General features: G+C 39.1%; 3 protein-coding genes across 4 annotated transcripts; 1 reads left to right on the plus strand and 2 right to left on the minus strand.

Moving 5' to 3' along the window:
- The first annotated feature begins 2,823 nt into the window (after positions 1–2,823).
- On the plus strand, positions 2,824–4,902 carry LOC110368181 (gap junction delta-3 protein-like). Its single transcript, XM_021315258.2, has 2 exons — positions 2,824–2,934; positions 3,147–4,902. The coding sequence occupies exon 2, from the start codon at positions 3,317–3,319 to the stop codon at positions 4,145–4,147; it is 831 nt and encodes a 276-aa protein (XP_021170933.2). The 5' UTR covers positions 2,824–2,934; positions 3,147–3,316; the 3' UTR covers positions 4,148–4,902.
- Positions 4,903–34,159: 29,257 nt separating this feature from the next.
- Positions 34,160–36,368, minus strand: LOC105935618 (gap junction delta-3 protein). Of its 2 annotated transcripts, none has more exons than XM_036142446.1 (2): positions 36,279–36,368; positions 34,160–35,964 (listed from the first exon to the last, which is right to left on the minus strand). In XM_036142446.1, the coding sequence occupies exon 2, from the start codon at positions 35,884–35,886 to the stop codon at positions 35,086–35,088; it is 801 nt and encodes a 266-aa protein (XP_035998339.1). In that variant the 5' UTR covers positions 35,887–35,964; positions 36,279–36,368; the 3' UTR covers positions 34,160–35,085. The 2 variants fall into 2 exon arrangements, with proteins under 2 accessions (XP_035998339.1, XP_035998338.1); XM_036142445.1 differs by having other exon boundaries at positions 34,160–36,078; positions 36,279–36,359.
- Positions 36,369–43,978: 7,610 nt separating this feature from the next.
- Positions 43,979–60,292, minus strand: top2a (DNA topoisomerase II alpha). The gene is made up of 35 exons (XM_036142449.1): positions 60,143–60,292; positions 57,403–57,549; positions 57,185–57,275; positions 57,020–57,083; positions 56,764–56,909; positions 56,582–56,679; positions 56,283–56,495; positions 55,770–55,943; positions 55,378–55,479; positions 55,118–55,255; positions 54,890–55,028; positions 54,646–54,803; positions 54,350–54,475; positions 54,060–54,170; positions 53,583–53,688; positions 53,348–53,457; positions 53,176–53,268; positions 52,978–53,092; positions 52,779–52,900; positions 52,394–52,542; positions 52,070–52,301; positions 51,859–51,993; positions 50,612–50,812; positions 50,315–50,510; positions 49,856–49,947; positions 49,604–49,750; positions 49,415–49,498; positions 49,091–49,294; positions 48,845–48,965; positions 47,858–48,022; positions 47,414–47,600; positions 47,251–47,309; positions 47,047–47,163; positions 44,502–44,734; positions 43,979–44,406 (listed from the first exon to the last, which is right to left on the minus strand). The coding sequence occupies exons 1-35, from the start codon at positions 60,158–60,160 to the stop codon at positions 44,257–44,259; spliced, it is 4,743 nt and encodes a 1,580-aa protein (XP_035998342.1). The 5' UTR covers positions 60,161–60,292; the 3' UTR covers positions 43,979–44,256.
- Positions 60,293–72,089: the final 11,797 nt, after the last annotated feature.

Here is a 72,089-nt window from a genome sequence, read left to right on the forward strand (position 1 = left end):
TAACGTGGGGCATTAAGAGCTTTAAAAGCAAATAAAAGGATTTAAAAATGAGTCCTAAAATGTACTGGCAGCCAATGAAGTGAGGCTAAAATGGGAAATATGCTAAAATTTTCTTGTGTAGCATTTCGTACCCTCTGAAGCTGGGAAATCCACAAATCACTGTCTCCCTTATAGAGGGAATTACAATAATCTAGCTGTGTGGTTACAAAGGCATGGATTACTGTTTCAAAATGCTGATTTGAAAGAGTAGGCTTTACTTTCACAAGCAGCCTCAAGTGGAAAAAGCTGGATTTTACAACAAGTCTAACTTAAGTTCAGCATCTATCTTTACCTCTAAATTTGTAAGAATAGGCCTGACGTACTGGGCCAAGGAGCCAACATCAGTCAGGGAGTCTGCACTAGAACTACCAAAAATCACGACCTCTGTCTTTTCTTTGTTTAGTTTTAAGAAATTTAGGGCCAACCAGGCTTTCAAGTCTTCCAAACATAAAAACAGAGACCGTCAGAGGTGGAGTAAGTTTTCTTTAGCTGGATATAAATCTGTATGTCATCCGCATAACAATGAAAAGAAATCCCATATTTATTAAAAATAGAGCCAAGAGGGAGGGGGTACAACATTAAAAGGAGAGGCCCCAGCACTGAACCCAGCGAGACACCATAATAGTGGAGCAGAGGTGACATGTGGCCATCTAGACTGGCACAGAAAGTACGCTTGGCCAAATAAGATTTAAACCAATATAGAGCTGAATACTCAATGCCCACCCACTATTCTAAATGAGAAAGTTTAATTCTGTGGTCAACTGTGTCAAAAGCAGCTGATAAATCTAACTGCACCAGATCAACACAGTGACCAGAGTCAATTGCTAAAAATATATTGTTAAAAACTTTTAAAACAGCTGACTCAGTGCTGTGAAAAGATTTAAAACCAGACTGTAAAACCTCTAAAATATTTTGTTCTTTCAAATAGACCATTAGTTGATCATAAACTACCTTCTCAAGGATTTTTGAAAGGAATGGTTGTTTAAAGTTAGGTCTATAGTTCACCAGAACAGCAAGATCCAAGATAGGTTTCTTAGTCACTGGCTGGAATGGCATGTTTCAGATTTTCAGGAACTACACCTGAGGACAAACTGACAAAAGAGCAATGACAGAAGAACTGTAGTAAGAAAAACATCTTTAAATAATAACGGTGGAATTGCATCGTCCGGAGAGCCAGTTGGCCTTAAATGACTAAACACCTTCTGCAAAGACAGTAAGGTCACATATTCAAAGCTGTGGAAAACAGCAGAACAAGGCACAAAGACTGAGGGGTCATAAGCGGAGGGTATAATCTGGGCCCTAATAAAAGTGACTTTCTCAACAAAAAAGTTTAAAAATGTTTCACATATATTACATCTCCAGCGAAAAGTATGCCTAATGTATTAATAATCTTCGTTCAGGGAAGGTACACAATCTTTCATTTATCAGTTAGTTTCACCAACGGTTCCACTGTCACCGCATGTAGGCTGGAGCAAAAGAAAGGGGGTGTTCTATTTACTCTGTATGCATACCGCATATTTATAAAGGGAAATTCAACATTTAAATACAAGTTCTGCAATTCTTTACATATTGAGGACATTTCTAGCAAAGATTTTTTCAGGAAGTGTGGGTAATATCTTTTAGTACTTTTCCTAACCTCAACCCTAACCCATTTGTTAAAGGTGCATAGCCACATTATTTGACTTTTTACAAATGTATACTTCAGAAGCTTAATCTGGTTGCATAAAAAGCTTTTATGAAAGATTATCATGTCCTGCTGTTTTTGTTGTTATTTTGGTGTTTTATGCACTGTATTTGCTCAATTTGTTAGTAAATAAAGTCTTTCATGTTTATTTACGAATTTAAATACAGTACATGCAGAAGGAAGGAAGCGGCTGATGGCTATAGAAGAATGTTCCAAGATCTAGTGAAAAAAAAAAGAGATTCCAACAGGGAAGACTGGAATGCCGCTGGGAAAACAGTATGACCATTGGTGTTCACTGAAGTGGGAGCTAAACCTGGCAAGGCACAGATGTGATCGCAGAGTTGATTGACGAGAGTAAATGTTCTGAAATGAGGCTCTTAAAGTTGCTGTTAGGTCGTTTTATTTAATTAATAACAGTTGGTCTTTGATCACTCTGGACTGCTGCTTTACTATGAGGCATTTCAGAGGGTCAGGCTTGGTCCAGCATGATTTAATTTTGATTTATTAATTAAACAAACCGGCATTGTGATAGTCACTGTGCAAAACACCACAAACTTCTAACCTCTAACTGTAAAACGTACGTGATTCATTGATGTCTTTGTGATTACAAACTGTTCCTATAATTAATTTGATTAATGCCTTACTTACATCACATTTTCTCATCTTATCCCTTTGGGATCAGGAAAACTGGTAATACAAAATGAAACAAATCCTTCCTATCATTTAAGGAAGCTATTTGAAATGTTCATTAAGCGTTGCCTATCTTATGTAAACATCTTGCCAGGAACTCTTGTTGCAGATTAGGGGGTTGGAGGAAGTTCCACCACTGGCTCAGTTATGAAGTAAAAACAAACCTCAGACTCAAGCCATTTAAAGAAAGCAGGAGGAGATGGTACTGAGTGGTGTTCATGCTTTTGTCATGCAAATTTTATTCAACCAGGCCTTTGGGTTTGTTCCAGATTTTCAAAAGAAATATTTCACGTTGAAATAAGTAGTGGAAAGCATCAGGCCAGACCTGTTTTGACACCCAGTGACTTGTAGGAGGTACTGTGCATGACATGGCTTTTTAAGGCAGTATGCACCTGTGACAAGCCGCAGATGGTGGAGGAACACCAGAGAGTACAACATTTTTAAAAGAAAATTTAGCTTTCTGCTGAAAGAATTGCACTGAATTTTCTTACATGTATAAATGTACTGGACAAGGGGAAATTGTAAGTAAGATCAAACATCCTAATGACTGCTACTTTAGCTAGTAATGAAATTTTAGCATATAGCTGTTGGGTTTTAGTGTTTCTGTAACAATCTCAGAATATTTCCTTTGAAACAAAGTAGAAAACTGGAAGTTAAATGAAAACCAGCCTTATTGTCCTCCACCTGTGTGAATTGCTGAGTTCCTGATCTTTGGTTTTATTTTTGGTTTCAGGTAATTTAACAATGACACAATGAACCCTGAAGTAACCTTTAAACCACTGTCCGGGATATATTGATACCAACTTTGGTTTCGTTTTAAACCAGAGACAGTTTTCACTCTAAGAGGCACAGGTGAACAAGTCTTCAGATTCCCACTGTGAGTTACCTGCCAGCACTGCAGCCATGGGTGAATGGGACGCCTTCGGTAAGCTCTTTGAGGTCCTCCAGAACGAGTCTCCAATGTTTGGACGGTTCTGGCTCTTCCTGATGCTTGTGTTTCGGATAGTGATTCTTGGAACAGTGGCCACCGACATGTTTGAGGATGAACAGGCGGAGTTTACCTGTAACACCGGACAGCCAGGCTGCAAGCAGGTCTGCTATGATGATGCTTTCCCTATCTCCCAGTACAGATTCTGGGTGTTTCACATAGTTCTGATTGCTACCCCGTCCCTGCTTTTCCTCCTGTATGCTTCACATTATCATACCAAAGCTTCAAAGCTAAATTTGGCCCAAAGTAGCATTCATAGATACAGAGAAGATCCCCACATCAGGAGGCTTTACATTGTAAATGTAATTTTTCGGATCTTGGCGGAGGTGGGCTTCCTGGTGGTCCAGTGGAAGTTGTACGGCTTCAAGGTGAAAGCGCAGTTCCCCTGCAGCCGCTTTCCTTGCCCCTACACAGTCGACTGCTTCACCTCCCGTCCTGCAGAGAAAACAATCTTCCTCTACTTCTACTTTGCTGTGGGTGCCGTATCAGCATTTGCCAGCTTTGCAGAGCTTTTCTACGTCGTCACAAAATGGTTTTGCTGCAGCTACCATCAGCCCTTTGATCTGGAAGATCGTCAGAATCTACAGAACTTAAGTCAAGATGATTTCAATGAGAAGCCAAAGGCAAAGACGATGTCAGACAGCAGCGTCAGGCTAAAGGGAGGATCAGTGAAAAGCAGCAAGAAGGTCTCCAGCATCAAGAGCAAAAGAGGCAAATATGAGAACCCCAGGAAACTCATGGTGTGAGAGCCCCCCACCATTTCCTGCTGAAAACTATTTTTCTAATGCTTTATATGATTTAATTTTAAAATTCTGCCTGTGTGACAGAATTTCACTGATGGGAGACATAATAATTCTACAATAATGCTGCTAAATGTTGGAGTAGCTGTGTTAACTCCCATGAGTTACACCAGCCTTTAATTTCCCTTTGGGATCAATACAGTATTGTTGAAATGAACTGAATTTGAAGAAGGTAACACATGGAGTGAGATCAGGACATGAGTTACAGGCAAGACTGACAGTTTTGACCTGCTGGGCTCATGAATCACTGCAGCGTTTAAGCCTTAACAAGCGGGGAAATTTGACAGAAATAAACTTGATAGACCTGTTTAACTTCATTGGCTGCCAGAGAGCCAACACTGCCACTCCTGTTTCTAATGGGAAATCCACCCTTAAATGTGCTTTTAAAAAGCTTTCCTGTCTGTCACTGAGAATGTCTGTAAACCTTTGTGAATATACAGGAAAATGCTGCTATTTGAAGAAATGTACTTTTTTTGTTATAGAAAGTTAGCTTGTCAGTTCAGATTTTGCTAAGTTTGAGCTAACTAAATAGCAAAGTGGCTACGTCTGAAACTTTGTGAAAGCTTCCGTGCTTACTGACAAGATTTTATTTTTTACTTTTAATTTTTTTTTACATGTATCAGATAGTTCCTTTTGAAATATCACTTTACAGTTGGCTATATAGAGCTGAAAATGTGCAATTAAGTTGTGTGGTCTTTGATTAAATTTGGTGCAAGTGGTTTGAAAAAATAAAAAAGCAAAGTCATTTTTTCTCTTTCTACTGTTTGCTACATTGTATTTTAAAATGTTTCCATAGTACTGAATTTTAACTGTTTTGGTGTTAAAGTACCAATTTAATACAGGAGTAAATATCTCATGATTTACACTTTAGTCATTATCCTTGTACAACCATTTTTAAAAATGATTCAAAGACATTTTCACACTTTTTAGAAATATTAAGGCCATTGGTGATATTCCTAATGAAACTTAAAGTTTGTCACAATGTAAAGTGTGGTTTTTGATGTGGAGATTTCTATTTTCCAGGTAAAAGACTGTAAATGTCATACTCTGTGGTCTAGATGCAGGTCTGGTTTTCTGTCTCTCCCATCTCTGCAGGGCTGGACGGGCAGGTGCGTTCCATCAGTGCTAATTACTACCCTTTATGAAGAGCTGCAACCAGTAGGAGGGCATCAGTGGGTGTGAAGTCAGAAAGAAAGCCATTGAAGTGGAAAAAATTAAGACGAGCAACAATATCAGTTATGCTGAAGCTGTAAAAAGGGTGGAAGGACAGAGTGAAAGGAGGCAGATAAATGTTCAACAAAACCCAATCCTCAGATAACATCAACAGAGAAAACTGAACCTATGATAACAGTAGAAAAGATTATGTTATTTATTGCATATGTGATTAATTGTGCAGATCAAGTCAAGTACAAAACAGAGAAAATTAAAATAATAGTAAAAGGAGCGGAGAAGTTCTTTGGAATTAAAGATATTTCATGGGAGCATATAAATAAAGGACTGGGTGGAGATGGGAAGTCAGGGACATCAGGAGAAAGAACACTTTGATAATATTACAGTGGAATGCACAGAGTTTAATAGCTAATGGACAAGAATTTAAAGGATTTATTAAAAATCTTAGAAAAAATCTAAAAAAAATCTTAGGTTTAAGCCAGGTTTTTTAGATTTTGTTATTAAAGGATATATTGGTGTACGTAGAGATAGAAATGAGATTCAAGGAGGGGGTTGTATATTTCTAAAAACAGGAATTCAGTTTAGATTGGTAGCAAAAGGAGTTCAGTTAGAGTATATAGTTGTAGAAGTTTGGTATAAGAAGGAAAGTATTAAAGTAATACATTTTTATAATCCTGGGAAAAGGATCCAATATGAAACATTGAATGAAATTGATAATTATTTAAATGGAAAGGTTGTTTTGGTGTGGTGATTTTAATGCACATTGTTCGTTATGGGGTATTAAAAATGATTTAAATGGAATAGTTATTGAAGAATTAATGGAGAATAAAAATCTTGTATGTTTGAATGATGGAAGGGGTACAAGGGTTGATATAAAAACAGGTAGAGAATCGGCAATAGATTTAACAATAATTTCAAATTTGTTGGCAGGTGTAAGTTCATGGCAAATACTTAAAGATGTAATAATAGGAAGTGATCATTATCATATAGTGACAGAAATAAAATTGGATATTGAAAAGTATGATGTGGGGGTATAAAGAAATGGTGTTTCAGTAGTGCCAATTGGGAAAGATTTAGATTTATAAGTGAGCAGGAACTGGGAAAAATTAATCTAAATATGGAAATTGATCATTTAAACTTCTATGTTTGTAATGCTATTTTACAAGCTGCTAATGAATCCATAAAGAAAAGAGAAGGGAGGATACATAAGCAGATTGTTCCTTGGTGGACAAAGGAATGCAATACAGTGATCAAAAATCGTAATAAAGCTTTTAAAAGGTTGAAAAGGAATCACGGTGTACAGAATCTTATAGAATATAAAATATGTCAGGCTCTTGTGATAAGAACTATAAAGAATGCAAAAAAGGATTGTTGGAGGAATTTTTGTAATTCGGTGGGTAGAGAAACAGATTAATAAAGTATGGTCAATGATAAGAAGAATAAATGGTATTAAAAGAGAGTATGGTTATCCAGTCCTGAGTGATGGTGAAGTAATATCAGTTAAGGATGAAGAAAAGGTAGAAATGTTGGCAAAAACTTTTAGTAAAATAAATAGCTCAGATAATATTACTCTGGAAGGAAAAAGGGGGAGAGAAATGACAATATTAGAAAGCAGACATATATTAGAGAAGACAGAGAATGTAAATGATTTATTGAATGTTCCTTTCACAAAATTGGAATTAAATAGAGCACTTCAGACAGTTAAATTAACGACACCAGGAAAAGATCAGATTTGTTATTTAATGTTAAAGCATCTTAGTGAAACATCTAAAGAAATTTTATTGGAAATTTATAACAAAGTTTGGGAAAATGGAAAATTACCAGAAAGTTGGAAAGAGGCTGTAATAATACCAATACGTAAACCAGGAAAAGATGATACAAAACCTGAAAATTATAGACCAATTGCGTTAACATCAAATATTTGTAAAATAATGGAGAAAATTATTAATAAAATAATGATTTATTATATAGAATCAAACGGATATTTATCAAAAATACCAAAGTGGTTTTAGGAGGGGTAGAAATACTATGGATGCAGTTTTGAGTTTAGAATTTGAAATCAGAAAAGCTCAAATTAGTAAAGAAAGTATTATAGCAGTGTTTTTTGATATTGAAAAGGCTTATGATATGTTATGGAAAGAAGGATTATTAATTAAAATTATGAAGATGGGTATTATAGGCAGGATGTATAGGTGGATCAAACATTTTCTAACTAAAAAGACAAATACAAGTTCAAATAGGTAAATATCATTCTGAAAAATATATTGCTAAAAATGGTACTCCACAGGGAAGTATAATAAGTCCTTTATTATTTTCGATAATGATAGATGATGTGTTTCAAAATATAGATAATGGAATGGGTTTTTCTCTTTTTGCTGACGATGGAGCTATGTGGAAGAGAGGGAGAAATTTTGAATTTATTACTAAAAAGATGCAACAAGCTATTGTTAAAGTTGAAGAATGGTCATTAAAATGGGGATTTAAATTTTCAGTCGATAAGACTAAAACAATTTTCTTTTCAAGGAAGAAAATTAATGATGGTAAATTAAAATTATATAATCAAGAAAAAATTCCAAGCATGTGAAACATGTCATGCCATCGAGCAAACTTTCCAATAAACAATCCTTTGCCGCTTTTGTCTAAAATAAATAATCTGAGGATTGTTATGGGAATTGTAGATGGAATTTTAAACAATAGTAACTGAGTTCCCATCTTTACTAAAGGAGGAGACGGTGGTAATGACGTTCCAGCACTTTTATTGAGAAACAGAGCAGAGATCACATAGATAGAAAGTAATCGCACCCCACGGTTCCACTGCAGTCTCCGTCTGCCCTGTCTCTGCCTGTCTCGCTTTTCGGCTCCCCCTAATACTGCACAATGGCCTTGGCTTGAGACATAACAAAGACAGTCTATCCTAGACAAACACCATGCTGCACAGTATCTACACAGCATTCAGCCTTGCACTCAGCAAAAGTGGATCTTATACACAGACATCTTGTCTCCAGGCCTCCTCTGTCTGAGTGGTGTGCAGCCATAGTGACTTCAGAAATGGTGTTGTTGACATCAAAACAAAACAAGTTGATCCATCACATGAAAATGTGAACAAAACACAGAGGAACCATTTCTGTAAACTTGTAAAGTGGGACCCAAAGGGTTCCCGTGTTGGAACCGGGCAGTGCTGGAACTGTTAGTATAGATCAACATGAATGCTTCATAGAGGTTTAACACACAAGATCAAAGGTTAAGCTTTTATCCACAATTTAGGGTTCATCTACTTAAGTAAGGCCTGTTTTAGGTACCTATGCACACATTATTTTAAAATTACATTAGACTAGATAAGCTAAGCCTGTTCAGTAACCGAGGTCGAATCTGTCTCATCTACCCCACCCTGAATACCCTCCTACTCCTTTCTCCACTCACCCCTCCGATGGACAATAATTCACCACTCCAAACTTACAACACCAGGAGCAAAAGGCAGGAGAGGTTCAGTGCGGGCAGGGGAACACCCCAGAAAACGCTCCCCACAGGGGTAGTAAAAACTGGTAAGGCCCCCCCTCCCCAGGGAGATCTGCTCTTGGTCAATCTGAGCCTGAAAACCCTGTATTGAATTTAAGTGTTAAGATTACCAGCTAATATTAAAGGATCTTTAGAGCCAATCCGATCCTGGTTCTTCCTATATCAAATCATAAGGTGCATAAACCATAGATCTTTGTGTGGCTGAAGCAAACAGTTTCCATCCTTTACCATAAAACCATATTGATCAACATGATGCAACATTACAGTGTAGCTCTCATAACACAAAAAAATCAAACAAGTGAGTCAGTGGAACAGAGCAGTTAAACAAACAGCAGCACAATATGAAAAGAGTCCAAAACGTCAAGAACGCAAAGTTAAGGAAGCCTTCAGGCCATTCAGGGCACAAGGGAGAAATTAATCTAATCGCGCTTAGGGTCTCTTCAGGCAACTCCTCCCGTTGAAGAATAAGGAATCAGAGTTCTCTGGCTTCTGCATCCCCAGTCCTCTTCTTGGTTCCTCCTTGCAGGCTGGACGATTGAGCTAGATGGTAATAAGCGTGCAGTTCTTAATTGGGCTATTAGCATTTTTTTTTGCATTTCTCCCTAATAAAACACTTTGTGAAGATGGTCTGCAGACACGAGCCCGTGTTTCTATTGGGGAACAGAAACAAGGTGTAATTAGTGTTCTTATCAAAAAACCCATTCATGTGTCATTTATTAAAAACACCCTCCAAGCACTTTCACATTCAAGATACACTCCTGATCAAAATCTTAAGACCAGTCAAAAATTTGCAAGAATTAGCATTTTGCAACACTGAATCTTAAGAAGGTTCTAAGTAGAGCTTCACAATGTTAAAAGGACAAATCAGTGCAAGAGACAAGAACATTTGAGCAGGGAATTGTCTGAAAACTGCATTTACACTCAAACATGATTTTTTCAGCTGATCAAAAGTTTAAGACCATAGTCTTTAAAAGCCAAAAGCTGTGCAAACATCTGGATTCCATGTCATTTTCTGTGAAGTCTTTACACTGTCAAGACCTCCTGATGGCAAAAGCAAAAAAGCTCACTGACTTTGAACGTGGTAGGATTGTTGAGCTGCATAAGCAAGGCCTCTCACAACGTGCCATCGCTGCTGAGGTTGGACGCAGTAAGACAGTCATTTTGCATTTTTTAAATGATCCTGAGGGTTATGGAACAAAAAAGTCAAGTGGTAGACCCCAAAAAATTTCACCAGCTCTGAGCCGCAGGATCCGATTGGCTGTCCGTCAAGACACGGGACGATCCTCTGCCCAAATTAAGGCCATTACTGGTGCTGACTGCAGCCCAATAACCATCAGACGGCATCTGCGAGAGAAGGGCTTCAGAAACAAAAAACGTCTTCAAAGGCCACGTCTTCTTCAACGCCACAGAATTGCCCGTTTGGACTTTGCAAGGATGCACCAAACATGGGACATTGAAAGGTGGAAGAAAGTTGTCTTCTCTGATGAGAAAAAATTTAACCTTGATGGTCCTGATGGCTTCCAACGTTACTGGCATGACAGGGAGATCCCACCTGAGATGTTTTCTACACGGCACAGTGGTGGGGGCGCCATCATGATTTGGGGTGCGTTTTCCTTCAATGGAACAATGGAGCTTCAGGTTGTGCAGGGGCATCAAACAGCAGCTGGCTATGTGGAGATGTTGCAGCGGGCATCCCTCATGACTGAGGGCCCTCATCTGTGTGGTAATGATTGGGTTTTTCAACAGGACAATGCTGCAGTTCACAATGCCCGCCTGACAAAGGAGTTCTTCCAAGAGAATAACATCACTCTTTTGGACCATCCTGCATGTTCCCCGGATCTAAACCCAATTGAGAACATTTGGGGATGGCTGGCAAGGGAAGTTTACAAAAATGGACATCAGTTCCAGACAATTGATGCCCTTCGTGAAGCCATCTTCAACACTTGGAGCAACGTTCCCACTAGCCTCCTGGAAACACTGGCATCGAGCATGCCTAAACGATTGTTTGAAGTCATCAACAAGAATGGTTTTTGACATTTTGATTTCTGTTTTGGGGGGTTTTCGGGTTTTTTTGAGCTATGGTCTTAAACTTTTGATCAGCTGAAAAAATCATGTTTGAGTATAAATGCAGTTTTCAGACAATTCCCTGCTCAAATGTTCTTGTCTCTTGCACTGATTTTTCCTTTTAACATTGTGAAGCTCTACTTAGAACCTTCTTAAGATCCAATAGTGCAAAATGCAAATTCTTGCAATTTGTTGACTGGTCTTAAGATTTTGATCAGGAGTGTATTTCTGTGCACAATTATTTAGCTCCCAGAATTCTGAAATTTAATTATTAATTAAAAGAGTAATCTTTGAGTTCAAATGTATTTGCAGTAATTTCATAGTAATTCTTAACAGAATGCATTCAATGTGTGTCTTTACTTTTAGTGTCTGACAGTTCAAGTTCTCTGCAATAAATCTGACCATGATATAAACATCCAAATGTTTATGGCAAGGCTGGGGTCTGTGTGTTCTGGCCTGGGAGCAAGGAAAACTATGTCAGAGGGAAAAAATAAAATAAAGCCAGCTTCTGAAAGGTTCAATTCTAATTCTAATCTTGGGTTGTTTTGGGTAGTCTTCTCAATGTGCTTACGGGGAAAACTCTTTTCATTTACAGAGAAACACTAGAAGTTCAAACAACTAAAAGGGAAAAATCATTGCTTTAAAGTTTCACCCTTGACCAATTGAGATTTGGAAAGGTATATATGTAAATAAAAAGTATTACTAACAGCAAATACACATGGTCAAAGGACCAGAAAGAAATCAAAAGTTGTAATAAGTTAATAAAGTATGACATATTGGAAAAGACAATGTTTTTGTCTTTTTCTTCTTTTTTTTCTTTTTTTCTTTTAGAGATGTTTTGAACAGAGTTTCAAAGGAAAGGTGAATAATGGATACCTTCCCAGGATCAGCAAAAAACAACATCACATTAGAGTGACACTAAGTGGACCAGGGTATTAACTGCATGCTATAAACACTCTTGTTTTCTCTGAGTTATTGCTTTCAGATTAAAGAAGACGCCTCCTTTCTGCCAACAGAAGAGTCTGAGAAGACAGTGCTAACAGTACGGTAAGGAGTCATAATCAGATTTGGACACTAAATTACACTTAGTTTTAACCAAGTTATGCCAGGAGATCTTCCAGCGAAGAAAGGTGGTGTCTTAAAGATGTTTGTTGCTTTCTGCTATTAACAGTTCTATCTTTCTGCTTCTTTTCCTTTGCAAAAACCTGGTCAATATGATAGGAATGTGCTAACATAGAGATTTAGTCTCATTTTAGACATTCTCAGATGAGAGAATACCAAAACAGTGCCGCAATGACATGGGGGCTGATCCTTGGGACAAGGAGAAAAGGTGATGTCATTGACTTCAGCCTTTCCTAGTTTTGAGTTTTATTTTGTCAGAGACAAAGTTTTATTTATTTTTTATCCTTTTATTTCTTTTATGTTTGTCATGTTAGAAGAAACACTGTAGTTAAAATGTTTGTGACTGTTTTGCTGTAATTTCTTTTCAACCTATGGAGCATTTCTAAGGCAAAAAATGCTGGCAGAATTCATTCTGTTTGCAGGTGTGAGGACTGGATGGGCTTGAAGGGAAGGAGAAAGTTGTGCTGCTAAACTCAGACATTGGACTGAAAATGGACAATGAAGGACTATGACCGAGGCATCGGACAACCTTCAACAACAAACACAGATGAGTTCTGCAGACACGTCTTCATGCATTTTACTTCAGATTTTCTTGTACACAATTAAAACAAAACACACATTATGAAACACATTAGGACTTGATGGAATCATAGAGCAACTTAATAAATTAAGTGGGTATTATATCAACAGTTGAATAAATAAATGAATTAATTTGTGTCACTATATAAGTAGAGTAATGTGAACTTTTAAATAGCATTTCATTTAATGAACATCTTCATTAAGTAAGCTGATTTCTGCTACTCTGGCAGGCATCAATAAAACGCAAGGAAAAGGTTACTGGCTAAAATGGATAAGGTTGCCATTAAATTAGCATAATGACATCCTACTAACTAACATGGGTAGATTTAGGATTAAAGCATCAGTGTACAATTGTTACAATATTTATGGAGATGTAATATCTTTTAACTAGAACACAAATATCTCAATTGTTCTTTTAACCAGTTGTTAAAACATCCTGGGGGAAAAAACACATAACCCTGAGTTTAGCTAACCTTTAACCTAGAGGGCTTTTAGATCAGGATAAATTAATTGTTATCCTCTTACATACAGAAAATAAATTAGATTAATTTAATTAGATTAAAATTATGGGGGCATTTTGGATCTGGTCAGGATTGCTGGGAGGCTGTGATGATAAAAGGGTAACAGCTTCAAGGTGTATCAGTGAATGAAAGTTTTCTCTGAGGAACATTAAAGGGGAAGTCCGGTCAACAAGGAAAAATCAGGGTATCATTAGCTATAACTAAAACTAATACGTTTGTGGTTATTTAATGAACTTATCTTTAATCAATAAGAAAATAAAAACATAAATTGTCGTCTGAATCACTGTGTATGGGGGCTGACATTACTGCCCATATTTGGGCTGTAAGGGGCGTTTGACATCACATCCTGTGGCGTGGAAAAGCGGAAGCGGCGACAGCATTTCTCTCCGCTTTCCATGCAAAGTCAATAGGAGCCGTTCTACATAGCTGCGATCATCAATAATTTTTTCGGATTTCCAGAGGACTTCACCGCTGACATTCCCAAGAGCTATTGCTGAAGCAACAATGCCCACGTGCATGGCCATTGGATGTTTCAACACAACTGGTAAAAGTAGAAAAAACATAGCTTATTTCAACTTCCCGATTCATGAGCCACCGGGCTCGTTGCTGGTTTGCCAACTTGAAGAGAGCGGATTTGCCATCTAACTTCTGGTCATATGCAGCGACCATTTTGAAGAAGAATGTTTTGAACATATGAGAGCGAGGATTTTCGGTAAGTTATTTTTTATTTTAGAATTTTTTATTTAGAATTTGCGGGGATGGTCACCGAGCAGAGGGGGGGAGGGATACCACATGTGATGTGGTATCCATCCGCCCCAGCATGTGCTGGAACGCTTTTATATTTTAATATTTATACAATAATGACCACCTGCCCTATTTACTAGAGGGCAAATATATAACTTAAGTCACTTCAGCGCGATCTCTCCTCCGCTGTGTGTGTGTGTGTGTGTGTGTGTGTGTGCGCTCCGCTGCAGCGCCGGCAAAGCCGTGCTGCGGCGGAGCGCGTGCACACACACACACACACACACACGTGTATACATATATACTGTAGGACCCGACTGAGTTTGCACTGGAAATAGGTACGCTGGATTCCGTCAAAAGTCCGGTTTCTGTCAAGAAACTCTTCTAAAAAAAATCCATATCGCTATCAGATGATGATAGCTCCACAGAACTCCCATCACTGTCACTAAGTACTTCATCACTCTCTGCTTCGTACAGAGCACCAGTTGTCGCCATCTTGGAAAATAGTGCGCCGTGACAAACAGAGCGTTGAAACTTGCTCAACTGCGGGTCCGCCGAGTGACGTCAAAAAATGGGAGGTGACAGTACTATTCTTGACTAAGATGGATTCCTCCACATAAACATGATTAAATGAAAATTATTCATAATTAAAAAAACTTATAATTTTTTGCACAGTATGTAGTAGTTTTATATTTAAAGTACTTTCAGCAGTTTGAATTCTGATTTTGACCGGACTTCTCCTTTAAAGCAGCAATGACACCCCACATTGGAATTCCTGTTGTGTAAAGAACATCTTGAACGGGACATAAGGTGAAATCCTTACAGTGAAAGCCGTTCTGCACAGGGGGATGTGGAGACCCCTGGGGCACAGCACCCAGGGACAAGCTACTGTGGTTTGGAGCTGTTGTAAACTCGACACAGCTGGTGGAACCAGAGAGACGACGACGTGGTCCCATAGGTTACCTGACACCTAGCACTGACTGTAAAGGGTTTTGGGTTTTCAGGGTTGCTGAAACCAGAAAACTTCAGAGAACCTTTAACCCTTCCTGACCAGGCACTCAAGACATACAGATCAGATTACCGAGGCCTAGACAAATAGGAACGCTTCATCCAAGAACTTCTTAAAGTCCTCAATCCTCAGTTAAAAATGGCAAATAATCACATGTATGGTTTACTTTATTTTAGGATTAAAGTGGGAACTAATTCTGATTTGCTTAAGTAGTTTTAGTTGTTCAACAATGTTAGAACATTTTCAAAAAGCTCTCCTGGTCACTGCTTTGTTATGTGGAACCTTGGCATCCTTGAACAGTAACAGAATGGTATAAATATTTTGTCTTTTCTGTGCAGAACAGCACCTCCCTTTCTTTCTTTTTTTAAAAAAAAGAGAGAAAGAGGGAAAAGGCTTTCACATGGAAAGGTTTTCTTTTTCTCAGTTGGGTTTTCAAAATAAAACAGGAAATGACATGAAACAAATATGTTGAGAAACAGAGCAGAGATCACATAGATAGAAAGTAATCGTGCCCACGGTTCCGCTGCAGTCTCCGTCTGCCCTGTCTCTGCCTGTCTCGCTTTTCGGCTCCCCCTAATACTGCACGGTGGCCTTGGCTTGAGACATAACAAAGACAGTCTATCCTAGACAAACACCATGCTGCACAGTATCTACGCAGCATTCAGCCTTGCACTCAGCAACAGTGGATCTTATACACATACATCTTGTCTCCAGGCCTCCTCTGTCCGAGTGGTGTGCAGCCATAGTGACTTCAGAATATTAATTCTTTTAACAAGGATACATAGTGTGTACTCACATGCATTTTCTTAATCTTCCAAGGTACCAAGCAACAAAAATCTCTGTATGTAGCTTGACTATCATGGTAGCAGAAAAGTGCTGCTGCATTATGGGTAATCCTCCTTAGTGCCAACTGTCAGCTCCTAATCAGCCTGGACTCTTTCCAACTGCGAGCCACTCTATAAAAGCCTCCCTCAGCCTGTTCTTCCCCACTGGCTCATCTTCATTCTCCACCCAACCCTCTTCTGTCAGTCAGAGATCTTTCCACGTCTGTTCTGTCAGAAGTTCCTCATATCGGCTGTCAGAGATTTTCCCACGTCTACAGCCCCTGCGTTCTAAGGACTCTCTCTCTCCTGCGTTGCTGGATCTAGTGCAGCCCCTGCATGCTCCAAGTAAGCTCTCGGATGTGCTGCTGATTCTCCCGCTACCCCAGCGCTCCTACGCTCTACGTAAGCTCACTGCTGTGCTGCTGATTCTCCTGTTACCCTAGTGCTCCAAGTTCTGCCCGGGTCCCGTCTCGAAGCCCTCCAGCACCTGCAGTCCTCCAGCTCACTCATCTTCATCCTCCGGCTCCTGCTCTGTCCACAACTCATCCTCACTTTAAAGGCATACTATGCAACATTTTTCAGTTAATTAATGTGTTCCATACCGTTTTGGATGATTAAATGAGTCATTTCAGGTCGAACAAAGGTTTTCTCGGCCGCCCTGGGGGTCTGTGGGGGAAATACCGCACTTGCAATTGCAAGAGTTCACGGCCCGCACACACAGAAGTCTCGCTTTACAGCGAGAACTCCATGTGTTTTTGCCCTGCAATTCACTATATGCACGCGCGAAAGCAACAACAAAGAACCGCGTGTTAACGTCAAATAAACATGCAAGCATATCGAGTTTTATTATTATTATTTATTTATTTATTTATTTATTTTTATTTATTTTTTATGTTGGCGAGACGCTACCGCGGCGGCCGCGGCTTGGTGAGGCGGTGGCGGTAGCGTCTCGCCAACATAAAAAAAAATAAAAATAATAATAATAATAAAACTGGCAAGGCGGCCGCGGCTTGGCGAGGCAGCCGGAAGCTTGATGTTCATACCTTCACTGTGTTAGTCATTGTTTGTACTCCCCTTTTTTCCACTTTTCGTTGCGTTCGCCTGTCTGTTAAGCTCAAAACAACCGCTCCTGGATTGACGGAGAAACCAGAACAACTGAGCATCTTTACGACAGTGCACTTTTACTTTCACCCTCTGGGGGGAGCCTTGCTGGAAAAACAACCCCGGTTGCATAGTATACCTTTAATAAAACTCTTAAAGACTAAGCTCTGTGTGCGGCTGAATTCTGGGTTCATCCGAAAAATCCTGACACTATGGAATTTGCATATTATGATATTTCATTCAAAAAGAGTTTAAAAGTAGGTGTCTTAGCAGAAATTTTGCATTTCTGAATATGGAGCTTTGCTAAGATTAAAAGAATGATAATATAAAAGTTTTTCTTTTCAGAGGCACAGACATTGTGGAAGCTAAATAGCACATTCATATACTCGAGGGTAAAGTTAATAAGGATGTAAGACTGAATATAACAAAGTTTTTCCAAAAAGTCACACTGAATTTCCAGAATAAGTGTACCATTTTTTCAATGTTCAAATTACAAAAAGAGCAATGACAGTTTATTTTGCTTTGCAAGATAACACAGATGAAGATGTTTGAAGCACACATCACAAGGTTTGTTTGTGATAAAGTATATAGAAGATAAAGTCCATACAGATGTCCATTTGATATTAGGAACAGACTCTAATAGTGGGTTACATAGGGCATAGTTGCAACGTTTTTCTGGAAAAGGGATCGTACAGTTCTGTTTCTGGTGGAAGGCTTGGATGAAAAACACATTTTGCCAGTAACAGTCGCAAACAAAGAAGGGAGAATACCTACAGTCCTGTCTTCTACAGAGAGACCACAGCCTTTACAAAGCATAAGAATTTCTTTAGAAAGAGCTTCCATGATGGCAAATTCCTTGGGGGTCACAGGAACAGAGTAGTCGGACAAAAATTAAGAATAAGAGTACAGTTGCCCTTCAGAATTCAGCAGTTGCTTAACAAAAATATGTTTATTATTGAACCAGTTAGAAAAGAAAAGTGATTTGTTTTCATAAATATGACAATTATTCCAAATGAGAAATGTGTGAGGATAAAAAGAATGCTTCTAATTCAGTGACCAAGCTAAAGTGTTTGTTGGTGATAATTGGTCAGTTTTTCAGTTAGATTGAAGTAAAAATTGAAGACCTCCCAGTTTAGAGAAAATATAGTTAGGAATAGTTATAGTTATAGTTAAGTCTGGGTTGCAAGGCAATCTCCTTATCCAGTTAATTTTAAAAGTGTAGTTTAGGGATTAGAAGTCTAAGAAATTTAGACAGAGTTTATTGTGATTACAAGAACAGGATTTTTGATGTATTGGGTTTTATTTTTCCAAATAAATTTATAGAGCATTTTATTAATCAATTTACAGGTAGAGGCATTGACCTTTAGTGCAAGAGCAGCATAACTTAACCTAGAAATACGTTCTGCTTTTGATAATAATATTCTTCCTCTTAAAAGATAGATCTCTCTGAAGCCAGTGGTTTAGTTTTTCAGTTTTTTTTAATTATTAATTGGGTCAAAATTTAGATGGCATCTCTCTATATTATTTTGGAGACAATAACACCAAGATAAGATACTTGAGATTTAACAGAAATATTGTAAAGGTGGGTTTTGTTGCGAGTTGAAACGGGAAGCAGTTCACATTTGTTTATATTAAGCTTAAGACCTGACGCACTAGAGAACTTTTCATATAGCTTAGCGTCTCTCAGAAAATGTGTGGTGTCATCAGCAACTATTGAGATGCGATGAACATCCAGGAAGACAGCTATTAGTTGACCATCTATTACTAATAAATATGGAGAAACTGGGCAACCTTGTTGCACTCCTCTGGATAAAGGGAACCTAGGACAAGTGCCATAGTTAAGTTTAATTGAGCAGCTACAGTTTTTATACAAGGTTTGAACAGATTTTTATAATCCTTGGTTTATAAAAAAATTTTATTTAGGGCTTGATAAATGAAGCCTTGCTCTAAAGAATCAAAGGCCTTATAGAAGTCTAAAAAAAATAAAATAAAGCTATCATCATTTAAGAGTTCAGAATAGTCCAAGAGGTCCAACAGTAGTTAGTAGTTAGATCATCTGTGATGTGTCTATGGGGCAGGAAGCCTGACTAAGATCCAATTATGGAGGGGAGTTTTTTTTTTTTTATTATTCTTTTGGCTAAAATAATAGCAAGTATTTTGTAGTCATTATCAAGTTAACAAATAGGTCTTCAGTTATCAATAAGTAATCTGCCTTTACCAGCTGGTGCCTTGAGTTAGCATAGGTGGCAATTCTCAGAGTTCAATACTTTCCAAAAAGGGTGCTGCGAATCAAAGGACTAAGTTCTTTCAGAAATTTTTTTATCGATTTCACTCGACAGACCATCGCTACCAGGCAACTGGTTTTTAAGATTTAAAATCGTCTCTTGTACTTCTTCTAAAGTGACATTTGCATTACAATTTTTTTATCAGCCTCTGAAATAACTTTACAATGTTTGATGGAGTCAATTAAAACTGATGCACTTTCTTCTGAATAGTTTGGAAGAATAAAGATTGTTATTGAAGCGCAAACAAAATGAAGCTAAGGTTATCTGGTCTGAAACAATATTGTCATTAAATTTAAGTGACTCTATGACAGTAAGTTTGATTTTCCAGCCCAAAAAAGAAGGAGGAGCACTGCTCCCCTTCCTCCAACCATTTTGTCCTTGATCAAACAAAAGCCCCTCGAGCCTTTCGTTTATACATTTCATCTAGTTTGGTTTGGCATTCGGAAAGATGAAAAAGATCATCACCTTTAGGGTTTTCATTACTTAAATGAGAGAATGAAGTCATCTCAGAGCATATATTTACTTCTTCTTGCCTTCTAAGCTTTGGCAAGTTGCTACTATAGAATCATAAGTATTTTCCAATGACATATTTCAATAATTCCCAAAAAAAGGACCACAAAAATTATGCCAACAAACTTCCTCCCACCAAGATTCAATAAGAGATTAAATTGTTTCAATAACAGCCTCATGGGAAAGAAGACTATTATTCAACTTCCAAAAACTTTCTCTAGGAATGTTTGCCAATGAGGAAAATGCAAAGCTTAGAGTAATTATTTTATGGTCAGAGAAAGGAGCGACGTAGGTATTAACATTAATATTTGTAAAATTAACTCGCTTAGATATCAGCCAGTAGTCAATCCAGGAGAGGTTGTTAGCATTCCATGTGAATACATTTAGTGTAGGGAATCTTTCCCTAAAGATGTCCACAATATTACATTTCTCCATAAAATCTTTCAGGTAGCCATTGGATGAATTGGATGTTTTTAGGGGGTATCATTCAATACAATTGTCATAAACTACATTAAAATCACCGCCAGAAATTAGGAAGACTTCAGGAAAAAAACATTTTAACCAAAAATAGATCTTTTCATCCCATAAATCAAGCAGCCTAAAGTTGTCTGAGTGAGAGTTATAGCAATAAATGTTGGAAATGATTACAGTGAAATTTGAAAGCGCTAGAACCATTACAATAAGATGCCCCTTGTGGGTCGCTGTAATAGTTAATAATCTGTCCTGGAAATTTGTCTTTTAAAATCAAAACACCAGCAGTTTTCTCAGAACCCTGTGCTGCCTAATCTTCCTTATCCCATTCACTTTTCCAGATTGAAAATTTTCTTTAGTGCTGTGAGACACCTGAATAAAATAAAAATCACATTTAAACTGCTTATTGAATAAGAAAACTGCTTTACGCTTCAAGTTGGTTTTAAAACCTCTGGCATTGAGAGAAAGAAAAGAAAGAGACATAAAGAAAAAGAGAACAAATTCTCAAAAGAGAAGACAACAAATACAAGAATGTAAATAGCAAACTACTTCTTAAAGAAATATGGCTGAGCTAAACAAATTAGCCATTACTAATAAAGTATTGGCAAAAATCCATAAGTTTGAGATAAACATAATTTTGTAATAGTGCATGCTAAATTCCAAAAAGGAAATTTAGAATAGATTGAAATAAGAGTGAAACTTAGAACGGTCGGGAGAAACTTCATGTGGCAGTAGGAGAGAGGATCTCACTTCTATTGATGAAAACACGGCCCTCAACAAAGTAAACAGTTTTGCCCTGAACCCTCGCCTGCTTGCCTAATGACCAGAGAAGACGTTGTTTTTCCCGGTCATCTGTCGTGAGATTCTCTGCGAAGCGTATTTTAATATCTGAAAAGGAACTTTGACTTCTTAGCTGCTCTCCAGAGGCCATCTCTCACTGTACGTCAAAGAAACCGGATGATAATGTTACGTGGTGTCTTCTTGCTGTGATCCCTTTTCCCAAGCCTGTGCACAACATCAGACAGAGCACCTCTCTCCCTGGACATTGGTTTAAAACTCCTGCTGGCTTTCCGCAATGAGATAAAAGCTGGAGCAATTCAATCAAATGTTAATGTTTGGTTACTTCATTATTTTTCTCTACAAATAAAGTGATATAGGCTTTGTTCAGAAATGAGGGTTAGGATCTAAGTTTTTAAACATATTACTAATTAACAAATGGTATTTATGATTCATTTTATTTGATGGTATAGTCATGATTTAGGTTTTTGTTTGTTTCAGACTTTTTCTAAGTTTCAGCCTATCACCTCTCAACTACCAGTCACTATCCATTCAGCTCAATCAACTCTGTCACCAGTCAGTTAGCCCAGATCGGCTTCACCTGGTGCCAGTAATTACTGCCAACTCTGCTCACCTGTTCCCCTGTCCACATATTTCTGCCTCAGCCAAATCATCCCTGCCAGAACGTCTCGTCTTTTGTGATGTGCGTTGCCTTTACCAGTTCCTGTGTGCTCTGCCAGCTGGACTTAACTGTTCGCTTCTCTAAAGAAAGTTGCCTGTGTCTGCATGCTACAGTTCTGCCTGTTTCCCCGTGGGCTCCAGAAACTAAAAATAGCTGACTGATGATTGAGAGTGAAATGAAATAACAAAACAAGAACATTTTAAACAAAACACCAGGAAAGGAGAAAATTAAAACCCATGTAGGTATTTAGTGGTGACAGCAAGATCAGCCTTTGGGCTCCATTTGTTCAGCTTCACAGCTGTGCTTAATGCTGTCTCAGTTGGTAGTCGTTACGCTGAGGTAAGGGGGGACAGCTGGTTAAGGCTAGATCGTCCAAATTCACTGCCACACTATTCCAGTCTTTGTTTTTTCGCGGCCGGCATAGCACCCGGTCTACGTTGGCTGATAAAGGGAATTACGGTAATCCAACCACGATGAGATAAAAGACTGGATTACTGTTTCCTTGAAAAGATAGCTTTCATTTTTGCTATTTTTCTCAAATGATAAAAACTAGGTCTTTATTTGACTGTCAAGATTAAAATCATTAGCTATGTTTACATAGACAAACGTAATCGGAATAAAGGGGGGAATAAAAAAAATGTCATGTAAACAAGACAATCAGAATATTATGATCGGATTAAGATCAATTGGAATGAAATTGTAATCCAAATGAGAGGGGTGGTTTATGCCAGTTGATAATCCGATCAACGTGCATATAAACGCTAGTCAGGTTCAAGTTATTTTGATTGTGGCAAACTGACCCGAGTGCGGATGTGCAATCGTCCACGCTGTTGAGTGGAGGAAATATGTTGGGAAGCTCAAAATTTTTCAACGTTTCAACCATATTTTGGAATAAAAATATTTATTCAGTAACAACTCAACCGTAGTTAGAACCTGGTTCAACTCCAGCCTGGGCGCTGGCTAGACAAACGAACTTTTATAATGCTTTGTTTACCATTTCTTGCTGTTTAGCAAAGACGGAAGTTCTTCTTCTTCTTCTGTGTTTTTTAGGGGGATTTGATCACTGCGCATGTCGGAGTGCTTCTATTCGGAATAAAGCCAGGTGCATATACACGCACATTATGATCGGATTAAATGATTTTGTGCCCATATAAACGGTACAATCTGAATATTTAATCTGAATACATTTTAATCTGTTCGTGAAATTTTGTGTACGTAAACATAGCTAGTGTCTCTCTTAAAACCAAGATTTGTTACCGTGGGCCGAACATACATCGCCAGGGAGTCAGGATCAACCAGAGGACTCTGGCATCTTCCACTAGGACCAAAAACAAAAACCCCAGTCTTATTTTCATTAAAATGTAAAATGTTTTGGGCCATCCAAGCTTTAACATCCTAAAGACACAATAAAAGAGGTGCAATGGACAAAGCCTCACCTTGCCTTGAAGGCATATTGATTTGGCAATCATCGTCATAGCAATGGAAGGAGATGCCATGTCTTCTATAAATAGACCCTAGGGGAACAAGGTACAGAGAGAAAAGCAAAGGCCCTAAAATTGAGCCCTGGGGACCCCACAAGAGAGAGAAGCAGAAAAGGATTCACACCCTGCAATTTTTACAGAAAATGTTCTGTCTGTCAAGTAGGCAGCCTTAAGCAGCCATTAAGTCCAGCAAAACAAGAACCACATAATCATCAGAATCACATGCCAGCAGAGTATCATTACACCCTCTCAGCAGGGCTAACTTTGTGCTATGAAAAGCTCCAAAACCAGACTGAAACACATCCATAATATTTTTTTCTCAGAATGAACAATTTGTTCCAAGATTTTTGACAGTAGTGGAAGCTTAGAGATTGGCCTAAAGTTCCCCAGCACAGTAGGATCCAGACCAGGTTTGTTTATCAGGAGCTGCACCACAGCATGTTCAAAATTAGAAGGAACTACTCCAAATGACATACTACTATTAAAATGTGCAAGAACAAAAAACCTGAAACATGGGAAACCCTTTTTAAGAAGACATGGTTAATAGAGAACAGACTTAATCTGGGTCAACATATCCTCTAAAGGTTATAACGTCACAGGCTCACACTGATTAAAGGCAGCAGAGCAGGGGACAGGGACAGAAAGATCACAGTCTGGCCATAATATGACAGCCCTTATGGAGGCAACCTTGTCAATAAAAAGTACAAGTATTTTGATTACTGTTTGTTGAGAGCTATTTCGATCTGTGACTGCTTAAGTCCTCAGAATCAGGGCATGAAATACTGTAGAAGAATGGTCTCAGCTCATGCAGCCTTACATTTGTAAAGTGGGACAGCTAGATGAGTCATGTCCGTGCTGCTACTTCTGAGATGCATGACAAAGTATATTGTTTCTGGGATAACTAAGATTTTAGGGCAAGGAGAAAGTGTGGCGACAGTCTGTTATTGGAATAATGTGGCAGGCAGCAAATTAAGTCATCTCATAGAGGATTAAGGCTCCACAACCCAACTGAGGTTCTTTTTGGACTGCTGCTGCCTCCTGCTGTTGGAAATATGTAATACACTCACCAAGTCAATGTGAGAAATGTGAAAGATGTCACAGAATACATATCTTCCAGCAAATGCAAATGACATATGGGGATATTTGCTGAAACGGCAACCAATGAAAATCAAATAAAAACTCCCCTAATCTGGTTTTCCACTATCCCGAATCCATATATGCACTGATGTGAAAAGTGCAGCCAATTCTAATGGTAGAAAATTCTACTTAGGGCTTTTGGGACGGCGTTTGAGTTAAAATTCAAAATCATTTTAGAATCAGGTAAAAATTAGATAATGCTTGCTAGTTCATATCAGCCATGACAGTACTTCAGCAGTCTCACAATGCAACTTTTATTTTCCTTATATTGACAAAAATATATGTTGTTCAATACAAAAGTTTTCATCAGTGTTTTATTTGAACAGCCAACACAAAAAAAAAAAATCGAATGTGGATGTGTATTTATATTCTTTACTCTGATGATCCTAAATAACTTTCTTTGTGGCAATTTTCCAAAAACTCCACCTTCTTTGAAGGCCTCAGATGTTTGTTGGAAAACATTAGAAAACAGACAGCATCATGAAGTCCAAAGAACACAGCAGACAGGCCAGGGAGGAAGTTATGGAGAGGTGTAAAGGAGGTTTGGGTTTAAAACAATTAACCCGAGCTTTGAAAATCTCAGAGTTCTGTTCTATGCATCATCCAAAAAGGGAAAAAGTGTGGTACAACTACAAACCTAACAAGACATGACCGATCCACCTGAACTGGCAGACTGAGCAAAGAGAGTATCAATCAGAGGAACCAAAAGGCTTAGGAGCTGCGCTTCACTTGACCATCAAATTACGTAAAGTATAATTAAAAAAATTCATTTCTTTAATCGAAACACGGCAATTCCAAAAAAAAGTTTTTATGATGAAAGGTTTTTGCACTAGGATGGAGGGTTATTTTTCCAGCCGTATTGAAATTGGTGTATTTTTCAAAACTGCAATGGGAGAAATGTTCGTGCATTCCACAAATCTGGTCTTTATCCAAGTGGGGAAAGAAAGCTCTTGAAGAACTGTGCAGTTTTCCAGAAGTTATATAAAGGACACATTAAACATAGGAAAGAAGGCGTTCTGGTCAGTTGTGGCCAAAACTAAACTTTTTGGCCTACATTATAACTCTGAGTAGTGGAAGCACACCATCCCCACGTTAAGACATGGTGGTAACAGCACCATGCTTTGGAAATGTTTCTTTTTTTTTTAGCAGATCCAAGGAAGCTGGAGGATGTATGGAACTAAATTCAGAATGAGTTGAGGCTGGACGCAGGTTCACCTCCCAGCAGGACAATGCTTCTGAAGACACTGCCAGAGCTGCAGCGAAATGGTTTAAATTAGGGGTGTTCAAACTTTACGACACGTTTTTTTTTTGTTTTTTTGTTTTAAAAAAAAAACCTTGTTTAAGTTTAACAGAAATAGTTCCTGAATGGTGACACCATATTTACCTGAGAATTTCTATTGTTTATTAGCTTCTGCTCCTTTGATCTTTGCTTTTTTGCGTTGTGAAGTTTTCGGATTCAGTATTTTCTTGGGGGGATTGAAGTATTTGGACTTGGACTTAGATTGAGCAGCAGACCTTTCCCTCTTCCTCCATTTCTCTTCTACATAATCTGCATTTTTTTTAGAAACTGTAATAGCGTTGACCAGAATTTTTCATTGGAAAACCATGCTGCGTAATGTGCTCTATGTATCGTCATTGCAAAAAACAGGAAAACATTTTGGAGACAAACTTTGCTGGTCTGAGGTACTTCTTCTTTGCCAGGATCTTCCGTTTTACCAAACCAAACCATAGCTCCACATGGCAGTTGGTTTCTCTGGTTTTGCTAGTTTTATTTCTTTCACCGGTTGTTGGTGCCACATGTCATGTCAGATCTCCAAGCAACAAACCATTCCACAGTGAGATGATCCCCATGTAGTTTTTCAGCAGAACATCAATTATACCAAGACAAGCGTAAAGGTTTTTAATGTTGGCTGAAATATCGGACAGAAAGTCACACTCTGCTTGGTCCCGTATTACTTGAAAAGTATGTGTGAAAGGTGACTTTCCGACAATGCTGTTACTATTATCAGAGATCATTTCTTCAGCTTCTGGTGCGTAGTAGCTTTCTTGTTCCCTGTTTTTCTCTCTTTGAGAAATGCAGCTCTTGAGGTAGGTTTGGTTTGTTTTAACCAAATGGGTACAATCTTTTGCATCAAATAGTACACACATGTTATAAAACACCTCAGTGGCAAGCTGCATACTCTGGCAATTGAGTAATTAAGCAAAGCAGAATGTTGCATACTCTTGTATGCTCTGGTCTGATGTTTTTCTGCCAAATGCTTGTGTCACAGCTTTTAAGACATGGGCAGAGCATAGATGCAACACAGTGAAGTTCGTCATGCCACCAGTGCGTCCATGCACAATGTTAAATGCTCTGGCAAGGTACACAGAAATATCTTCCTTGTTAAAAGATATCAGCACACTACTCATTGGAGCCCAACTGTAGTCTGTCTCAACCTGTGCAATTTGTAGTTTTGTCATTTGTGACAGCTTACTTTTGAATTCCATTAACCAATGAGAAATGGAAGGAATACTGTGGCTGTTGGTGATCAGTTCTGTGACAGGCAAAGGTGGTTTATCCTTGCCCATGCCGGGCAAAACTACAGCGTAATATAAAACTTGCTTGTCTTGATCAGGGATTTTCTGGACAACACTGCCTGTTGCATCAAGGTGGAGGGTAACGGGTGATAACTGCCTTAGATGTTGTGCCAAAATCTGTAAACCAGTGTCTGTGTATAGGTGTGCTGCAAATGGATCTATTTGATTGTGCTGAATGTAACCCTTTGATGATGCTTGAGAACTTATTGCTTTAATTATTTTTTTTATTTAACATGAGTCCAAGCATAATGTCATTATGGAGCCTTGTACTCTTTTTCAACTCGGACAAAAGTTTTTTCAGAACATCTTTTCTTAGACTTCTTATGTTCCCAGCCATACTTTCTTCAGTGGGTGTTTGCTTCAACATCAAATAATAGTAATGGCTGACACCAACTGCCAAAGCTTTGCCAATTTTACCTCTTCTTGTCAGGAACCAAGGACAGAAGGACCCAGTATTCAGCCAGACAAAAATTTTGAGACTTTAAGACGGTTGATTAAAGTCAGAATGGGAAGACAGGGACAGGCAGGCTCGGTGGGCAGAATAACAAAACCAGGGTCGGTACACAAACAGGCAGACAGGCTAGATGAGGACAGGCAGATACGGCGGTCAGAAATAGTCCAGAACAGTACACAGATGAGCAGACTAAACAGGCAGGGATCAGGCAAAGTCAGATACTCCACTAACAGAAACAAGTCAGGTAAAACAGGCGGGCAGTCAGATCAGGCAGGAAAAAGCATAAAACAGATTGGCTCAGAAAATCCGGCAAAATTGGGTCATATCAACAATAAATGGAACGCGGACTAGACTCACCAAAAGGCTCGAAATAATCTGGCCATGAACAAAGGAGTGAAGGAGTGATTTCTGAGCTGTGTGAAAACGAAATTTCGTTCTGTATGCACTCTGTGTATACAAAATGACAATAAAGAAAAGTCTAAGTCTAAGTCTAAGTCTAAGCAGGAATAAATAGGGGAGTAAGCAGGTGAACGGAGTAGAAACTAATTACAGAAAACAGGTGGAACTAATCAAAGGAGGGGAAGTGACTGACAGATGAATAGCTCTGACTGGCTGGTGACTACTGACAGGGGAGTGACACAAACTGATTGGGTGAAGACAGATAAGTGAGTTGGCAGGTAAACAGAACTGAACTAAAAGCTTGCAGAACCCTGACTGACAACCAAGTAAAATAAGGAAAAGTGCAAAACTGAACTAACACAAAACCCAAATGGTGACACTTCTTTGGTATTTTGCTGGCCTGAATTATCTATGTTTTTTATGGTGTGTGACCTCACCAAAGCGTTCCACTGTGAAACAGATTTTTGGTCTTGTGATTTGGGAATAGTTTTTTTCTTATAAGTGTACGTTGCATTGCATCCTTTAAAAGTGCATTTTGCAGCAGTGTGAAAAAACTGAGACTTCTTCTTACAAAGTTTGTTCTTTTTCACATGCTGGTATTTAAAAGAAAGTATACAGCATGGATTCTTTTCCATGAACTCATGATATATTGCGTCAGTCCAAGGGGGACGTAGTTGACTTTCCCCATCTTTTGGTTTTATTTTGTTACACTGTTTCCTTGTTATCATAATGTTAAATATTTTAGGTCCCGGATTGCACTTTCTGTAGTCAGTTTGGTTTTCTTTATCTGGTTCTGCTTTTCTGTCCCTTGTCTTCATTTGTTTTCTCTTTGATTTTGTGCCTTTTCTGTCCTGTGTCCTGTCCTCTGTTCTGTCCTCTGTTTTATCCTCTGTTCTGTTCTCTGTTCCTGTCTGCTGTTCTGACTGCGGCTGTTTTGGATGGATTTCTGTTTTGTCCCGTGATTGGTCCCTGTCCTCACTGGTATGTTGTCCTGGATAGTGGGAGGACAGTTGTTGTCCTTAGCTACTCTTTACTTCATCCTTTTTCCACTCACTCTGTTTGTAGGAGAGCCCTTAACATTGCCCTTGTCACTGATTTCTCTACCTAACAAGGAACATACAGAACATTGAACGAAAACCGAGATATTAAGGGATAACATTTAGAATACTTTTTTTTTTCAGGCGCACCACATTCTTACAATAGTATTTTTACATTTCTCTGTTCCCTACTATGAAGTTGCTTAACTCTACAGTCAAGTATTATGATTATGATTGTGGTGAATATTAAGATCAGGGTTGGGTAATGGGTTAGGGGTTGTGATGTCAGCTGGTATACTGATAATCAGGTGCTGTGCCTAATTCAGAAACCTCAGGCACTCTGTTAGTTTTCTCTTCACCGTCCAATTTTTTTAAGTAACTAAATGTGTGAAATATTTCGAATGTTTTTATGTTAGTTTGCAGAGCTGAAGTGTATTGACAAGATGTATATGTTTTTAGGAGCAAAGTTCCTATTATTTACCCTTTTGGGTAAATAAGTTCCAAAATTCTGATGATCCTGAGCATCTAACAAAAATTGTACTTAACATTTATCATTTAATTATTACTCAAACAAGGAAATTAACTCATGTAATGGGCACACTCAAGGTGTTAAAAACTACGTATTGCTAAATATTTATATTTTTAAAACTTCTCAGTATACAGGAACATTTCCCTAACAGGGTGGAACGCTCTTGCAATTCACGCCACAAAAATACCTTGCATAAACATAATTATTTAAATGCTTAAGCTCTATCAATAAAAGTTCATAAAGGTTAGATATGTGATTCACCAGATATAATTGCAAAAGCATGAAAAAAGTACTATTTTTGACAAAGGTCAGGACAATGAAAAGTTACCAGTAGGGCAGGAATGACCCATATTTTATGCGCATCAGACACCATCTCGAAATTAGCAGTTGTCGTGCGCATGACATGTCATATGTTGTGCACGACATTGTTTTTTGAATTTTCTTTTTATGTTTTTCGATGTCCCTTCAGGGGCTAGGTAAAAATCAAAATACAAGCTAATACAATGTAAAAACATTACCTGTATTGAGAACTTTTGTCTGAATTCCTTGTAGATCTGCAGATCATATGACCTTCAGCCACTTTATATAACTTTTCTCATTCGTTTTAAACAGAGCGAAAGATAACCACTGTTCATGAGTTACAACTGCCTCACCAAAACCCAAAGAAAGAACACACTGAGTAATGGCATGTAAACCCCCAGCCTTTTGCCAAAGATTTGTGTTTTTAAGGCTCTGTCCTTTTCTGAAACGACCCATTTTACCAACAGTTGAGAAAGTATTTTGTCAACCATGTGCTCTTTTTCCTTACATGGTTTTCTCTCGGAATGAAATCCTCATCATAGTGATGGTTTAAGTTGAAGCCACCTAGTGTTAAGTATTTGGACTACATGTCACTAGAAAATGTTTTACTCCATCATCATGATATTATTGTGAATTTATGAAACTTTATTAATTGACTATGTTAGAAAAATTAGAAAGTCAGTGTCAGTGGGTCACATGACCTGGAAGCTATTGAAGAAAAGTCCCAATTTATGTCTTTAAAAATAACTTAAAAATTGAAAATAGCTTAAAATGGAATAAAAACAAGTGTGCCTTACAGATGTTATCTATTGCCATGATTTTATATTAGTTTTGTCTCAGCTGGTCACAAGACCCAAAGCTCGTGACCATAGATGAGGGTAGGAACGTAGATCGACCGGTAAATTGAGAGCTTTGCCTTTTGGCTCTGCTCTCTCTTTACCACAACGGACCGGTACAGTGCCTGCTTCACAGCAGACACCGCACCAATCCGCCTGTCGATCCCCTGCTTCATCTTCCCCTCATTCGTGAACAAAACCCCAAGATACTTAAACTCCTCCACTTGGGTCAGTACATCCTCCCCAACCCGGAGAAAGCACCCTTGTCCAGCTCAAGACCATGGTCTCAGATTTGGAGGCACTGATCCTCATCCCGGCCTCTTCACACTTGGCTGCAAACTGCTCCAGTGAGAGCTGTAGATCACGCCCTAATGAAGCCAACAGAACCACGTCATCCACGGATAACAGAGACGCAATCCTAAGGCCACCAAAATGGATCCCCTCAACACCTTGGCTGTGCCTAGAAATTCTGTCCATAAAAGTTATGAACAGAATCAGTGACAAAGGGCAACCTTGGCGGAGTCCAACTCTCACTGGAAACGAGTCTGACCTACTGCCGGCAATGCGGACCAGACTCTGACACCGGTCGTACAGAGACCTAGCAGCCCTCATTAAAGAATCCGGTACTCCATACTCCAGGAGTACCCCCCACAGGATCCCCCGGGGGACATGGTCAAATGCCTTCTCCTAGGGCTGGACAATAATTCAATAATGATATATATCGATCAATGAACGTATAGTTCAATATGAAAAACAGGGTTCAATAAAAAGTTCAATAAAAGAACAGTGCATTCTAGCCTATCATGTAGGCTAATACTACAGTCATTACATCCTCCCAACCAATCACAAACCCAGGAAAGCTCCATCAGCCTTCAGAGAGCACGTGCTCTTTTTTTCTTTTTCAACACTTAGTTTTTGTAAAAAGTTGGTTGAATAAAGGGTTAAGTTTGAATCCATTTATTTAAATATAGGTCATTAAGCAACAGCATAAAATGGCCAGGGCTGCACTTAAAATGTACATTTTGAATTGTTTTAATAATTATTGATATCAATGAATATGATTTCTATTTTATCCATATGCTTTTATTCTATATCGTCCAGCCCTACCTTCTCCAGAGCCACAAAGCACATGTAGACTGGTTGGGCAAACTCCCATGCCCCCTCCAGTATCCTGCTGAGGGTGTAGAGCTGATACAGTGCTCCACGGCCAGGACGAAAACCACACTGCTCTTCCTGAATCTGAGATTCGACTATCCGACGGACCCTCCTTTCCAGAACCCCGGAATAGACCTTACCAGGGAGGCTTAAGAGTGTGATTCCTCTGTAGTTGGAACACACCCTCCAGTCCCTCTTTAAATAGGGGGACCACCACCCCAGTCTGCCAATCTAGTGGTACTGCCCCTGATGTCCACGCAATGTTGCAGAGTCGTGTTAACCAACACAGCCCCACAACATCCAGAGCCTTAAGGTACTCAGAGCGAATCTCATCCACCCCCGGGGCCTTGCCACAGAGGAGCTTTTTAATCACCTCTGTGACCTCAGCACCAGAGATGGGAGCACCCAACCCAGAGTCCCCAGGCTCTTCTTTTCCAACAGAAGACGTGTTGGTGGGATTAAGGAGGTCTTCGAAGTATTCTGCCCACCGACACATGACGATCCGAGTCAAGGTCAGCAGCACACCACCCCGACTCTAAACGGTGTTCGTACTGCACTGCTTCCCCCTCCTGAGACACCGGATAGTGGACCAGAATCACCTGGAAGCCGTACGGAAGTCTTTCTCCATGGCCTCTCCGAACTCTTCCCATACTCAAGGTTTTGCCTCAGCGACCAGCCGAGCCGCCTACCGCTTGGACTGCCGGTACACATCTGCTGCTTCCGGAGTCCCACAGGCCAATAAAGCCCGATAGGACTCCTTCTTCAGCTTGACAGCTTCCCTCACCGCTGGTGTCCACCAGCATGTTCAAGGGTTGCCACCGCGACATTCACCGACAACCTTGCGGCCACAGCTCCGACTAGCCACCTCAACAATAGAGGCACGAAACATGGTCCATTCAGACTCAATGTCCCCCGCCTCCCTCGGGACGTGTTCAGGGTTCTCCCGGAGGTGGGAATTAAAGCTCCGTCTTACGGGGAACTCACCCAGACATTCCCAGGAAACCCTCACAATACGTTTAGGCCTACCAAGTCTGACTGGCTTCAACCCCCACCACCGGAGTCACCTCACCACCAGGTAGTGGTCAGTGGAGAGCTCCGCCCCTCTCTTCACCCGACCAAACCAAAGTTTGGTTTTAGCTAATCACGTCTCAAATTAAAAGGGAAGCAGCACACATCATGAGAAACCACATGAATATAAGCTAGTCAAGGCACTTCTTGCTGTTCTTCTTTCAAAGAAGAAATTTTAGATTATGGATTCTTACCAAACAGGTGTGATAGACGTAGCTACATGTGCGTCCTCCTGTTCTGCCATGTATATCTTGGTTCGGCTGTGGGCTCAGCAGCTATTGCTTTCGTCACAGCTGGTATGTCCCGCCTCCACAATACTGCAATTTGATTGGCCTGAACTGTTGTTTTGGGTTTTTTTTTGGTTCGGACGCAAACGGTTGAAGCCGGAGCAATACAAGATGGATTCTCATGTGTTTGTGAACATATAAATACCGCAAGAATCCATCTTGCAGACAAGGTTAATACAAAATACCAAAACACACAGATAAGAAAACAGAATCACTGACAAAACACATAATTCCTGATCAGTACCATGACCAGTATCAGGTCATGACCAGAGCATACAGCCAATTAGTCCCCAGAGTAGGCACAGAATCCTACAGGGACTCACTGAAAGCAAGCAGCGCACATCATCACTAGAATAGTTGACTAGGGCAGGGCGAGCACAGATGAACAGGATAAGCTGGCTGAGTGAGAAAAACAATGGAGAGTACACATGCAGGCAGTGAGAAGAGACAACCGGGCGGAGAATGGTTGTGTGAGGCAGGTTTAAAAAGGAACAGTCAGGTATCGTTAGTGGCAGCAGGTAATGCTGAATATGTTGAGAGCAGTGGTGAATAACGAGATCAGCCAATCAACCCCCAAAAAACACAAAGGCCAGAATTCATGGAATTCAAGGTTTAAAGTAACCCTTCGATTTTACCTGACTGGAATCTGATAGAAAGACAGTTAAATATTAGGTTGATGGAGAGAGGGCTTCCGATCTCAAAGGTTTCATCAAAATGCAAGAAGAAACAATCAAAAAGCTGGTCAGCAAGTACAAGTTGGGTTTATTTGTTTAAATGCCAGTAAATATCCCTACACTGCTCATGAGAGGAGTGTCATTTTTACTCAACAGTAAAAAAAAAAAATGGTAGATAGATTTTTTTTTTCAAAATGGATATTCCATTTACATTGCTTGATTATCTTTTGAGAGAAATCTGTCTCATATCCAAACAGAAACAAATTTCTCAGTTGAATAAAAAAAAACCTGGTACTAGGGTTTATTTTCCTTTAGTAAATTAAATTATATTAAATTAACATCTTAGATATAAAAAACAGTTCAATGGTCTGAAACATTGATGTTTAACGAGAGAAAAATAACTGGGGAAAAAGAATCTGTTAGAGGGGTAAAACCTTTCGCGACCCACTGTGTTATTCTTGACTTGTCACTTAAACAATGCTGTGCTACACAGTGACATTTTTTCTTGATTTTTGGTTACAGATAAATCTGAAGCATCTGAAGCAAAATGGGGTGGATGATAGCTGAGAGCTGAAAGATGTGCAGTTCTCGGGGTAGACCAGACAGACGTCCTGGTTGAGGGTGTCTGCAGTATGTTAGGCTGAGTTGGGGGGGGGGGGGGCAGGCTGGTCAAACCTCAGGAATTGCTGGTTCAGCTTATTCACTCATCTCAAGTCACCTATAACCCAGGCGTTCTGTTTGTGATCTGAGATTGTTTTTATGCTTTTCCAGATATCACTGATATTGCTGTCCCGCAACTTCAACTTTGTTTTCTTCCTGTAGCTGTTTTTTCCTGCTCTGATCTTCCTCCTCAATGTTTTTCAGCACATCTCTCAGCTCTTCTGTTTCCTCAACTGTTTCCTGAAGCCATTTTCTTCTCCCTCAGCAAATATTTTATCTCTGGGTTAATCCGGGGCTTGCTATTGGAGAAGCACAAAATGGTACCTTTTATAAGTACAACATGGGAGTACAGAAAGGCGAAGCAGGGTATTGACCCAGAGCATTTTACATCACATCACCTGGAAAATAGAAACAGACTATCTCCACATAAAAGCTTAGTTAGCTCAAACTTAGCAAAATCTAAACTAACTAGCTAACTCTTTATAACAAAGAAAATTAATACATTTCTTCAAATAGCAGCATTTTCCTTATACATTCACAAAGGTTTACAGACATTCGCAGTGACAGACAGTAAAGCTTTTTAAAAGCACATTTAAAGATGGATTTTCCTATTTAAAACAGGAGCGGCAGAGTTGGCTCTCTGGCAACCAAGGAAGTGTAAATCAGGTCTATCAAGTTTATTTCTGTCGAATTCCCCCACATGCTAAAGGCTTAAACTCTACAGTGATTCATGAGCCTACCAAGACAAATGAGCCTTAATTGTCAGTCTTTCCCTTATCTCATGTCCTGATCTCACTCCTCATGAGTTACCTAATCATGTCTCCCAACAGTGAAACTCTGTCACACAGTGGGAATTTTAAAATGAAATCATATAAAGCATTAGAAACATAGTTTTCAGCAGGAAATGGTGGGGGTCTCTCACACCATGAGTTTCCTGGGGTTCACATATTTGCCTCTTTTGCTCTTGACGCTGGAGACCTTCTTGCTGCTTTTCACTGGTCCTTTTTTTAGCTTGACGCTGCTGGCTTGACTGTCTGACGTCGTTTCTCCTTTTGGCTTCTCGTCGAAATCATCTTGCCTTACGCTCTGTAGATACTGATGGTTGATGTTTTCCAGATCATAGCGTTCATGCTGGCTGCAGCGAAACCATTTTGTGACGGCGTAGAAAAGCTCTGCAAAGCTGGCAAATGCTGATACGGCACCCACAACAAAGTAGAAGTAGAGGAAGATTGTTTTCTCTGCAGGACGGGAGGTGAAGCAGTCGACTGTGTAGGGGCAAGGAAAGCGGCTGCAGGGGAACTGCGCTTTCACCTTGAAGCCGTACAACTTCCACTGGACCACCAGGAAGCCCACCTCCGCCAAGATCCGAAAAATCACATTTAGAATGTAAAGCCTCCTGAGATGTGCAGATTTTTTTTCAGGATGTCGTGTAGAATACATAAGGAAAAGCAGGGATGGGGTAGCAATCAGAACTATGTGAAACACCCAGAATCTGTACTGGGAGATAGGGAAAGCGTCATCATAGCAGACCTGCTTGCAGCCTGGCTGTAGGGTGTTGCAGGTAAACTCCTCCTGTTCATCCTCAAACATGTCGGTGGCCACTGTTCCAAGAATCACTATCCGAAACACAAGCATGAGGAAGAGCCAGAACCGTCCAAGCATCGGAGACTGGTCCTGGAGGTTGTCAAACAGGCCACTGAGAAAGTCCCATTCACCCATGGCTGCAGTGCTGGCAGGTAACTCACAGTGGGAATCTGAAGACTTGTTCACCTGTGCCTCTTAGAGTGAAAACTGTCTCTGGTTTAAGAAGAAATAAGATAATCAAGGTTGGTATCACTTTATTCCGGTCAGGACTTCAAATGAGATGGTTTAAATGTTACTTCAGGGTTCATTGTGTCATTGTTAATTGACCTGAAACCAAAAATAAAACCAAAGATCAGAAACTCTACAATTCACACAGGTGGAGGACAATAAGGCTGGCTTTCGTTAACTCCCCATTTTCTACTTTGTTTCAAAGTATTCTGAGACTGTAAAATAGCAAAATCCAACAGCTATATGGTAAAATTAATTAATTAAAAGCAGCAGTCTTTAGGATGGTTGATCTTACTTACAGTTTCCCTTTGTGAAAATTATAAAATCAGTGCAATTCCTCCCCCAAGCTGAATTTCCTTTTAAAAATGATATACTCTCTGGTGTTTCTCCACTATCTGCTGCTTATCAAAGGTGCATACTGCTTTAAAAAGCCATGTCATACACAAGTACCTCCTACAAGTGGATGTCAAAACAGGTCTGGCCTGATGCATTTCTTTCCACTACATGTGTCGACGTGAAAGATTTCTACATGTGTGGCAGCATGATGGAACAAATGAACCATAGGAATGTGATCATGTTTTACAAGTTTTTCAGTTAATGGCGTGACGCTCGTATTTCTATTCAAAGGCCTCACCCCATGATAATCTGGCTAGTCATTAAAATGTTCCATTACCCATTTCTGTTTAAACATGTTAGTACCATCTGTAAATGAAGCTCCACCCCAACACACACACCTCACTGCTAGGATGGAACAAACTTAATTTTTTTTAAACCCCATTTACACTGGTAACCACTGAAATATTTTCAAGACAACACAAACAGGAAAACAATGGTTAGTCAAAAAGTAGATTTAGGAACTTTAAAAGTAAAATCTGTAAAGGAAAGCATTTAATAATAAAAATTTGTTTTAAATGTACAGTAAACCTGTAGAGATTAGTGCAACGTTTTGTTTAAACTGGGTGCAAAAAAGAAACTTCTGTTAATAAGAAGATATGCTGTATCAAAAGGGAGACATAGATTTAGTTATCTAAATCTATTATACAACAAAATCTTAGAACAATGTTTAGAAGTATTAAACTTCCTCTTTGTCTGAAATCTGAACACTATCATTATATATATATATATATATATATATATATATATATATATATATATATATATATATATATATATATATTTTTTTTTTTTTTTTTTTTTTTTTTTTTTTTTTTTTTAGACATTTACGATGCCATCACAATGTTAACTGGTTGTTGTTTACAAGTGTGTGAAGCTTACTCAACTTTACTGGAACCATGTGCTTTGTTCCAATGAGTGTCTCTGTTCACACCAAGTATTAACATGCATAATTGTCGATGCAACCGTACATAGACCGGTATAACAACTACAATTCAAACCTGGCGCCTAAAATCTCTCCTGGAGAATCTGATCTCTACACAAGTGCAGAACTATGGAAATACCGAAGCATGCTGCATTCACCAAAGAAAAATAATTAGACACCATATGTCATAAATGTCATAATTATGAATAATTATTTTATATTCTATAATTTTAAAATGTCAAAATTACAAGATCAGGATCTCATAATTATGAGATAAGATGTCCGAATTACAGTCAAGAAGAGGATCTTAATAGGGGGAGTGGTGGCTAGTGGTTAGAGCACAAAGCTTCGGTCCCAGAGGTTCTGAGTTCAACTCCCACAAGCTACCATTCTGGGTCCCTGAGCAAGACCCTTAACCCCCTATTGCTCCCCAGGCTCCACGCAGTGGCAGCCCACTGCTCCCCAAGGGGATGGGTTAAGATGCAGAAGTGAATTTCTCCATTGTGAGATCAATAAAGTTCAATTATTATTATTATTTTATTAAAATTATGAGAAAAGATGTCATAATTATGAGAGCGTAACAATCTTGTAAAGGTGAACCCGGTATTCAAACCGACACTGTGTTGCGTTTAAAGGTTTTATTGTTAAATGTGTGAAAGTGGCTGACAGGGCAGGCAGGCAGGAACAGGAGGTGAATGAAGGCAGCTGACCAGGAGGAAAGACCAGGTGACCAGATGTTGTAGGCAGAGACGGATTTGACCAGACAGTGCATGAAGGTGCTGACTTTATCAAAAGCTGCTGCTGAGTTCCTAGTGAGGAAAGCAAAGCACAAGAATCCAGAAGAGACCTTTACCAGGCAGTGCACACTAGCACTAGTTAAACACACTAGAGAGGGCAGGGTGAGAGCATCCCCAAGTAATAACGCGGCAAAGCAACAAAAAGATACTGGTGAACAACTCATGTAGGCAGCGGGACAAGACAAGACATTCTGGCAGGGAGTGGTTGGATGGGGCCGTTATACTGTATGTAGGCAGGGTGACAGGTGAGCAGCATTGACACTAATTACTTGCAGCAGGTGAAGCATGGACAATGAGTGTGCTATTAGATTTAAATATGCTTTTATTTCCTTTCAGGTATGCAACACTGGGAAATACTGTTTCCTCAATGTGGATGGAATTAATATTAGTTTATCAACATTGCGCAGGAACCTTAAGTCAAGCCTGTCGGCATGGGCGGGCATTGGGGGGCCGTTCCCACCATGGACTGGAAGCTGGGATTTGTTTTGTTTTTTTACCTCAGAGTGGCCAACTTTCTATTATTCCTATCTCAGATTTACAAATAATACAATTCAATCGAGTCAAATACTGAAGGCAAAAAGCTAGCCAACTACAGCTAGAGAGGGGCGGGGCACTGAGTCATTGGCATTCGTAGACTACAGAAATGGCTGTGCCCACCGTCGCTGGAGCTTCGTGGATATGGGGCAGTTCTCAAATGACCTCACATTTTTCCCAAGACAGCCGGTTTCCTGGCTGGTCGGACAGGAAGAGTGCAAATTATGCAAATTATATTGGCAACAACCACAATACTAATCGTTCTGGAAGATCATGACATCCCAGGAGCTTCATTTTGACATGCTTCAATGGAAAAACCCAGCATGGAACTGCTGAAACATTGGTTGAAATGTAGAGGTCTCAAAATGAGCGGAAAGAAAACAGTATTAGTAGAAAGGTAGGAGAGGCTATCCTCTTTCTCGCAACGGATCAACCTTTAGGAAGAAACCCGCTGAATTTGTGTAGAATTACAGCTAATACCAAGAAGAGATACATGTATTATTACAGGCCTATGTTTTAATTTATTATAGACCTCATTGCAGAAAATAGACTTAAAAACAGTCAATCATCCCGCTGTATTCAGACACTCAGATCCCGTTTTCTCTTCACACACACACACACACACACACACACACACACACACACACACACACAAGATCACTGTGAGAGAAACATCGACTTGATCCATGAAAAGAAGCAGAAGACCACAACAAAAACCCCACATGCCACTTCTAATCATCACAGATGCATGTATTTAGCTGGTATTTATACACACTGCGACTTACTGCTCGTAAAGTAGTTGTCACTGGGGAGGGGGGTTGTGCCCCACACTTATTGTCCGGTGCGATAACCAGAAAAAGGCGTTCTCTCTGAAAAAATTGACGGCCTAAAAAAAAGTGACTTCGTGTTCAGAAACAACCCCAAGAAACTGCAACCGCTGACTCACAAAAGTAACAAGTGACTTTAAAGAAAAACAATCCCAAAGTTGCTGATAATAAGCGCACTAAATGCAACACTGAAGCTCCCATGGACGCCCCTCATGGATGGTAGGAAGTTTTAAAGCTGCTGAGAAAAAGCCAAATAAACGTCGCCTACCTGCCCAGATGCTGCAGTCGCTGGTTTCAGGTCTGGACGTTCAGGTGTTGGCTTCTTATGACCGAGGAAATGTAAAGACCACATTTAGGTGTCTTTGGTCAGATTCCACAGTAAACTCTCGGTTACAAGCTCAAATCCACCACTGACATTTCTCTGCAATTCTTCAGGGTTTTTGGGGAAATCAAGGGAAAAGAAAAAACGTCCCTTCATAGGATCATGATCACCATATCACACGTCACTCCAACAGATACCAACGCAGCAGCCATGTTTTGTTGTTGCCATATTATTGTCTGTTGAGGCGATAGTTAGGACAGATCTGTTCTGTATTTGACTCAAAGAAGTAAACTAATCAAGCGTTACGACTCTGCTTGTACGACCACAAGATGGCCACGACACATGCGTCTAAATCTAATTTGAGGAATGTCCTATTCGGACTTTTTTCTAAACAAATACAAGCAGGGCAAATGAGAGCAAGCAGGAAGCAGCGCCATTGATTTCTGTTGGAAACATCAGCACTGATGTCAACACTGGAGTAAATATTCATGCTAGGAGGGTTAGCTATGGCTATGTGCAATCAAGCAACCAAATAACACACATAAGATCACTTTATTAAAATGTGTCAGTTTTAAACTTTATGCCACAAAAAGACAACTATTTTTTTTTAGATATTTTGGTATTAATTCTTTCTAAAAATCCACCAAATGTGAAAAGATTCCCTAATTTTTACAGCCTACCCGTAAGCATTTTTTTCCTGCTCAATATGTTCAAAAGAAGCCTACTTGGGTGGAAACCTACCTAGTCTGGTAACACTGACTACACTATTGTTTTTGTATTTCTTTTTTTAGAATTCGGGATTTTAGTGGGATACATTTTTTTCCTCAGCACTGTAGTGGTCACAAGGCCATTGTTCAGTCATTCACATGGCACTGATGAGGCCGTATGAATGACAAAACTGAATCCCAAAGGACCTGGCCAGGGGTGGTCATCTTGAGCTTTACTCAAAAACAGATAAAAAAAAAGGGTTGTCTTCCAATGTGAATCATATTCTCCAGTCAGAGCACACAATCAAGAAAACAGACTTCCCTCTTCCCCTCCTACCCCCAGCTGATGCATGCAGTCGTACTAGCATGTCTGACTCAGCGCTGTATAGAGAGAGAGAGTTACAGCACACGTTGAACTCTTCAACACCCAGTCATGTGGTTTACGTAGCCCTCAATAGTTCCAAACATCTCAGTGCTGTCGGTTAGCCTGAGCAGCTGCTGGCGGGACAGATAGGAAAAATCAACTAATTTCTCCTTTCCCCTCAGAACTATTGACCAGTAATGTGCTCTGATTACCTCACTGACTGCATTTTATTAGAATATTTTTAGGTGTGGCAGGAACATTTATCTGTGTTCTAAATATTAGGGTGGAAACGTCATTCCTCACACATTGTAGAATACATTGGGACTACTGATCATATTTGATAAAAATAGGTGTCTATGCAATACACTGATCAATAAAAAAATGATGGTAGGTAACCTGAGTCTTTCTGCTTTTTGGTTGAATTAAGATAACTTCATTCACTTAAATGAAATACACAGTCCTCTGTCTTACAGTAAAAAAAAAAAAATTAGTCACTGCACACTGCAGTCTTCTTGCTATTGGATACTTTCACAATCACACTTTTCCATAGCTTAGCCTACTGTTCATATTTCTGATAGAATTCCAGTGTAGGCTAATAAGGACACAATCCACTCTCCTTATTTGGAAAAATGCATTGTTAAATTAACCTAGAGCTCTAAAATTCCAGGAGTCTATTTTTACACTTCTTACTTGAATTGCTCTTAAACCCTGTATCTCTCTGTATGTAGGAACAGAGGCAGAAAACTTAAGCTTGTGTTCTGCTCGACTGCATAAATCTGTTGTGCAACGCCACCTAGTGATCTGTTTAAGTATCACCCCTCCACAATTACAATTTAAGGCACAGCATCACAAAGAAATTTCTATTTTTATACACGTTATTTATTTTAGCAATAAACGGTACTGTGACTTTTTAAGATATATTTGCGTCATTTTAACTGTGTATATTCACATTTTTAACCCTTTACACATTAAAAGTTTTTCTAACAAAAATACTGTAAGTATTAACGATGAATTGAATTATGCATGATAAATTAATCTTGTAACAACCACTAACATGGTTCAACTTTAGTAGGACTACTGTAGATAGCTTTTCAAAAATGTAATACATTAAATGTAACATTTCTTTTTCTGATAAACTGAAAAAAAACTGGAGGTAATTGGGGTCACTGTGTAAAGCGGTGTCATTTTTAGAACAATCATTCTGAATTGGGGGAGTGCTGGCCGAGTGGTTAGAGCACAGAGCTTCAGTCCCAGAGGTTCTGAGTTCAACTCCCACAAGCTGCCATTCTGGGTCCCTGAGCAAGACCCTTAACCCCCAATTGCGCCACACAGTGGCAGCCCACTGCTCCCCAAGGGGATGGGTTAAGATGCAGAAGTGAATTTCTCCATTGTGAGATCAATAAAGTTCAATTATTATTATTAAATCTTAACAAGAGAATCTAATGCTGTTACTTAGTCAGCTCTCAAGTGATAAGATGTGAGGAGCTAGCCCCATACCGTTGAAATCGACACAACAGAAATATTCACTTTTCAAGAAAATAAACTTTAACACATCAATGTTTCAGGGGCTGAGTTATCAAACTCCCTCTGATAAGTACACAGGAACTAACATGACAGGCATTATACATTATGCTCTTTTCTGATGGAAACAACAACTTTGCAAATCATATAAATACACATATTTATTTTATTTTTTTATTTTATAACACAGCATGTTCTTTTCTGTCATAAAAATGAAATTCACACCAATTACTAAGAAAAGTGCTCTGTATTACATAAAGCATTACAAGCTGGCAAACGTAATAATCGCTGAGCCTCACAGTCTTTTAAATTGCTCCAATATTAGCTTGCTGAAATGGGAAGGCCTTTACGGGAATTATTTTCTTTATTAAGGCACAATATTTACTGCGATATTGTCAAATAAAAATGTTAACAATTGGAACCGAAAGTAGCACATGGAAGACAGCAGAACAATAGATTCTCTGGCTATCAAATCTATAATTTTCAGAACTTAAAGATATAAAGAAACATAGGCCAGTTTGACTGCATTTTGGTTATTTTCTGACATAGAGCATTTCTTCAGGTTTACTTCTTCCTGAGATTTAAAATATTAACAAGTTAAACAGTTTGTAAATTGCAGCATGGACCCTGGCTGGTGTGTACAAGATTCTTTAAGTACACAATATCCATAGTGTAGTAGTTGTTTTTCAGTACATTCTCCATCTCCACCCTCAGCTCTGGGTATCAAAACTGACCCACAGGTGTGTGGGCAATTTGCCGGCATTCCAGTCCTTCCAAAGCTGTAAATATCACTTCGACTTTTGGAACACAAATGACATCTGATTCTGTCACAAATCTCAGCAACCTTCTGAGACCCGCCTCATCTAATCCTCTAATGTACTGCTGTAGAAATCGGAGGGCTTGTTTGTCAGCTGGAGACACTGGATTTGCTTCAATCAGCTTTAGGACCTTCCTGCAAGTTTTTTTTTTTTGTCTTCATACATGACCTGCATATTTGTTTTTGTGGTTATGACAGTCCTGAGGGGTATTGCGGCAACTGCAGACATGTTATTCAAGTAAATTTTCATTATATAGCGCCAATCCATAACACGTCATCTCAAAGCCCTTTACAAAGTCAAATTCAATCATATCTTCCAGACAGATTGGTCTGGGTCAAGCGGTTCGTTCCACTTGACCCAGTTGATATCTTAACAATTATTCCATATTTTTCCTATTTATTTATCCCCAAAATTATGTTACCAGTATCACAACCTGCTAGGGAGCTGAAACAAATTAATTTCACTCTGGGAATGATACATATTAATCATATGATTGTTAAAGACGTTTGCACTCATTTCCTCCACTGTTGGGTGGTGGATCAGCCAATCACGTTGCAACCATCTTCTCTGCTTAAGACACTTTTAGGCTCTCTAAAAGTCCTCTTCACTACTAACATTTGAACACTTTAGCTCTCTTAAGGCCTAAGATGTTTGTGAATAACTTTTACCTAAGTAAAAATCTTAAAATTCAGGAAATTAAAATTACTCCTAAAATGACATCACCAATACTTACTTTTAGTCTTAGGAATGTTTGTGAATACGGCGGGGGTAAAGGAAAAAAATACACAAGATTTCAAAACTGTACAAACTTTATTTTTTTAAACCACTGAAATATTTACAAGACAACACAAACAGGAGAACAAATCGAAAAGTAGATTTAGGAACTTTAGAAATAAAATCTGTGAAGGAGAGCACCTAAAAAAAAAAAAAACTCTTTATAAGGTTATAGTAAATTGTAAGAGATTAGTTTAGTTTTATTCCAACTGAGTGCACAAAAGCAACTTTTGGTAATACTAGCAACGCTGTAACTAAGCTAAAACTACTATACAACAAAATCTTAAAACAATGTTTAAAAGTCTTCATCAGAGTCTGAGTCCAAGTTGTAGGTCACAGGTTTTCGAGCACGTGAGGGTTTCTCTCGTGGTGCCACGGCAACAGGAGCTGCGTCCTCTTGGTCTGATATCTGGAAGCTATCATCTTCATTCCACTTCTTGGTTTTCTACAAAAATATAATTTGGTAGTCAAATAAATAAAATAAAAAAAGGATTTAAGGCAAAAGATCCCCATTGACAACATTCATGGTACAAAACTAACCTTTCCGGCAACCTGTGGTTTAGCCTTGAGGCGCGACATGAGGTCGTCTGAGCTGCTGTCCGACTCGTCACTGACTGCCTGCTTCCGTTTCAAAGCAGGTTTTGTCTTTTTTGCTGCAACGTTCCCTTCATCTTCTGAATCACTCGAGTCAAAGTTGAGAAGATTTTTGGCAGCAGTCTTGGAGGGAGGTTTGGGCTTGGAGAGAGCATCCACAATAGAAGGCTGTTTCTCACCTGGGAAAAAATGAATCAGGAAGTTTGAACATCACGTATTTAAATTTCATTTGCGTTTTTTTAGAACTTAAGTCAGCAGTAGCTGCCAAAATGTAGCTTCTAGTGTCGCACTGAAACTGAACTACATATTGGCTTTCGTTTCACATTGGAACGGTACTAACATAGCTTGAAGCTTTTATAACAGTGCACTGGATTTTAGTTAGGGGTTTCAGAGTACAGGGGGCTGAACAGAAATGTACACCAAACGTTTTTCAGATTTCTATATAAAGAAAGTTTTTAAAGGGGAAGCCCGGTCAACAAGGAAAAATCAGGGGATCATTAGCTATAACTAAAACTAATACGTTTGTGGTTATTTAATGAATTTAGTGTTAATCAATAAGAAAAAAAAACAAAACATAAATTGTCATCTGGATCACTGTGTATGGGGGCGACCGTTATTGACCAAATATGGGCAGTAATGGCCGCCTGACATCACTTCCTGTGACGTGGATAAGCGGAGAGCCGACGGCAGTTTGCCGCGCATTAGCAGCTGTAGGAGCTGTTGGACACAGCTGCGATCGACAATTATTTCGGATTTCCAGAGGACTTCGCCATTGAAATTCGCGAGAGCTGTTGTTGAAGCAACAATGCTCATGTGCATGGCAGTTGGATGTAACAGTACATCGGGTAAAAGTGGAAAAAAACATTTTTTTCACTTTTCCGATTCATCATCCACGATGGGCTGTTTTGCTGGATTACCTCTGTGAAGAGGGAGAATTTGCCATCGTGCTTCTGGCCAGAGAGAAAACACGTCGTCTGTAGCCAACATTTAGATAAAGGATGTCTTCAAGATGACATGAGAGCGAGGATTTTCGCTAGGTTTTTCTTTTTTTATGATGTAGAATTTGCGGTAATATTTGTGTACTGACCAGAGCGGCGGAGGGATACGACGAACCTGGAAAGAGTGCTCGCTGTTGTGAAGTCCACTTATTTTATACGACTTTGGTCTTATTTTTTCTAAAGTCGATTGTCAATTTAATGAGTTGCGGGGTTGCAGTTTTTTTTGGGCTTGTTTCTGAAAGTGAAGTTAAATGTTTGGGCTCTAAACTAAGTGACGCTGAAATATCCCTCCACCTCATATCGCACTGCAGCTCATCGTGACAGCAGGAGCAGAGAAAACTCAGAAAGAGCTGATCTGGCCGTATTTTCTGCAGATTACAATTGCAATAACTGATGATAACTGCTGAAAGTAGGTTAGGCGGTACAGATCACCATTTTGAGCAGAGATTGGTTCTAAAGATGAGTTTCATACTCATAACAATGCAGAACCCAACCCATAAATCGTACTTTAATGCTTATTTGTTGTCTTTGTATGTCTCTAAAATGTAAAATTAGTATTAATTTAAATTTAAATGCTTAATACCATGTTTATCTTTGTTTAAGTGGTTAAAAAAATTATTTTGGCATAAAAACATTTATTTACAAGGGGACTGGTAGGGCATTGGGACTTGCTCGACAGCCGATACTGCAGTGACGTCACAAACAGGGGAGGAGGCAGGACTGTTCTTAACCAAGATGGTGGCCCCCATAAAAATACCTTCAAATGAAAATGACTCTTAATTAAAAAAGCTTATCATTTATTGAACAGTATGTAATAGTTGTATATTTAAAAGTACTTTCAGCAGTTTGAATTCTGATTTTGACCAGACTACCCCTTTAATTGTTGTTAGAAATATGTGAATGTAATCATTTTCTTTTTATTAAGTTACAGGCATTTAGTCTGTTTTATGAGTTGGCTTGCAAGAATGTTCTATTGTTTTAACTTCACACAGTTAAAACAATAACTGAACAGATGCTTCTCCCAGATGAGGAATGTCTTGCTGTGTATGTTAATCCTACACCTCTTTAGAGTACCAAACCCCATGTTGTAACCCCCTTGTCCCTTCTTTAAAGTTGATAATAAAGACAGTAGGAAAGAGCTGGCTCGGGGCAGATGAGCCAAGACTGTGATGGAACGGCTCTTCCGCTCCTGGTCCCTCTGCCCTCGTTCTGCAGAAGAGTCTAAACTTGTGTTTGTGTGGTTTTTGTTCTAGGATAATTAAGGGGTTATTTCTCATAACCCTATCAATTGTATTATTTATGTCATGTCTTATTTTCATTCCACTTTACAACTATGTACTGCTTTGCCTTGGTTACCACATGAAGTCACAATAAAATACAAAGGTTCTGTGGTTGTAAAGTAACATGTGACTCAGTTAAATGGGGGAATAATGCAAGGTGCTGTATAAACTCTTATAATGTCATCTTTGATGTTTGGGGACACATTCTGATACCTGTTGCCTTCTTGGAGGCAGCGGATTTCTTGGTTGGAGCAGCTTTTTTTGGTGCCGGCTCTTTGGGTTTAGATTGAGCGGGACGCTTGGCTGCAGGCGCTGGATCGTCGGATGAAGCTGTTTAAAAAGCAAATCAATATAAAATTCTTAATCTACACATTTTTAGCTCCACGCCAGACAAAAGTATCCGACACAAATACTTACTAGATGACTTGGTTTTGGGGTTTTTAACGGTTGTTGTCTTGCCCTTTATCATCTTCTTCCTAAACAGAAAAGACAGTTGTAGGTAAGATTACAGGGATCAAATGCTAAGCTCTAAAAACTTTTTTGAAAATATTTCCCGCATTAGCAGTTTTGTCACACTTACGCTGGCTCTGGAGCTTTGGGAGGTGGGGCTAATGACTTGACGTCAATGTCCGAGACATCACTGGGCTCTGGGGCAAAGCTTGCATCATCATCATCATCAGTGATAACAGCTTTCCTCTTTGGAGAGCTCTTCTTTCCGCTCTCATAAAATTCATCTTCACTGTCAGACATGCTGTACTTCACCGGAGCTTGAGTGTTAGATAACAGAGGGGGCATTTCAGAAATGTGTTAATTTACAGAAAGGATTTAAACAATAATTGTCACGGAGGAAACTGCAGCTTGAGCAACCAGCTGGAGAAAACTTGATAGTTAATGTATCTAGAAGCTACAAATGTTGATCTGCCTGGTGATTAACATCTACATGAGCTAAACTATCACTGATACATTTATCCAACATAGGCAACCATTGTCACGGATAGTGGTGATCACCATTAAGCAGATTCACCTTTAGTTTTGCGTACTATGCGCTCCCTGGGGGCAGCCACCTCCTCTTCCTCCATTTCGCTTCCTGACAAGCCTTCAGATTCCTCATCTGACCACGGATTCTTCTTTGGCTTCTTGGCAACAGGTTTGAACTGAAGAGTCGTCTGTTTTCCAGTCTTTGAAGGAGCTGGGGAGACATTTTCTTTAATATACATATATTTAAAAAAAATTTTTTTTTGCAACACGGATTTAGTATTTAGGCAAGAGGAAAACATTTTAGTTGCATCGACAATTCCAGGACCAAACATACAAGTATTGCATAACTGCAGGGTTACGGGACGTGCCACAAACTCAAATTTAAGACCTTGATTTCAAAATAGGCCGATATATTCATTTTCTCCCGGTTATTTTTTTTCCTTTCTTGGTTACTTTCTCTTCTCTCACTGGGCAAATAGTATGGATGGTCCTCCATTTCGACAGAAAACAGCAAGTAGAATGATCTACGGTCACCGTTGCTTGTTTTATACTCCTCCACCGAGAGCACGTCTTCATATAGAAGACAGATGGGTTAAACACATAAGCTAACAAGTTTGTCCCCTTTTGGCTACTGTAATCAAACATGGCGACACGACTTGCCGTCTTCCATTGAGGGAATTCCCATTCCACGGGGTACTGAAAGTGTGAAGAGCATTGTGTGATGTAGCTTGATGGAGGGGCGGAGCCATTAACCAGGTACTGTAGTGTGGATCAAGCTAACAGTTGGTGTTAGCTTATTTTGACTGGGAGGTTTTCTCCTGGACGGGAACTTTACCGACTGTTACATTGCTCTCAAACATCCAGAGATGCAAAATAAACAAGTACCAGGCTTATAATACGGTGTTAATAGTCACAATTGCTCAAAATTGTAGTGCAGTCAGACTAAATCATATCATTATCAGCCAGAAAAGCTTCAACAGTGCATCTCTACTAATAAATTTGTTTTGTTTTTTTACTAAAGGGGTTTTCTCACCTTTCTCTTTGGCCTCTGGTTTAGTTTTCTTAGCCAGCCGTGAACTCAGTCCCATTTCCTCAGCTGGTACCATGTTCTCTGCATCCTCATCGAATTCCATCTTCATTACTACATCTTCAGTCTTTTGAAAAGAGTAAAAATAGAAAGTTTGTTGTATTTCAACTAATGCTAGAATATTGGAATAAAAAAAGGAAAAAAGAAAACAACATGTTGAGGTATTCTAATACCAGATCAAAACAGATTTACCTTGACTTTTTTGCCTCTCTTGCCTTCTCCTTTCTTCAGGTCAGCCTTCCTGTTGGCTTCAGCTTTCATTGTGCTTGTGACGCGTGGAATCACGCGCCGGCCCTGCGGCGTGGGCAGAGTCTCCTGCTTCACTTTCTTAACTTTGCCTTTCCCCGCTCCTTTAACAGGAGCAGTGGCTTCCTCTTTTTCTTTTGCTTCAAGGCGCTAAGCACACATAGAAAGCAGAGTCAGAGTTAAAGCCAAAACACTAAAAAAGCCAAACTTTCAACTTTTGAAAAAGCATTTACAAATTTACATGTAGAATACAGACAGAGACAATAATACCTCTAGTTCCTCTGAGAAAGCTGCAAGGTCCGCCCTCCACAGGTCAGCTGGGGCCTTTTTCTTCAGGGTATTCAGCTCTGTCAGCTATGTGGGATAAAATCAAAACTTAACTAAACAGGTCTTCTGGCTCAAAAAAGAATTTATTTTTTTAATGGGACTCCATAACACAGAAGATGAAACTTAAGTCACCTTATTATCCCTCTGTCTGCACAGCTCCTCTTTCTTCTCTTTGGTCAGGAACCACATCGGCATGCTGAGCAGGTAGTTGTAGTCAGGTCCACTGTTGTCCTCTTTTTCCGTTCCTTCCTCCTCTACATCTTCCAGCTCCTCCTCATTCTAAAAAAAAAAAAAAACCAATAAAAAACACCAGAGAGTCAAAGATAATGGAGCACTGGTTGACTGTCCCAATGTTTTGGCCAAGTGATTGATAAAAAGACCCACCTTTCCTTGAGCCTGTTTCCAAGCTTTAACTGGGTCTGAGTCGTAGCCCATCTGCTGTAGCATGCGGATCAGTTCCTTCTTCGGCTTGTTTTCTACAAGATAAATGGTTTTCATTCTTTTGAGGAAAGTCATTTAAGATAATTTATTAGAATGAGTCAAAAACATAAAAAAAAAAAATCTAACTTCATACAACCTGGTAAAATTTTGAATTTAACTGTTTCACCTGACTATAAAAGATTATAGTCATGTATAAAAGTGCATTAGTTTTTAGTCATTTTTGTTTTCTTGAAAAGTCAAATATATCTATCACCCTTCACATCTTTCATTCATATATTTACAGTGAGTCACTAAAGAGTAAGATTTTACATGTAGAAGCCCCCCTGGCAATTTTGAGATACAAGGTTTCTGTCTGCCAGCGGCGACGATGTTTGGGGCTTAAAACTAAAACTAGCTTCTTACCAATGACCAAGGTGCCCTGAATTTTCTCCAAGATGAAACGGGCCTGGTTTGAGAGCTTGGAACTTTCCGCCCCGAGCATGCCAACCAACCAGTCCTTTCTCAGAACATAGTATTTCATCCTCAGCTCAAAGAAGTCCTTAAAGATATCCTGGACAGACTCGTACTTTTTCAAGCTGCCCACCTGGTCAAACAGAACCTAAAATAGGGAAAAATACACACTTACAACCCAAGATAGTCCAATATACATTTTTAAATGAATTATTTGTGGCGTGTGTGCGACTGTGTTGCAGCCATTACCATAGAGTTGCAGGTGAGCGGGCTCTGCAGCTTGAAGACTTTATGGAGGCCAGCAGCCTCCACCTCCCTCAGCTTCTCTTCTGTCATCTTGATGACAAAGCGGACTGTGGTATCGGTGTGATACTCCTTGTAGTCAGTGATCAGAGGAGGAACTTTCTCCGTCCCATTCAACATCGGCTCCAGAACATTCTCCTTGTAGGACTAACACACGAGATAAAACGTTCATTAACACAAACTTCAAGTTCTGAGAACGATGCAGAGTAATAGCAACCTACTAATAAGTAATAGCATCTGGATTTTCTTTACCCGTTTAACCTTTTTCCACATTATAACAATACTACTTCAAACTTCAATAAATTCCAGGGTTTCTGCTACATGTAATTGATCGAGGCGCACCGATTTGTTGTAAAAAATTTAAAAAAATATCAAAATAAAAATTTGGGATGGTAAAGAGATGGTCAAGTTGATCAGAAACCACAGGTAAGTTGCTTCATTCCCAAATTATCACAAGTCACACAGAGGCAACATTTTCATTAGAACCTGCTTCAGATGGAAATGTGTTTTGTTTTTAGGAAGCTAAACAGACTACTCATCATGTGGGGTCTAGGTCTCCAATGATCCCAAAGCAGAGATAAATTAACGCCTTATTTTTCAGTATTTATCCCAACGTACATTGTTATTGCAACATTTACCCCCATTATTAGGAAAACTTGCAATATGCAATGTCAGGCAGCCCTAATTGCAACGCAGCGCGTCATACAACTCTAATCTAAACCATATTACATCTGGCTGAACGGTTAGCGTTGTTCTAGTTAAGGCTGGACCTTCCCCTCAATAGCAAACATTTTACAGCCTCTAACACATCTTACAGGATTGCCCTGCATTTAGCTTATGCAGTTGTGCTATACGCTTTCAATGTTGGTGACATGAGATGCGTAAAGTTTGGGATGTTGTTTAATTATCCAACGCTGCTTTAATCTTCTCCACAAACTGTTGAACAAATGTCCGAGACCTTCTCCGAACAACTGCAGTTATTCTGAGATTCAGTCACACACAGCTTGACTCTACTTAGTAGATGGGTGACAATTGATTACATCATTTAGCTTTTCACCACACTTTTTAGAATAAAATGTTCAGATATTTCCCCCATTTTCCCACTTATGCACCATTTTGGAAAGAACAGTCTTTCCAGAAGCTGCATCAATAACATCTCCCTTCAAAGAATGACCGGACTTAAAATGACTGACCTGGGTCCAGGTTTTGACCGGCAACTCAGAGATTTCAATGGTGGTGGAGTCAAGGATGGCCACCTCTCCACTGTTCATGTACTGGTTATCCATCACCTGTTCAATTGTCCCTCTGAAGTTCTTGTAATTTGGAAACTATGGGAGAAAAATAAATTCTTAATCTTTTTGTCCCCAGGGTAGGACATTTCAGACACCTACTCCCTCTACTCACCATGGGCAAAGGCTCCTGGCCGTTGAGCATTCTGTCGAGGTTGCTGATGATCTCACGGATGTCATAGTTGGGAATCTTGCTGGCCCAGCCAGTCCCGATGCCCTCAGAGCCATTTACCAGCACCATGGGGATGATGGGAATGTACCACTCGGGCTCTACACGCAGGTTATCGTCATAGTTGTACTTGAGCAGGTTGTCGTCCACTGCTGGGAAAACGAGGCGAGCCAGGGGGCTAAAAGCATTAAAAGACCCACAGTTAGTGTTCCACTGTAAATCATGACCAGGAACATCTTCCCCTCCAAACTGGTAAAAGCATGTAAAAACCTGAGCATTGTAAAGATGTATCGAGGGCTGGCTGAGTCCTTGCCACCGTGCAACCTGGTTCCAAACTGTCCCAGGGGCTGCAGCAGGTTCATATTGTTGCTTCCCACAAAGTTCTGGGCTAAACCAACGATTGTCATCATCAGGGACACCTGGAAATTGTGAAGAGTCCCCATATAAATACCCTTTAGTTAGAGTCAGACGGGGAAAATAAACATCTTCGCTGACAGTTGGCCAAATTAATAACATAGTAGTAACAACTGCAATAATAATAATAATTGCAAAAACCATTATTCTTTAACCACAATAATATTTCATGGCAGACGTAATCTCTAAAGTGTCAACATTGTAATCTGACTGAACAGTTAGTTGATTTAGAGCGTCGCACCTCTCCATGGTGGTACGCTGACATCTCAGCCACTGAGCCAGCCAGCTGGGCAACCTTCACCTCCCGCTTATCATTCCTCTTAAAGCAGCAGTACAGCACCTTCCTCTGTCCTGGTTTCATACCTTTAAGGTGCAGCACACCAACATGTAAGGCCACCCAGACTTTAGTTCATTTTAAAAGCTCAGAAATAACTACTTACCATCCACCAAGCAGGGAATGGACCTCTCGTTGTCAGAGTTGGAGAAAAGCACAAGCTCCTTGTTGACAAAGTCATTGTAGGACAAGGACTTTGTTGACTGACCATACAGGTAATCCTGAAAACAAGGTAAACACCTGTAGTCACATTTCACTGAAGATAGCCGAGTTCCAGTGAGTTTATCAATCATTAGGACCTTACCTCTGGAAGATTGTGCTCCCTGCGCTGGCGCCTGTTGTTCATGAAGTTTGTGAGCCACTCTTTCCTCTCATCCACCTTCTTCTTGCTAAAGGCCTAATAAATATTGAGATCAACCATTAAGACACATTCTAGTGATGTTTCTGTCAGATGTAACTGGATGGGAAAATCTTACGAGGGTGATAGCTTCATCGTCTTCAGGGCCAGCGTACTTGAATGGGATACGGTGTCTCTGCATATCAGAGAAGTACTCCTTGGCTTCCTGTGATGTGCTAGTTCCCAAACCTGGACGGACACAAGAGAAGAACTTAAAGCAATGAGCTAAAGCGTCAGTCAAACGGTATTGTTGACATGAACTGCCCAGCTTACTTTGTCTGTGTTCTACTACCACACAGGGGTTTGTAACAAACCTTTGTAGTATTTGATTTTCCAAGATTTGTGGTTAGCCTGGCTCTCCTTCCATGCATCGAATTCAGGGATACTGTAGAAAGACAGCTGGGTTTTCTTGAAGGACGCCTGAAGGAAAGGAAAGGAAAGCAATTGTCACACTGCACCAACATCTTTTAATAGAGATAATTCTGGGAGGGAAAACTGGAGATAAAATTGAAGGAATAAATAAGAAAACAAATGATAAATAGAGGCGTAACCTACACGTTTTTCAGTTGAGTGACTGAGATTTTGACACTAGGTGGCAGTGCCATCATAAATTTGGTTGTCCTGCTAGAAATCACTGCTCTATGTTATTGGTTATGTTGTAATCTAACTTAAATAAAATTGTGTGCAGGAGCTGTCAGTTATTTCACTTAAAATAATTCAGGGATAAAGCGTTTCGGAAAATGGATGGATGGATAATTCAGACTGGAAAAGTACATCTTGAGCCCCTTTACCTTAATGATGGGTGTGATGAACTCCTCCAGAAAGTTATGGCGAAGCAGCGACGGCCAGTTGTGATGGATGAAGTTGATCAGCAGGCCTTTGATGTGGGATCCGTCTTGATCCTGTCAGTTACATGAGTACAATCCAGTCACATAATAATATGTGGAAACAAAATGAAGCTTTAGAAATCTTATATAGGCCAGGGGGAAATCTTATATAGGCCAGGAGGAAACATGAGAAGACTTCTGTAAGAACATTTCATAGCTAGAAAATAATCAAGTCCTGTGTAAAGTGGAATCACCTGATCTGTCATGATCATGATCTTGCCGTAACGCAGACTCTTCAAGGATTCTGGGTCACTGTAGTTCTTCTTGTACTGGAGACCAAGGATCTTGATGATATTGTTGATTTCAGCATTTTCCATAATCTGGAGATGAAGACCACAAAAGTCACGGCCAGTTCCAGATGCTACGTATGAAACCAGTAATCGTGTTCATACTTTAAGAGCCGCCGACTTTCTTAACAAAATAAACAGTTAAGTCATCAGCCTAGGTCTGCAGCCACCGCTCGACTAAAAAGACTGCTGTGGAGCTCTACCTGTTTGTGAGAGGCCTCCCGAACATTGAGCATTTTTCCTCTGAGAGGGAACACGCCGTAGCGGTCCCTTCCGACCACTCCCAGCCCAGACACAGCAAGTGTCTTAGCTGAGTCTCCCTCAGTAAGGATCAGCGTGCAGCCGATGGAGTTTTTCCCACCTGCCAGAACATACGGTTAACCCTGGACATCTGCATGCTGTGGGTTTATTTTTTTTAAAACAAAGAGGAGGCGAGGAACATCTCACCTGCATCATTGGCATCGTCCAGTTTGGGCACTCCCTTGATTTTTGAGTGCTTCACCGCTGAGCACTTCTTGTTGAGCTGACACTGAGCTTTGAACTTCACCCAGTTCATGATGCTTTCCACAATCCCACATCCTGTGGCCTGTAAGGACCAGCAGAAAAGAAGTATTTACAGACAGCTAAACCATTGGATATCCGAGGCATACGTTAACATTTTTATTCAATCCCAACCTGTTTAATGAACTTGTCAGTGAGTGGACAAGTGGAGCCAAAGCTCTTCTGCTGCAGTGTCATATTCTCTTTAGTCTGAGAGTCAAAGGTGGGGTTCTCAATCAGACAGTTGACAAACAGCCACATGTGGTTTTTCACCTGTGAGGACAAGGATACGTAGTGATTAAACTCGCCCAGACAGAGCCATTGAGCCAGCTTTACCACTGATTAAAGGGGCAGAAAAACAGTAAGAACAGGTTTTAAAATATTAGCTAAAATACCTGGAAAGGTTTGACAGCCACACCGGCTTTGTTCTTCTTCTTCACAACTTCAATGAGCTTTCCAACCACCTGGTCAGCCACATAGTCTATGTGTCTGCCTCCCTAAGATCAAAAGGAAAATCATAAAATCCCATTAACAGAATATGTTTTCAGTCTTAATCAGAATGACACAGAGTCCTGGAGAGCAGCCAAAGCTGTACTTAGCTGCCAAAAGAAAGATCACTGGTTCAGCCTAAAATTGCTTTTCAGATGTTTTATAAAGCAATGTGAAAAATTACTGATTACAGAGAAAAGCCATAATTCTCAAAAATAAAGAAACTGGCAGAGATCTAACAACCCATACATAATAGGTCTGCTACACAACAAAGTACGCTTGAGAAAGGAGGCATTACCTTTGTTGTAGCAATACTGTTGACAAAGCTGACTTGCTGGAAACCTTTCTCACTCATGGTGAGGCAGACCTCCCAGCGGTCATTCACAACCTCATGGACCACAGTCAGGGCACCACCCAGCTCATCTACCTTGTCCTTCACATACATGTCCACATAGCTGCGAAAACCAGTAACCTGGAACGGAAGAGTACTTTACTGTTTGTGATACTTTTTTTTTTTTTGTTTGAAACAAATTAAGAAATCTAGATTTTGCATCCAAAACCGGACAAAGTCTAGGGCCTGCTTGTCCAGCTTAAAAGCTTGATCTAAAGAGCACCTAGAGGCCAGAGTAGCAGTAAAACTGATACTTCTGATTTTTTGAAAGAGCTTAGATAAGTTAATGAGACAATGTCAACAAGAAGATGCTCAAAAGTAACACATTTTAAACCCAAGTCAAAATCATCATGAGTATTACCTGAAACGACCACTAAAATCAATACCGGGAATCAGGAATGCTGGCGCAGAGGAACTCACCGGCAGCCTCTTGTTATTGAAGAAGACTTTGACGCCCTTTGTGGACCCAGCAATGTCGTACGCTCTCCTGGTCATTAGAGCGACTGTATCCTTGTCCAGGACGCTCATCTTAAACTTGGACAGATCCGGCCTGAAGGTGATGCACGTGTACTCCTCTCCTTCAAAAGGTTTAATGCAAGTATCTCCTGCTCTTCCCATGTTATCATACCAGGTCTGTGGGAAAACAAGCGGATGTCAAACAGGCCTTTTCTTTTCAGAAATGAATAATACAAACATGTAGAATTTGTCCCTTTCCCCACCTGCTTGAAAACCTTCTTTGACTCTTTACAAGCAGTCTCCACAGTGAACTTCTTACTGAAGATATTGCAAAGTTTTGCACCGTATCCATTACGGCCACCTAAAAGGAAAGCATCTTCTGATATTACCGTATTCTATTTCCAAAGACTTGTTGCCAAGATGTGGGGAAACAAAACAATCTTACCAGTGACTTTCTTCTGGTCATCATTGTAGTTACTGGAAGTGAGGAGCTGTCCAAAGATGAGGGCAGGCACATAGACCTTCTCCACCTTGTGCTCCACCACAGGGATCCCCTTCCCATTATTCCACACACTGATGGTGTTGTTCTCCCTGCAAAGGCACATATATATATTTTTACCACCTACTTCTTAGCAATAAACTATGAGCTAGAATTACAAATCAATTCGCAATCTGAACTGGCGATAGTAGGGATTACTCACACATCGATGTTGACTCGGATGCAGGACATGCTCTTATCCCTTTGCTTATTGTCTGCTGCATTTACTATTAGAGGAAAACCCAAAACCTCAATAAAGGAATAGCAACATAACTCGGGATGATTGACATTACTCATCTTTTTCTAGTTGTTAAGGCTGATTACTCACCAAGGATCTCATCAAAAATCTTATAAAGCCCAGGCACAAATGTTACATCGCGGCAGTTCAGTCCAATGTCCTCATCATACACCCACATTTGCTGAGGAAAGATGCCAATTAGTGATTACAGTGATGCACTCCACAGGGCACTCCCAATCAACCTCCTGCACCACCAAAGTAACACAAATCTTCAAAGGGTGAGACAAAAAAGTCCAGTAATCTCTTACTTGACTGACAGGCTCCACAGAGCCTATGTAGGTGTCTGGTCTGAGCAAAATGTGCTCCAACTGAGTCTTCTTCTGGTAAATCTTCTCAACCGAAAGCCGTTTGGGATCTTTCTTTGCCTTTTCCTGCGGCTTGTTTTCCAAAAAGGCCTGCAGGACACGATATAAACATGTTCTAATTTGATTATGCACACACTTTCATTAAACTCTATGCGACCGACCCTCTACTGTCAGAGTTACGGTGAAGAAAGGATTGCTGTTAAATGTGTGACTCAATGCAATAGGATGAGCTTCCTTAGACACTTTTTACCAAATGGCATAGTAAACTTAATTAGGAATTTAATGTGACTCCCTCTTTGATTGGACTGATTTGATTATACATTTCTGTAAATATACCGAATCTGTCTTGCAGTGTCATTTAACAGCACATGTTCTGAAGTGGCACTATATAATGTAATGCTCTATGCTAAAAACTAGGTTTTACCAGCATATAAGTATGATTTTACATGTTATCATTTTCCATATACAACCGTCTGTGCCCTAAAATCATAATAAAACTGAACTGACTAATCGAATTACACTTTCTAAGAACAAATCAGTGATACTGTGTCATGAAGTGTCGTCTGAGGGCAGAAAACTTGTCCTACTGGACTTTCTTTGGGGTTATCAGGTTAAAGAGGTCTGAATACTTTTGAGATTTTTATTATAATAATTTAGAACATTACACCACCCCCAGCATACTACAAAAATGCCTGAAAGGGTTTGAGCTAGAGGGGTATAAAGTGCCTGATTTAGCATTAAAAGTATATTAATAGTCAATGGCTAATTAAGCTTCACCATGAAATGGTATTGGTCAATTGTAAACACCCCAAATGAGATTAAGACTTCGGTTCTATACGAATACACTTAATAGCATCTAGTTCCCGTTTCTTGACCTTTCACAGGGTAACCAGTAATAACTCTATTGTGGATATGAAAGGAGCGTCAGACTGCTTTGGTGATTTCAGACAGCCTTTAACTCCAACGTCATTACGTGAAACTTACATCGATGATGCGAGTCAAATCCAGGCCTACAAGCCTTCCGAAAATTAACTACAAAGTACGCGAGCGCTTCTCTCTGGACATTTTGTTGATTTCCAAGAGGTGGGCTGTGCTGATACGTTACTTTACACAAAGGATTGTGGGATACCTTAAGGCTTCTTAGCTCTTAGGCAAAACTAGCCGTGGTAGGGAGCACACAGGCTCCTTTCCCTATCTCCTTCCTTGCTGACTGCAATATACGGACAGCACTTGTGGTGACCGCTGACGCACTTCCGCTTTGGCTAGAGTCCTTGCTCTATAGTAGGGCCGTACGATTTTGTAAAACAATTTAAAAAAAAACATAATTGTGATATATTTCAAGCATAATTGCAACTTCTTTTTGACCTCTCTCTGCATTAACCACAAGCAACAAACATTCCCTGTAGATCAAGATGTTTGTAAACAAGGACTATTTAACACAAGAAACTGAACTGTTCTTATTAATCAGAATATTATTCAAAGTAGGGATGGGTATCGTCAAGGATTTATCGATACTCCTACTCTTAACAATACTCATCGGTCTGGTATTTTATGAGAACCATTATCGATACTTATTTTTAATTAAACAAAAGGGGTAAAAAAACAAAAACAAATAATCACTGACTGCTTTTGTTCCAAGTGTTTAAAAAAATAATAAAACTAAATAAATATTTTTATAGAAATAGGCCATTAAAAACATTATATAAATAACTGTATAAACAAAAGGCTAAAACACTATATTGAATAGAAAAAGTATGCTGTAGGAGAAAAGAATAAACACTGACAAGACAGAAAATTATCAAAAACACTAAATATGCAAAAGAAAAAGAAATATAAGAAAAAATAACTCTATAAAATAATTTCAAGTATTAAATAGTGCTTTACCTGAATCCAAACTACGTTTATACATGTTTTTATATGATCAATTTTAACCAAAAGATAGACACCCACAGTGGATGGGGTGGATAAATGAGAGGCTGCGTGAAAGAGAAATGTTAGATTGATCTGTACTCTGCGAGAAAGAGAGAAGGATTGTTTTTATATATCAAGTTAGAGTTACAGCTCATGTTGGGAGAGTAGTGCTAACTCCTTTGTGTTGCTGTTACAACGTAATTGGAAAAAAGATCTTTGTTTGTAGCTTTCTTTGGTTGCCTGACTGCACATTTTGTGACGGTGTGTTCCTTTTTTTTTTTTTACTTCCGCGTTGTTCGCCAATAGCATAGTCTTTATTTTGTGTATAATGTAAGAATTCTACACTTTTAACGTTGCAGTTCCACTTAGGAACTGAAAAGCATTTATGGCCTTAGCAAATTCAGAAATAAACTCTACTAAAGCATGTCTGGGCAAAATAATCCCTCTAACCGGCGTTAAAAAAGCACCGTTAGCAAAATATGTAATTGTTTGCAATATTTCTCAATAGAACAAAATCCAGGATATGTTGTTATTGAATGCACGCCATGTGTGTGGAGTTACTGGGAGGCTAACAATGAGAAGAAAAAAAAACAGTTTTCGACCACATTTCATACTTTGCATTTGTAGCTTTTCGGATGCCGAGCTAAACCGTTGTTCGGGTCGTTAAAAAACGATTCCGGCTTGCTAACTTTAACCACCTTTAATACTTCGGAATCAAACATAGTAAGCTAGCAACTCTAAGTTACGAGAAGAAATATGTCTGTAAAGTTACCTTCAACGGTTCAGCCATTCTTCTTACGTTTGGTGCTTAAAACAGTGTAGAAAACTTCTTGATAAAGCTAGTGAAGAAAGTTTTTAACGACTGAAACCCTGCAGTTGCTGACCTAAACTCTACCACTGCATGAACGATTCCTGTTTGAAAATTCGAATTTAGGGGACTCTGCTCCCGCTCGCTACTTTAGCCAATCAGAAGAGAGGAAGTTTTGACGACTCCTTTTTCCCTCCAATGAGGAGCGCTAAACGTCCGCAAACCAAAAACGACCAATAGTTGATAGAAAAAGGAACATAAACCCGCCCGTTTGAGGTTCACGGACCAATCAGCACAAATGTGCCACGGTCTGTTTCTTGTCGTCCAGAGAGGGGCAGACTCTACATTGAAAGAATCAGACATGAGCCTACAGCATTCAATAATACATTTATATATTCATTTGGAGGGAGCTGTCAATTAACAAGCAGGTGTAGCAGCGTGCAGAATAGAAAATGTTTGATGTGTCTAAGTCAGCAACACTGCTGCACTGTCTACGAGGCATGGCTAAGGGGAGCTAAAGTGGTTAAAATCTCACTCTATTTCTCCTTGTTTGAGAAAGGATAAGGACTATACCTTTGATATTTTGATGCAGAAAAAATATTAATAGTAGGCTACTACATTTTGTTTCAGTTATATACACTAGACACACAAAGTTTAAGAACATTTTGCTGGAGGAGATAATGATCATCATTTATCTTTTACGATATTCAGAAAAATGAATATGAATTTCTGCCCCGTCTGACAAAATTAGTTCTTAAACTCAGAGAACCACAGATACAGCTATAAAGTCTATTTTCTTAAATCATAATCTAATGGTAAGATCCTACAAATATATTTATTTAGATTATGATGACAGCTTTCTTAAAAATTTATAAAAATGTATTATCTAAATCTGTTCCCTTCTTTCATAACCTGCTCTGTTTTCTTTTGTTTCTTTCCAGCCCTTCCTTCCTCTGATGAAAAAAACAATTTTAATTTTGCTGGCCAAAAGTAATAAATACACCATTTTACAACACAGTCTGTTGTTCTCCACTGAACATGTGAGCAGTTAGAGCATCTTTACCATTAAACACTTTCTGTGGAGAAAAAGGTTTTAACTGGGTTTAAAATATAACAGAGTTCAGGCTGGAGTTTTCCTGGACTCATCCTTTGTCCAGTTATCAGTATTAATATTTCAGTTATTGAGAACCGTTTACATATAATGGTGTTTATATATTACTTTGAGTAAAACTGTATCCATGTTTAGCTTCTATAATATCATAGATTACATATATTGTTCAGAAAGATTAAACAGTTAACCAATTTATGGTACAGTTGCGATTAATTGTGATGATTTTTTTTTTTTTTTTTTGCTTAAGAATTCTGTATCTTTAAACAACCCAAAGCTGTATGTTTAAAGTCAGCACAGAAAATACGAAAAGGGGAGGCTGACTTTTACACTCCCTACTATGCCCTACTGGTGCCAGTAGATTTATAATATTTTACTGATTTATTAACAAACACTTTTTTCTGTCCCATTGGCTGTGAATGAGAAGCAAAGTACTGATCTGAAAGACCTTTTAATGTGTTTAAGTACTTTAGGAATAAATGCTTTGATTTTCACTGAACTAAGCAAGTGGTTCAATGCCTCATGAGGCCTCATCTCACCATCACTACCTATAAACAATCGGTCCTCTCCATCAACAATGTCTTGGTCACGTTTTTCTCCTTTCAAACCTAGAGGTACGGTCGGGAATGACTTCAGTTCAGAGCGTAGCCCGTATTTAATTCCTGGTTCCTCAGCCAACCAGGGTTCCCAGAACAGAGCGCAGCATCTGGTATTTTATCTTGGCAAAAGAGCAGCAGCCTGCTAACATGTAAGCCAGTGAGAGAAGCGGACCAGAAATAGAACAGAATACAACATCAAATACCTATCCTGTGTAAAAATTCACAACAGCAACACACCGTTTAAAAACGGCATTTTAGATTGTTGCGATTAGCAAGCTGTTGTACTGATTTGAGCCATAGGGTGTCAGTATTACTTATAGCTCCTCTAAATAAATAGATCATTTTAGAAAGTGAACTACATACATAGGGTTAGGGTATACCCACAAATTAATATTTAGCTATATGGAAAATTGCCTGCATGATGTCATTTATATATAGGTAAAAAAAAAAAAAAAAAAAAAAAAAAAAAAATATATATATATATGTATATATATATATATATATATATATATATATATATTATCAGTATAATATATATATATAATATAATAATATATATTATTTATTCCAGATAATATATATATATATATATATATATATATATATATATATATATATATATATATATATATATATATATATATATATATATATATATATATATATATATATATATATATGCACACATGCACATACCATTTGGTATATATATATATATATATGGAAACAAAATAGATGAAAAATAACAATGCAGGACTCTTTCCTGCATTGGAATGAATGAATACACTTTAAATCCTTTAAGAGGGATGGCCAGGGACATTCGTATTGTGCTGCTAGAGCAGAAATTCTTGGACCGGGGCAAGACGGACGAAAGCGAAAGCATTTGCAAAGAATGTTTTCAGTAATCAAGAACGAAAGGCGAAGGTTCGAAGACGATCAGATAGCGTTGTAGTTCCAACCATAAACGATGCCAACTACCGATCCGGAGGCGTTATTCCCATGACCTGCTGGGCAGCATCCGGGAAACCAAAGTCTTTGGGTCCTGAGGGGAGTATGGTTACAAAGCTGAAACTTAAAGGAATTGATGGAAGGGCAACACCAGGAGTAACGGCTTAATTTGATTCAGCACGGGAAACCTCACCCGGACACGGAAGGGATTGACAGATCGATTGCTCTTTCTCGATTCTGCAATTATATATAGTCTACATTAAAATATTAAAGAAAAATAGAAGGCCTGCTTAGATTTTGGTATTCTAGGGCCTAACATTCTCTGTTTGATCTCAGCTTTCAAATAAGCTGAAGATCATCTTTCTAGGATGAAGCCTCAGCGTGTAGCAGCCCAATATGTCCTCTCATTCATGCCCCTCAGAGTAGTTGTATCTAAATTAGAAATCCAAACCTTTTCAGTCCTCCTGGGTTGGGCTGCAGGAGGACCATTGCAGTGAAACACAGTAGTGACAGCATTATGCTGTGGAGCATTATGCTTTTCTTTCACAGGGACAAAAACCTGGAGAAAATTGAAAGAAAATGAATTAAGTTGAAATCAGGACAATACTGGAAGAAATCCTTTAAATGGCTGAATAGGACTTAAGACTGGATAAAGGTTCCCCCTTCAGCAAGACAACAAACCTGAACATACAACAGGAGCTACAATACAACAGTTTGGAGATCAAAGCATAGAAAACAAAAACAGGTGAACAGCAATCCCAAATGAAAAGGACTACAAAAGGATTTAAGAGTTGAAATCGAGGTTTAAATATTTTGCAAATTTCAAAAAAACATTTCACAGGCAGTGCTCTTTTGCTGTTGAAGCAATAATGTTCCATTTTTTCTTGACATAAGTGTAGATTTTTGCTTCATTCATCTTTCTGCTCTCCTGCTGGCAGTTCCTCCCTCATTTCCTATTTTTATTCACACACATATTAATATACACACATGATAGCTGCATGAAAGCTGTTCGCTGGCTAATGGATTTATTTTCCCCAGAGATGCACTGATGTATTTTAGTGATAGCCTTTAGCTAATGTGTTGCTCAGCTGTGGATTGCACAAAGCTTTGTTTGCCTCCCTGTCATGTTCTGCCAAGGCAATATCTCAGGAGTCAGAATTTCTCAAAAGAGGCCGAGAAAAAGTTAGAATCTATTCAAGATCCAAACAAATGTAAATTTTCATATTTCCCTGCTCTGTAGCTTTTTGTCAACTGAAAAGCTGTAAATGAGTTTTTTTTTTCTGTTGCCTACTTAACTGACCTTGGCACAATAATAGGGAGAGTTTAAAATGCTTTTGGCCAGGAGGTTTGTATGCACACAGGTACATCCACAGCATAAATAAGGACACAAGTACTCTAGATTTAACACCTATCATCTTTAGTCACAAAACATATTTATTTCCTTATAAAATCATTTGCTGGCTGTCATCGTCCTCTCTCTTCACACTGGAAAGGACATGTCTCCTTCAAAACAGAATCTTTTTAACTTCTTCTATACCACAGCAAATATGTACGTGTTATTACATCATCAGCAAGTAATATTATGTAGTTTTGCAAGCAAAGTGGAAAGCAAACAAGGCAAGGGTGGGTTAATAATGACTCTAAATGCACTGCGTGGTATAAAACTTGTTCAGTGCAGCAATTAAATCATTTTGTGATTGCTTCCTCACATATGATTATACGCTGTTAGCTACAGACATTAATCTCTGTAGCAGCTGGAGTTTGTTGAAGTGCTCAACTTTCCTTTTAGATCACAGGGAACGTTTTGTGTAAAACAGTTGTGCAAAAAGCTGGTAATCCCCTTTCAATCCTAAATATTACGTGCTATGTGTTAGTTTTTTAAGACAATGCTTCCTTTAAAATAAGGTTTTTGGGACTTCCTCCCTGCTGAAATAGCTGGAGGAAATGTCCTGAAACTCGCTGCTTTAATTCAATAAGAAATATGAACATAATCCTACAAAATGCATTTATAGAGTTTAAACCACTCTGACATGCACAGTTATCAAATTACCTTAAAGAAAACACCAGAAGAAATATTTCTGTCTTTGCTGAGCAACAGAAAATTGTGAACGAAGCCACAGTGTACTAGTTTGTTTGTGATTCTACAGCTGTTCTGGCTAATTCCGGCTTTTTCCAATGCTTGCCGTGAGTGGTCCTTGGGCCCAGTGATTAATCTTTTCACTCCATAGTCAGTAATATTGCCTGGAGCACCTGGTCTCACGTGTTTTACTGTGAAATGAATGTTTTACACTTTTGGTTTGTGGCTCGACAGGGCTCACTGGGTCATTCAGAAGGTTGAAAACACTGAGAACCAATGCCATCAGTATGTTTTGTGAACATTTGGTTGCAAAGGTCATAATGGAGCTTTTCATATTTACTTATCATGACATGATTCTTGTGATACCTAGATAATGAGAATAAAGGGATTTCTTTCTTTGCCTTTGATTTGCATTCCAAGTGTCATTCCACCTATTACATAACTTATTAATATATGATATAATTAAATTAATGGAGAATGTTTTGATTTCCATATATGCGTGAATGACTTGTATTGTTTCCAGCACCTTATAGAAACCTTATGTCAATAAAATTGTACTGAGAATTTTCAATAATTACTTTCCCCACACTAGGCTACACAGCAGCTAAACAGCTCTGAAGTCTTGAACGATTTATGTAAACTGTCAGCATAACTACGATATACTGTTGCTTTCAGAAGTAAAATGTATGCCAGGGAATACAAGATTACTTTATTAACCCAATTAATTCAAAAGGATCCTATTGTTACCATTAGAATATGTGACAAGCACAGATCAGTTTATTACAGAACCCAAAACACAGCGCTCCATGTTCAATGCAATAAAACTAAAATCTCCCACATCATCAGGAAATCTGTCCACAGAGTGTCAAGACTTCATAGAGCTAGCAAGTTATTTACTATATTAACAAAGGTGTCTGTTCGTAAAATGAATACTATTCAGTTAATCTTAAATTCAGTTAATTATTTTGTTATTTGCAATGGGGTGATTACTCTTCCATCTCTGTAATTCGTTCGCACAGAGCACCTTTTATCATGTACAAGTGGGCAGTTTGAAAGTGGGAATACTAAGTACTTAGCATCTAAAAATAGTCACCCAGCAAAGTAGATAGAGGTCCTCTCAGTACAACCTGCTTTCCTGTTTATTTATTGATGCCTCTGTGTTTTCTGTTGCCTCATCAAGCTTGAATGTTGGGGAAGTGAGGCAGAGAGAAACTTCATGTGTCACAGATCTGTTGACAGCGACTTGAAAGAAGTGTTTGCTGTGGCTTGATAGCTTTGACATTGAAAAATGTTAAAACTGTATAGATATTAATATGAAGGGTACACAAGTGATACAGCTGAAAATTTAAAAAAGCACCAGTGCCCTTTCAGATGATAACAAGAATTATTTACACGGTCTCTCACATGCAAATGCGTATTCACACACTTCAGTTCTCAGAAAATGTCTGTTTCGATCTCCATGCAAATTGCCCAGTACTGGAACTTGGAGATTTAAATTTAATGCACAGGATTTTACTGTGTACATAACTGGGCTGCTATCTGACTTTTTGACTTGGAAATTAGTCTGTTAGATGCTAAGGACCTAAGCTTCTCAGGTAGTGTTGTCAGTCAGTGCAACCAACTGATTAAAATAATAGTTTGGAAATATTAGATCTTGTTGTGTATCCTTTTTCTGTGTAATTTGTGTGCATTCTGAGCCTGTTTCTGTCTCCTCGAAAAATTAATCATGGTAACACATAATCAAGATCAATAAAGCTTATCTTATCTTATAATGATGGCCAAATTGGTCAATCTTAAATTTTCTTAAAGGAGCTATATGAAAGATGTTCACTGTAAAATCAACCTAAATCGTTCTCATTTGTCACCTGGGATGGAAATAACATTCCCTATAAACAATAGGTCCTCTCCATCAACAATGTCTTAGTCAAGTTTTTCTGCTTTCAAACCTAGAGGTACGGTCTGGAACTACTTCCTGGTTCCTGAGTCAGTCACATGAGAGTTCCCAGTGTTCCTAAATCTGGCATTTGGTATTTTATTGTGGCAAAGGAGCAGCAGCCTGGAAAGATAGAATTCAGTAAGAGAAGTGGACCAGAAATAGAACAGAATACAACACTAAATGCCTATCCTGTCCTAGTAAAAATTCAGCGGGGTTTCACAGCAGCAGGACCGTTGAGTAAATGGAGGGTCTCAGTGAAAGGCATTGTGTATGTGTTGTTCAGATTTAAACCACTGGGTGTCATTATTACTTATTGTTCCTTGAATAAGTCCATCCATCCATCCATTTTCCAACCCGCTTAATCCCTCATGGGGTTGCGGGGATTCCTTTAATAAGTCCTGTAGCTTTTTTATGGGACACTGGCAAATTTCACTCAAGCTTGAAGGTGTCAGTGTTGTAGTAGGAGCTCCTTTTTTGGTCAGCACCCTCTCGGTGAATGGCACTGGTAAACTTGTTTCACTGTGGAATGGTGATTTTGCATTCCTGCAGTTTTTAGTTTAAGGCAAGCTCGAGACATGGTAGTTCCTGATTTTTTATGAAAATCCTGACAAATATTCATTCATCTTAGAGAAATATTGTGGGTTAGATAGTTGAAACCTGGACCCACTTAGGTGTTCCAGCAGTACAGTAAAGCAAAAACATACACAAAAACTAGTTTAGGGAAGGATAAATCAGAATAGTTTTCATGACACTATTTAGAATGTAAGCTTGCCAACCAAAACCAGGTTGAATGAACTCTACCAATTTGTAATGATCTCAGCACTCATGCTGGGCTGATCATCCACTCCACACACCTGTCCAAGTTCTGCCACGTCTTCAGTCAGCCTTCATCAGATCCGCCTGTCTCCAGCTCTATTTAATCAGCCTTCTGTCCAAGCAAAAGTGCCAGAACGTCTTGTGCCACCTCGATGAGACTATCCAGCATTCTCAATTATTTGCCTGCCTGCCTGCCTGTTTGTTGCCCGACCTGATCTGTTTTTTGTCTCTGAGTCTACCTAACCCCTTTCAAGTTCTGTCGCCTGTCTAGACACCTACCGATCAGCCTGTGGTCCTCTGCATCGGCCTGGACTCGTCCTGGACCTCTGAATCTGGACTGCCTGCCTGTTGACCGACCCCGATCTGTCTAACCCCTGTGTGCCTCTGAACTCAGCTGGACCTGGACTGGACCCTGACCCGCTCTGGACAATCCCTTGGCCCTTCTCTGGATTTCTGATTCTGCCTGAACTGGACTGTCTGCCCGTTGCCCGATCCCAATTCTGTTGTGAGTACCGCTTCTATCTAATTCCTGAGTGCGTCTGTAAACAGCCGGATTCTGGATTGGAAACTGACCCGTTCTGGATACTTCTTTGGACCCTCTCTGGATTTCTAACCCCTCGGCTCCTTCCCCAGACCCCCGTTTATCAGCCCCGCTTCCTCATTACTAGCCGGCATTCGGTGTACCCCGCTCCCGACTCTCCAGGGATCCTGCAGACGTGAGCCGCTCGGATTGCCGTGCTACCGCCATTAAATAAATACTCAAACGTCACTGACCTTGTCTTGGTTGTTTACTGGGTCCAGTCTCTGTTCTTGACACAATTTTGTAGGCACATATACAGCCAGAACTATATGCCTGAAGGTGTTGATGGTTCCAAAAAGTGTTTGGTCAAGGTCTATTGTTAAGGGACAATTATTTAAACATTAGTTGGGTGTGTATATGTTTGACCTTGTTTGTATAATTTTTACCACGCGTGGATCAGATAAATCCAGTCAACCATAAAAAAGCATTGTTAAATATATAATGAAGGCACCTAAACCATCTAGCATTTATGCCCACATTGAATGATGGAAAAATCTTTTTGTGAACTTGATTTTATTAGATTTACCATAATTCTTTAAAATAAGTTAGCTAAAAGTATGTCATTCCTTGGCAGAAAATTGAAAGTAAAAACAGAAAAAAGGAATAAGGGCCGTAAAACAAAAGTGAAGGCAAAGATTTTCTCTTCTGCCAAAGTTTCCTATCAAAAGTTTGCTGAGGTCATCAGCACCCACCCAAAAAAACAACCAAATTCACCAAAGCAAACAAAACTGGTGTCAATCAACTCTGCTGTGACTGTGCTGGTTTATGCTGATAAAATTTTCTTTTGTGCCACTATTATTCTAAAGATATTAATAGAGGTTTACAGAGGTCATTTGAGGTCAAGCTGGAGCTAAAGCAACCAGTTATTTGTTATATGCAGTTGTTCAGACAATGAACTGCTCAGTGGATACCTCTGGAAAAGGCTGTGATAGAATATAAAGCAGCTCTGGTTGGTTAGTTTATTTTACTGACACTACGTTCAACCCATCATTATGTAACACTGAGCTGTAATTAATGTCAGTTAAATCTGCGACAATGACAGGTACAGATAGAGGGTTAGCGTCTGATGGTCTGGACCTGGGATTGAATTCTGCTTTGACATTGTTTTGTTTTCTATTTGCATAAAGTATACTAAGAGAAACATTCTTGGTATCATTTAGGGCTTTGAAGATAAAGGTTGATGGCAATATAAGAAATGTTTGCAGGTTGGTTTCTAAACGCATAAAAAAATCTGTTCAGTGTTTTGTTTTCAAAACTACTTAATCACACTTTACATAATCACACTTTAAGGAGCTAGTACAGCCTTTACCATTTTGTCTCATAAAGAAAGTACCCCTGGATCAGTGCTTCTGTGCCCTTTTTGTGTACATCCTCTGTCTTTTCAAACACCCAGTTGTTTGTGGCAGATGTCCATTCACACTGAGCCTGGTCATGCTGGAGGTTTCCTCCTGCTAAAGGGGAGTTTTGCTCTCCACCATCGCTACATGCATGCTCAGTATGACAAATTGCTGCAAAGTCAATGACACAAGCAAGCTACTGTCCACACTCATCCAGGAGGAGTCGGTGCTGCAAGTCAATGACTTAATGCAACCTGCTGGGTTTTTTAATGAATAAATTAATAATTAATTTCAGTCAGTCCAGGGAAATTATAAGTGTAACATATACAAACAAATATATATATATATATATATATATATATATATATATATATATATATATATATATATATATATATATATATATATATGTCTGAAAAAGGATATGTAGAAGTAAAACTTGTTTAATCATACCCCTTCTTCCTATAGTCTTTAACACCAACAATACTCCTGATTCATACTTTACTTATGAGTCCATAATACTCAAAGTATGTTAAGTAAGCAGATAAATCAATATACTGTACATTATAACCATACACACACAAATTCACATGTGTCTACGCACATCTACATTTAGACACTAAGATTTTCCTTGGATAAAAAAAACCTTTTAACCAACCTGTCTGGAGGATTCGATCGAATTAATTTTGTAAAGCACCATGAGACGACATGAAGTGAATTGGTGCTATATAAATAAGCTAAACTAAAATGAATTGAATAGATGTGTTAAAATGAAGTCTTGATGACTACTTTTTATCATAGAATCTAGGTTAGAAATTGAAACTGCTGGGTGGCACCTGTTATTTATCCATCCATACATACATTTTCTAACATGCTTATCCCCTATTGGGGTCGCGAAAGGTGCTAGTGCTCCAGCTGTCAGTGGGAGAAAGGCGGGTACACCCTGAGCAGGTCGCCAGTCTATCGCAGGGCACTTGTTATTTAACTATTTTAATTTTAGTTTTCTTTTCAAAAAGTTTATTTTTTTGATTAAAAAAAAACTGAACATCAGAAATAGTTCATCCATTGCAAGGACTAGTTCTAAATTCAGATCATCCAGGTTAATATAAAGGAATTCCTTTGTATAGCTCAGCACATAGACATCCTGAACTAAGTTCACATCTCAAACTTGAACTGGGTCTCAAGCATCACATTTTACCTGAGAAATTAAAAAACATACATGTGGTTCAATATATAATTTATAATTAGGCATATGCATCATCCTGTTGCCTATCATCTTTATTATTTTTCTGGTTGTCTTTGTTCACATAAACTGCATTTTAAAGGGGTTGAGATACCAAAACTGTTGCCCTCATTCACACAATTTGCTACTTTTGTCATATGAAAACGTTAGACTGAAACTTTGCACTGGTGCCCATGTAGACTACTTTGTAAGTGCAGTAACCTCTAACCTGTATTATTACCAACAAGCACAGATGGGATTTGCCATAAGTTTGTTGCTTTGCAATTAAAACTGTTATTGCACAGCCAAAAATGTTACTGAATAACTGTAGGATACAGACAGTTGAAGCTGTCTTGGACAAAATGGCAGAACTCCCTGACTCATAATTCTACAGCCAAAGAAATACATACAATACAGCTTCATTTAGGTGATTGAACCAACTTCTTTTGTAAACTGCTTCGAGACAAAATGTGTTGTTAAATCGGCGCTGTACAAATAAGCTGAACTGAATTGAGTATGGTTAAAGTCTGTTCCAATAAACAATTTGTTTATGGTAAGAAGAGCATTGCCAGACCAAGATCTAAAGGCACTGTCACAAAAGTTCAAGCCCAGTTTCAATCATTAGAGAAATTAGACTGCAAAGGAGTATAACAATGTAATATTGAAGTGTTTTGGGGCAAAGCACCGAACACATCTTTATTCATGATTTTCCCATCGATTTTCAATTTGCTGTAAAACAAAGCACACTGTGAGAAACTGTAAGAAGTGGGACATGATGTGCATAGAGAAGACCAGGACACTTGGAATATGCTGCAGATCTCTACATCTTCACAGTGATTAGGTATAAAACACTCTTTCAGCTTCCTTTTGGTTCATGTTTTAGCATATCCTGCCCAGGAGTGCCCTTGGAAGTCCACAACATGACCTTTAGGTGAACGCCCTTCCTGGCTGTCATTGTGAACAGGTCTGAAAGACACAATGAGAGAAGGAGAATTATTAATTACTTTAAAAGGGCAGAGGAAAACAGCTTGAACAGCATCAGTCTTGAGACGCAACTATAGACGAATATAACAACTTAACATTTAAAGGTTTTGGCAGGGACTGCTGCCAAGAGGTGTTTCCCAAGCAGTAAAAACTCCATCTTCTGGGGGATCTTGTTAAACGAAGCATAATTTCAGTTGTTTTTAAATAAGATGAAAAAAGAGTGCTTTGTCACTGCAACACTGCAAAAAGAAACTTTATACCATTCTTAAATTTCAAAGGTCCTTTTAAACAAAATGGGAAAGAA

The sequence above is a fragment of the Fundulus heteroclitus genome, chromosome 10 (genome assembly GCF_011125445.2).
Source record: "Fundulus heteroclitus isolate FHET01 chromosome 10, MU-UCD_Fhet_4.1, whole genome shotgun sequence".
NCBI classification, from domain to species: domain Eukaryota; kingdom Metazoa; phylum Chordata; class Actinopteri; order Cyprinodontiformes; family Fundulidae; genus Fundulus; species Fundulus heteroclitus.

Coding starts and splice junctions, on each gene's coding strand:
- LOC110368181 (XM_021315258.2), top strand. CDS start 3,317: ATGGGTGAATGGGACGCCTTCGGTAAGCTCTTTGAGGTCCTCCAGAAC.
- LOC105935618 (XM_036142446.1), bottom strand. CDS start 35,886: ATGGGTGAATGGGACTTTCTCAGTGGCCTGTTTGACAACCTCCAGGAC.
- top2a (XM_036142449.1), bottom strand. Junction 56,496..56,581: donor CAAAGAAGGTTTTCAAGCAG/GTGGGGAAAGGG, acceptor GTTTTCCCACAG/ACCTGGTATGATAACATGGG. Junction 50,511..50,611: donor CGCTCACCTGCAACTCTATG/GTAATGGCTGCA, acceptor TCCCTATTTTAG/GTTCTGTTTGACCAGGTGGG.